The 72,089-nt window shown below is 40.5% G+C and overlaps 2 protein-coding genes across 2 annotated transcripts; both read left to right on the top strand.

Annotated features, from left to right (window-relative positions):
- Nucleotides 1-23,899: 23,899 nt before the first annotated feature.
- Nucleotides 23,900-25,772, top strand: LOC126161995 (mitochondrial nicotinamide adenine dinucleotide transporter SLC25A51). The gene is made up of 2 exons (XM_049918198.1): nt 23,900-24,590; nt 25,035-25,772. Exons 1-2 carry the CDS (start codon nt 24,357-24,359, stop codon nt 25,770-25,772), a joined length of 972 nt encoding a protein of 323 aa, XP_049774155.1. The 5' UTR covers nt 23,900-24,356.
- Nucleotides 25,773-25,830: 58 nt separating this feature from the next.
- Nucleotides 25,831-58,631, top strand: LOC126161996 (stromal cell-derived factor 2). The gene is made up of 5 exons (XM_049918199.1): nt 25,831-26,059; nt 26,155-26,350; nt 51,405-51,532; nt 53,405-53,501; nt 55,815-58,631. The coding sequence occupies exons 1-5, from the start codon at nt 25,975-25,977 to the stop codon at nt 55,993-55,995; spliced, it is 687 nt and encodes a 228-aa protein (XP_049774156.1). The 5' UTR covers nt 25,831-25,974; the 3' UTR covers nt 55,996-58,631.
- The last annotated feature ends 13,458 nt before the right edge of the window (nt 58,632-72,089 follow it).

The following is a 72,089-nucleotide window of genomic DNA, read 5'->3' on the forward strand; positions in this document are numbered from 1 at the left end:
TTGGCACCAAGGCAGAAGCGACTCTCATCGCTGAAGACGACACGTCTCCATTCGTCCCTCCATTCACGCCTGTCGCGACACCACTGGAGGCGGGCTGCACGATGTTGGGGCGTGAGCAGAAGACGGCCTAACGGTGTGCGGGACCGTAGCCCAGCTTCATGGAGACGGTTGCGAATGGTCCTCGCCGATACCCTAGGAGCAACAGTGTCCCTAATTTGCTGGGAAGTGGCGGTGCGGTCCCCTACGGCACTGCGTAGGATCCTACGGTCTTGGCGTGCATCCGTGCGTCGCTGCGGTCCGGTCCCAGGTCGACGGGCACGTGCACCTTCCGCCGACCACTGGCGACAACATCGATGTACTGTGGAGACCTCATGCCCCACGTGTTGGGCAATTCGGCGGTACGTCCACCCGGCCTCCCACATGCCCACTATACGCCCTCGCTCAAAGTCCGTCAACTGCACATACGGTTCACGTCCACGCTGTCGCGGCATGCTACCAGTGTTAAAGACTGCGATGGAGCTCCGTATGCCACGGCAAACTGGCTGACACTGACGGCGGCGGTGCACAAATGCTGCGCAGCTAGCGCCATTCGATGGCCAACACCACGGTTCCTGGTGTGTCCGCTGTGCCGTGCGTGTGATCATTGCTTGTACAGCCCTCTCGCAGTGTCCGGAGCAAGTATGGTGGGTCTGACACACCGGTGTCAATGTGTTCTTTTTTCCATTTCCAGGAGTGTAGTTTTGTTTAGTTTGGAATATACTCTCATGTCCCTATTATTATTTACTCGTAACTCTTGTCTTACCTTAAGTAACTGCTTCATTGCATTTGAGATATTCTTTCACTTTGCTCTCTTCATACCTGCAACATCTTTTGCTGTCTGCAAGGGTACCTTTGTTAAATAACTACTTCCTTTAACTATGTCTGCATAACCTTCATTTGCCAAGGTTCTATTATTTTTTTCTTATTTTATTCTTTTGTATTTCCTAATTTTTGACTATATAATGTACATCTACATCTACATTTATACTCCGCAAACCACCCAACGGTGTGTGTCGGAGGGCACTTTACGTGCCACTGTCATTACCTCCCCTTCACGTTCCACTTGCGTATGGTTCGCGGGAAGAACAACTGTTGGAAAGCCTCCGTGCATGCTCGAATCTCTCTAATTTTACATTCGTGACCTCCTCGGGAGGTATAAGTAGGGGGAAGCAATATATTCGATACCTCATCCAGAAACACTCCCTCTCGAAACCTGGACAGCCAGCTACACCACGATGCAGAGCGCCTCTCTTGAAGAGTCTGCCACTTGAGTTTGCTAAACATCTCCGTAACGCTATCACGCTTACCAAATAACCCTGTGACAAAACACGCCCTCTTCTTTGGATCTTCTCTATCTCCTCTGTCAACCCGACCTGGTACGGATCCCACACTGATGAGCAATACTCAAGTATAGGCTGAACAAGTGTTTTGTAAGCCACTTCCTTTGTTGATGGACTACATTTTCTAAGGACTCTCCCAGTTAATCTCAACCTGGCACCCGCCTTACCAACAATTAATTTTATACGATCATGTAACAGGATAGTTTAAAAAATCTATTTACCGAGTGGCGCCAGGAGAACACACATATAAAAGGTGTTACAGTATGCTAACTTCCAGAGCCAGTGGCTCCTTCTTCTGTCACAAGGGTTGAAAAGGAAGGGAGAGGGGTGACTTAAAAGGAATGGTGTGGTTTAGGAAAAGGGGCAGAGTTTGGAAAAGTCACCCAGAACTCTGGGTCAAGGGAGACTTATCGGATGGTATCAGAAGGAAAGAGTGATCGTTAGGGACTGCATGAGATTTGAAAACCTGACAGCTTAAAGGCGTAGTCATAAAGTGTAGGCTGAAAAAATATTATCAATATATCGGCATAACAATCCACATTTAATGTGAAGTTGTGGCCACATTCACCCTCAACAAGTTGATTATTCCATGTGGTGATAATGCATACCACACCTTGCTATTCCTGAGTGGAGAGATTTGATTTACAGATCGTGAGGATTACAGCCACACGTTCTCATTCTTTTCTTCTGTGGCGCTACAGTCCAGGATGAATCTTGGCCTTCCCAACGAGCTTCCACCATCCATCATGGTCACATGTTACCCTCCTCCAGTTTCTGCATCCGAGTTTCCATAGGTCTTCTTCCACTCCATCCAGCCCTCTTGCTCAAGGTCGACCTTGCCCTCTTTGTCCTCGTGGATTATCAAAGAGTTTTTTTTACCAACTCAGACTCCTCCATTCTTGCCACATGACCTGCCCATCTTATCCTTCCTGATAATATGATTTTGTTACAGGAGCATCGGCATGTATAGTGTACAATTCTGCATTGTACCTTTTCCTCCATTGTTCTCTCTCATACACAGGGCCAATTACGGTATTCTCCTCAAAACTTTCTTCTAAAATCCATCGAGTAGCCTTGCATTGGTTTCCGTCAAGGGCCATGTTTCCGAAGCATAAGTGAGAACTGGTCTAACAAGGGTTTTATAAATAGTGAATTTTGTTGGGTGGCTGAGGAGCCTTGACCAGAATAAATTACTCGAGGCAAAATATGCCTTATTTGCTGATATCAGCCTAATCTTAATTTCAGTTGAGATGTCATTAAAACAAGTGACTGTGGAACCAAGATACTGAAAGCTATCAACTCTTTCAAATGTGTATCCATTCACACTGAAAGTTGACGGCATGTTGGGATGATATGCTTTCCCACAGGCCATGTATTTAGTTTTATCTTCATTTATCATAAGACCCATCTTCTTACTTGCTGGATTTAAGGCTGTAAAAGTTTCTTTCAGTGCTGGTACTGTCTGTGCTATGATGTCTACGTCATCTGTATCTGCACTGACTTGTAAAAGATGGTGCCCCTAGACTAGTGGAGGTTGAGCCAAGAAGATGACAAGATTGAAGGATGTGTTGCAAGGATTACTTCCCTCTATATGGAGAAGCTGGTGTTGAGGTGTAAGGGTCCAGATTATATGCGTTGTGGGGCAGCCACTGGAACTCAACATGTTGTGATCAGCAAACTCTTCTGAAACTCAATGGTTTGCTCTGCTCTCTGCTACAGTTTGGTGATGGTGATTCAGTCTGGTGGACAGCTGGTTGGTGGTCATCCCCACATAAAATGCTGTATAGAAATTGCAACAGAACTTGTATATGAGATGACAACTTTCACAGGTGGCCTTGCCTCTGATAGGATAGAATAAGACGGTGATGGGACTGGCGTAAGATGTGGTGAGTGGGAGTATTGGACAGGTCTTGCCCCTGGTCTTTGACAGGGGTATGATCCATGTGGTAAGTGGTTACTGGAGGGAGGGGCACACTCATGTCCTACTAAATGAGGACTGCTACTACTACTACTACTACTACTACAACTAATAATAATAATAATAATAATAATAATAGTAATAATAAATAAATAAATGAATGAATGCCATGTGGCTAGGGCCTCCCGTCGGGTAGACCGTTCGCCTGGTGCAAGTCTTTCGAGTTGACGCCACTTCGGCAACTTGCATGTCGATGAGGATGAAATGATGATGATAAGGACAACACAACACCCAGTCCCTGAGCAGAGAAAATCTCCAACCCAGCCCGGAAACGAACCCGGGCCGTTTGGTATGAAATGCCGTCGCGCAGACCACTCAGCTACCAGGGGCGGACATAATAATAATAATAATAATAATAATAATAATAAAAAGCTGCTGGAGATGTTGCTAAACACAGGGATGTTAAAAATAGTTTTGTGTAAAAGAAAAGAATTTTTAATATTGTTTGTTGACTATTAATAGTCACCAGTCAGTCATACAGATGGCAGCAATGGACACCTGAAACTGATGATGGTGTGAGACTACCTTGGGATTGTTGTCATTTAATAAACGTTATAATTAATACTACTATTACAATCAAGGATCCTCCATTTTGACAATTCTGTCATACTTTTCATAGTAAAGGCATTAATAAACAAAATATATATGGAAGACCACTGAGATCCAGAGATAGGGAAAAAATATTCATGTCTGTATTAGGTGGAACAATTCAACAGAATGGTAGGAGTACAATCTGAATGTTATACAGTACGTACTCATAAATCTGTGAAACAGAAGACATATAAATGGATTTCTGAGAAATAATGATCCTTATCCAATAAAGTAAGAACAAGCAGTGAAATATAGGAACTTATCACACATCGGATCTGACTCCCACTTTCCAGTCAAAGCTGTGACGATAGGTAATGACTCATGTCTCGGTAGCACAGTAGGTAAGAGCATTACTGACTATAAGCATGGCTCTAGATTTAAGTCCCTACGCAGCAAACAGTTTCAATCTGTCAGACTATTTCACATCATCACTCATTTCACAGCAGAATGAAAGATTCATGCTGGAAACAACCTCTAGACCATGGCTGAGCCATTTTTTTGTTATATCTTTTCTTCCACAAGTCCCTACTATGGTGAGCACATAGACGGTGGCTGCATTATGCTTCTTCCACACACAGAGAGAGAGAGAGAGAGAGAGAGAGAGAGAGAGAGAGAGAGATATGGAGAATACACTGAAATGTTGCCAGTGTGCTCTCTGTTTGTCCAATGCCTCACGCTCCACCTGCAGGCTATATGGGTAACTGGAAACACTGGGGTAATCAGCATATCAAGCCACTGTTTTTCCCTTGTACAATTTACACGCTTGGGAAACTCTCTCTGTCACTACTTAATATAATGCACGTCATGTTTACTGTATGTCATCTGTAATGAACACTATGGAGTCTAAGTAACCTCACTGTACCTAAACTAATATGAAAGTCAACACTAAATACTCTAGGTCCATCCTGAGCTGCATGCTACATGCAGACATGGCAGAGTGATGCTATTGGCTGAATCGTCACATAATACACTGTTCCTTGCCACTGCACAATGCCCCACCACCTGTCTTATTATATGCACACTATTATAGCCCAGCAAAGTATGCAGGAACTTCTTTGGAGTTGCAAAGGTAGAAGATATGCACTGAGAGAATTGTAGGTGGGAGGGTGGTACAAAAGTCATGCCTGCATAGCTCACTTGGTAAGATTGTTGCCCACATAAGGCCAGATTATGAGTCTGAGTCTCATTTCAACACACTGTGTTAATCTGTCATAAAGTGTCAAACATTCTGTATATCTGTTGTTTTCCTATTTGTTGACTATAATAATGCACACAGGGAAAGAAGATACTACAGAATAACAAGTTTTGTTTCAAATTGGCCAATAGTACAGGGCTATTACAAATGATTGAAGCGATTTCATAAATTCACTGTAGCTCCATTCATTGACATATGGTCACGACACACTACAGATACGTAGAAAAACTCATAAAGTTTTGTTCGGCTGAAGCCGCACATCAGGTTTCTGCCACCAGAGCGCTCGAGAGCGCAGTGACACAAAATGGCGACAGGAGCCGAGAAAGCGTATGTCGTGCTTGAAATGCACTCACATCAGTCAGTCATAACAGTGCAACGACACTTCAGGACGAAGTTCAACAAAGATCCACCAACTGCTAACTCCATTCGGCGATGGTCTGCACAGTTTAAAGTTTCTGGATGCCTCTGTAAGGGGAAATCAACGGGTCGGCCGGCAGTGAGCGAAGAAATGGTTGAACGCGTGCGGGCAAGTTTAACGCGTAGCCCGCGGAAAATTGGCTCATGCCACAACTGGAGACTGACAGTGCCGACTTCATCTTTCAACAGGATGGTGCTCCACCGCACTTCCATCATGATGTTCGGCATTTCTTAAACAGGAGATTGGAAAACCGATGGATCGGTCGTGGTGGAGATAATGATCAGCAATTCATGTCATGGCCTCCACGCTCTCCCGACTTAACCCCATGCGATTTTTTTCTGTGGGGTTATGTGAAAGATTCAGTGTTTAAACCTCCTCTACCAAGAAACGTGCCAGAACTGTGAGCTCGCATCAACGATGCTTTCGAACTCATTGATGGGGACATCCTGCGCCGAGTGTGGGAGGAACTTGATTATCGGCTTGTCTGCCGAATCACTAAAGGGGCACATATCGAACATTTGTGAATGCCTAAAAAGCTTTTTGAGTTTTTGTATGTGTGTGCAAAGCATTTTGAAAATATCTCAAATAATAAAGTTATTGTAGAGCTGTGAAATCGCTTCAATCATTTGTAATAACCCTGTATAATGAATCAGTTCTTTGGTTATACATTGTGATGAGAGGCATATTTTCTTTTCTTTTAAGTGTAGGAGGCTTGCAAGCAATTTTTTGGACCAAGACAATGGCCCAATAATTTAAAGTTCATAGTATAGGGAGAAAAAAGAAGTAGTATAGATATAGATGCATAATTACTCATTTTTTAAACAAACAAGGAGGAAATACCTTCGCTCAAGGGAGAAAAAGAAGGTTAGTTTATGGAACTACTTCTATTTATTTATTTATTTATTTTGAAGGGAGAGAATGAAGGAAATTAAAGCTAAATTCTAAACAAGGGTAGTGGTATAAAGATGAAAACAACTGTCCTGAATAGCCAATAAATGGGATGGGGAGTTTATTATGTATATGATTTTGCTCGCGAATAATTCAGACCAGAGACGAAATAAATGAACATTATATGGGGGGGGGGGGGGGGGGGGGCGGGCGCATGAGGACAGGGACTAACAGACTCTCAGCCAGGATTGTGGGACCAAAGAATGCGCTATTAACAACAATTCCCATCTATGCAATCCAGAGACTTAGGTATTAGGGCATGTGGAAGATCCATGTGGCAGAGGTTGTGAAAAAGTCAATGATGGCGAGCAATGGAAAGTCCACGATGGTATAACGATAATATGGAAAGCGTAGATTGCTACTCATCACACAGAAGAGGCACTGAGTCACAGACAGGCCCAATGAAAAAGAATACCAAAAATTTTTCAGCTTTCAGACAAGGCCTTCTTCGGAAGTAGAGAACTTGCACACATTCACACAACAACTCGCAGACATATGGCCACTGTCTCTGCATAAGACACGACTGTGACTGTGTCTGAAGAGAGCAGCAATCCAGATGGACTGTGTAATGAGGGTAGAGAAGAAGTGTGGGGGCAGGGAGGGCTAGGGATAGAGGAAGGTGCTAGTGCTGCATGTTGAAGCAGTGGGGACGTGATAAGGCTACTAGGTGTAGCATTGGAAGACTGTGCAGCGAGGAGGGGAGGGGAGAAATACAGAAGAGGAGTATCTGCAGGATGAAGGCATATGTAGTACTGGAGTGGCAGCAGGGAAGGGGATAGGCAGGTAGACAACAGGGGTTAGCAAGCACTGAGGCTGGGGGGGTTATCGGAACAAATTATATGTGGTGGAAAGAGTTCCCAAGTGCATAACTCAGAAAAGCTGGTGTTGGTGGAAGGAATCCAGATGGCTGTGAAACAGTCATGAATGTTAAGCACATCACAGTCAGTAATGGGGTAGTCTAGCTGTCTCTTGATAGCGGCAACTTATGCAGACAGACACCTTGTCAGTTGTCATGCCTATGTAGCATTCAGCACAAGATCACTTGGCTGCTTTTATAGGTGACCCTAGGCTTTGATGGGGTAGGGAATGTCAGTGACAGGACTGGAGTAGGAGCAGGGACAGATAAAGATGTTGTATATGTTGGGTGGGCAGTGGTGAAATATAACTGAGGGAATGGTGAGGAGGATAGTGGGGGATATTTCTTATTAGGGGCAGGTTGAGAGATATTTAAACTTGACAGAGAATGTAATTCAGTTGCTCCTATCTTGGGTGGTATTGAGTCGTGAGAGAAGTGCTCCTTTGTGGCCGGAGAGTGGGTAAGGAATGGTAGGTGCCTAGTGAAACAAAGCAAAGGAGATTTGTTTCTGGACAAAAACTGGAGGGTAATTTTTGTCTGTGAAGGCCTCAATGAAACCCTTGGCATATTTGGAAAGGGCTGCTTGTCAATACAGATGTGTCTACCACATGGCTAGGATATAAAGATGGGACTTCTCAGTATGGAATGGGTAGCAGTTGTTGAAGTGGACGTATTCTTGGTGGTTGGTAGGTTTGACATGGACTGTAGCACAGGTGTAACCATTCTGTAGGTGGTGGTCAACAATGAGAAAGGTGGGTTATTGGGCTGAGGAGGAAGATGTGAAGCAAATGGGGGAGAAGGTGTTGAGGTTCTTAAAGAATGTGGATATTGTCTCTGCAATCTTGGTCCAAATCTTGAAGATGTAATCAATAAATCTGAATCAGGGGAGGATTTGGGGTGGTTAGGAATGATTCTTCTAAATGGATATGTTAGCATAAGATGGTTCCATGCAAGTGCCCATTGCTGTACCACGGATTTATTTTTACACAATGTCTTCAAAGGAGAAATAAATATGGGAGAGGATATAGTTGGTCATGGTGACAAGGAAGGACATTGTAGGTCTGGAGTCAGTGAGGCATTGGGAAAGGTAGAGCATTGAGGCTGGGGGGGGGGGGGGGGGGGGTTATCGGAACAAATTATATGTGGTGGGAAGAGTTCCCAAGTGCATAACTCAGAGCAAGAGCAATGGGGATGTGACAGTAGAGGGACATGGCACTGACAGTGATGAGCATGGGACCAGGAGGTAAATGAAGAGGTACTGTGGAGAGTCAATGGAAGAAATGGTTGGTGTCTTTTATATAGAATGGCAGTAATAGGTTGAAGATGTTAGAGCACAAGGGCATAGATTCTCTCGGGGACGGGGGATGGGAGGGGGGGGGGGGCACAGTAACCTGTCACAGTGGGGGTCCTGGGTGGTTGGATTTATGAACTTTAGGAAGCAGGTAGAAGGTAAGATCACAGGGAATAGTTGAGATGACCGCGCGCATGCGCACCCGTGCCCGCGCGCACACACACACACACACACACACACACACACACACACACACACACACACACAGAGAGAGAGAGAGAGAGAGAGAGAGAGAGAGAGAGAGAGAGAGATTCTGGGACTGACCAAAGGATCTGAGGAGGGACTGGAGACCCATACAGATTTGTGGAACGGGGTCACTGTCAGTGGAGGATATCAATCTTAATTCAAATATCCTGCTCCTGATTAGTTAGTTATATATTTACACATTCCATAGATCGTAATCATAGCCTCTTGCTACGATATGGAATGAATCAGTTGTACAGTTACAGCACATTTTATTAATAATATAAAGTAATTGGATAGATAAAATATCTACTCACCAGGTGGTGGCAGTACATGCACATAAGAGAAGGTTATACTTATGCAAGCTTTCAGAGCCAGTGGCTCCTTCTGGCAGAAGAATTGAAAGGGAATGAAGACAGATCAAGGAAAAGGACTCTAGAGGTTTATGAAAAGGGGCAGATTTTGGAAAAGTCACCCAGAATGGCAGGTCAGAGGTGACTTATCTGATGGGATGAGAAGAAAAGACTGATTGTTGGGAACTGTAGTGGACAAGATTTGAAAACCTGAGAGCTCAAAGGTAGAAGACACATTAATGTGCAAGACAGAGATTACTGCTAAAACATCGTGCATGAGGTAATAAGACAGAAAAGCTAAGCGCAATGTATGTAACAAAGGTGGGAGGGGAACAGTGGAAAACAGACAAATCAGAAAATGAAAGATGTAGAAAACTAAAATGGAGTGAAGGAAGGAGTAGTTACTGTGAAGAAATGGTGATCTAGAAGAAATTAACGTAAATTGAAGCCAGGTGGGTTGCGAGAACCAAGGACATGTAATATTGATTCCCATCTGCAGAGTTCTGAGAAACTCTTGTCTGGGGAAAGAATCCAGATGGCAGATGTGGCGAAACCTACACTGAGGTTATGACCATCATGTTGTAGATTATGGTCTGCAATAGGATATTGTGTGTTGCCAGTATAAACCCTTTGCCTATGCCCATTTGTCCAAACTAATAATCTGGTGATAGTCATGCCGATGTAAAAGGCAAAACAGTGTTTACATAACAGCTGATATATGAAATGTGTCGTTTCACAGGTGGCTCTCCTTTTGATAGTATATTTTTAGCCAGTTACACGGCTGGTATAGGTGGTGATAGGAAGGTGCATAGGGCAAGTCTTGCAGCAGGTACACAAGGGTAGGAGCCATAGGGTAGGGAGATGGGTGCAGAAGGAGCTTAGGGTCTGACAAGGTTACTGTGGAGATTGGGAGGATAACAAAAAGCTATTCTAGGTATGGTGGACAAAATATCAGACAGAACGTCTGTCAGACATACAAACAGATCAGTGCTGCAGCCATGGGAACCAGGACAGCTCCTTCCTATGCCAACCTTTTCATGGGTGGCTTAGAGGGGGCTTTCCTGGGATCCATACACCTTCAGCCCCTGGTTTGGTTTACAGACATGGATGACATCTTTGCCATACAGACTCATGGTGAGGCTGACCTGTGAAAATTCCTGGAATCTCTAAATACCTTCTCCAAATTAAATTTCACATGGTCCTGTTCCGAATCCCAATTCACTTTCTTTCATGTTGATCTCGTCCTCACTGATGGGCAGCTACACACTTCTGCCCACATTAAACATACTAACAAACAATAGTACTTACATTTCGATAGCTGCCAGCCTTTCCATATCAAACATTCCCTCCCATACAGTCTTGGCATTCGAAGCAAACACGTTAGTTTGGATGTAGACTCTTTACAGCAATACACCACCATTCTCACCTCACCCTTCAATGAATCTAACAATGGAAAATTGTACTGAAATTCAGGAAGATCTGCAACGAACTGACGCATGGTGCAGGGAATGGCAATTGAATTTCAGTGTAGACAAGTGTAATGTGCTGTGAATACATAGAAATAAAGATCATTTATCGTTTAGCTACAATATAGCAGGTCAGCAACTGGAAGCACTTAATTCCATAAATTATCTGCAAGTAGGCATTAGGAGTGATTTAAAATGGAATGATCATATAAAGTTGATCATCGGTAAATCAGATGCCAGACTGAGATTCATTGGAAGAATCCTAAGGAAATGCAATCCACAAACAAAGGAAGTAGGTTACAGTACACTTGTTCACCCACTGCTTCAATATTGCTCACCAGTGTGGGATCTGTACCAGATAGGGTTGATAGAAGAGATAGAGAAGATACAAAGGAGAGCAGCGCGCTTCGTTACAGGATCATTTAGTAATCGCGAAAGTATTACGGAGGTGATAGATAAATTCCAGTGGAAGACTCTGCGGGAAAGACGCTCAGTAGCTCGGTTCGGGCTTTTGTTGAAGTTTCAAGGACATACCTTCACCGAGGAGTCAAGCAATATATTGCTCCCTCCTACGTATATCTCGCAAAGAGACCATGAGGATAAAATTAGAGAGATTAGAGCCCACACAGAGGCATACCGACAATCTTTCTTTCCACGAACAATATGAGACTGGAATAGAAGGGAGAACTGGTAAGAGGTACTCAAAGTGCCCTCCGCCACACACTGTCGGGTGGCTTACGGAGTATGGATATAGATGTAGAATGTATTTACTCCTCCAGCCTATTTCAAAACTGATTCCCTGGCCATCACTTCCAATCCTGGTACTGCTGATCTCTCAAAAATCAACTTCACAGCACACCACGTCACTCATTATTATCGTGGTCTGGAATGTATTAATCAGCTACTTCAACAAGGCCATGAATTCCTAAAATTATGCCCTGAAATGAGATACATTCTGTCGGAGATTTTTCCCACCACACCTAGTATAGCTTTTTGTCACCCTCCCAGTCTCCATAGTATCCTTGTCAGAGTCTATGCTCCCTCTGCACCCATCTCCCTACCCTATGGCTCCTACGCCTGTGGCCGTTCCCACTGCAAGACTTGCCCTATACACCCTCCTACCACCACCTATACCAGCCCTGTAACTGACAAAAAATATACTATCAAAGGGAAAGCCACCTGTGAAATGACATGTCACATACCAGCAGTTATGTAAACACTGTTCGGCTTTTTACATCATCATGGTTAACACCAAATTATCACTTAGGACAAATGGGCATAGAGGGAGTGTACTGGCGACATACAATATCCTGTTGCAGAAAATGCTCTACAGCATGAGGGTCACAACTTCGGTGCCTGTTTCATCACACGTGCCCTCCAGAGTCTTCCCCCAGACAGGAGTTTTTCAGAACTCTGCAGGTGGGGACTACTGTTACAACATGTCCTTGGTTTCTGGCCTTAACTTACATTAATTTCTTCCATCTCAGTATTTCTTCATAGTAATACTCATTTCTTCACTCCATTTTTAGATTTCTACATCATTCATTTTCAGACCTGTCTATTTTTCACTATCCCCCTCCCACCTCTGTTATGAACAATGCACTTAGTTTTTCATTCTTATTAACTCATGCATGATGTTTTAGCAGTAATCTCTGCATTGCATATTATCTAGTCTTCCATCTTCAAGGCTCAGTTTTTCAAATCTCACCAGTGCAGTTCCCAACACTCAGTCTTTCCTTCTCATCCTGCTGAAGGTAAGTCTCCCTTGACCCATCGTTCTGGGTGACTTTTCCGAAATCTACCCATTTCTTAAACCTCTCCAGTCCTTTTCCTTCATCCCCTTTTCCTCCCCCTTCCGCCCTTCTGCCAGAAGAAGGAGCTACTAGATCCGAAAGCTTGCATAAGTATAACCTTCTTTTATATGAATCTTTTCCCGCCATTTGGTAAGCAGGTTTTTTTATCTATCCAACTACAGTATATTTTCTTAGTGAGAATACGGCAATATACAACATGCTTTTTGGACACTTGAGGCAACACTGCATTAGATTAAAAGATGACATGAAACTTTGCTTTTTCTGGTTATTATACACATGAATGCAATGGAAAGGGGTGCTTTGTTCATTCTTTTTTGATAGGCAGTGTAAGCTGTGTCCTCCAGTTTAATGTTGTCAAAAGAAACAAATTTTAATATATGGGACAGAATTACAAAAGAAAATGTTGGGAAGAATGTTTTTTCACGAAAATACCTTTGTTTTTAACCATTTGCATTTTACTGTCTGAAGTAAATTATTTTAAATGCATTCTAACAGCAAGAAAACTCTTGTCTTGCGAATATATGAATCTTATTTTCCAATGTTTTACATTCTTCTGGTATGACATTGATACGGGCAATGAACTACTACCAACCAGCTCTCTCCATAACAGCTATTCCATTCTCTGTCAATTTACATGAGGCACTTTTGGTAACATGATTTTTGCATTTATGTATATAAAATCTAAGCTTTGATTTTTTCTAAGGACCTCACACCATCAATGTGTCAAATATATTTACTGTACCAACATCAAAAAGTAGTGCCTTAAACACAGAACAGTATTTTATTTGAAACTTCCTGGCAGATTAAAACTGTGTGCCCGACCGAGACTCGAACTCGGGACCTTTGCCTTTCGCGGGCAAGCGCTCTACCAGGTCCCGAGTTCGAGTCTCGGTCGGGCACACAGTTTTAATCTGCCAGGAAGTTTCATATCAGCGCACACTCCGCTGCAGAGTGAAAATCTCATTCTGGAAGTATTTTATTTACTTTTTCTATGTTAATGTGTATGACTGCAATTTCTTAACATTTTCACGATATGAGGGTAGATGGCAAACAGGAAAATTAGGGTTTTGCACCCCTCTGATGACAAAATCGTAAGAGACTGAGCAGAAGCTCAGAATGAGAAAGGTTGATGAGTAATTTGTGTACCCTTTACAAGGTAACTGTCCCCAATGTTAGAATCTGGAAGTCTGAACAGATATTTTAACTCCAGTCCTCCCAATCCAAGTGCAGTGTCTTAAACACCGAGTGCTCTTGTGTGTAATGACAAGAACTGTTAGCAGCTATAGTAGCTAGAAGCAGGCTATTCTTGATGATAGGACATTCCTGAAAATTGAATATATCTCCTTGAATGTAATATATAATTAATTTTACAGCCAGAAAAATATGATGATTGACATAAATGATGTCAACATAACAAATGGTTGTCAGGAGAGGTGTTTCATTATGGAACAATGTATCTCCATTAGATGAGTAATCTACACTTTGTTACAATAAAACGGGAGACAGTAATGAATGAAGAACACCAGAAAGACAGGCTTGTGTTAAGGGTGGTGTAAGCCAAAGTGGCCTAGTACCACCCCTGTTACCTTCTACAATGCAGAACATAAAAGAAACCTTTAAAACTTTAGAATTTTGTAATTTTAAAGTTGAATTTGAGGCAGGTTGCAGTAGTCATTATTCACTTGTTTCTTTTGAGAAGGCAGAAACTGGTCACTTCAGGCCTTTGTTTTGGGCTGCCAGGTTCCAGACATTGCCAGCAGCAAGTTTTGTATTTAGCTGTTTCTGTGTTTTCTCAGTCGTTTACTTTTTGAATCCTGTGTGTGTTTTTCTATTTAAAAGGTGCAATCTCATGTTTTGTAACTTTATGTGTAAATTCAGGCAGTGTGTAATGCAGTAGTTGTTCATCTATTTGTTTAGAAGAGCAAGTAATAGTTTGTTTCTGTCAGTCAGGTTCCAGTTGCCACCTATTATGCTCCAGCAGAACAGCTAGTTAACATATTTAGCTTTTTCTATGTTTTCTTAGTAGTTCTGGGATGGACGAAAAGATGTGTGCATGCTGTGTAGAGATGCAGGAAGAGCTGGCCACAGATCACGAACAGCTGAAGGTTACTGCCCACTGCCTATTTGTTTAGTGGTGGCACAGCATCTGGTGCATATAATGAGGCACCTCAGATGTCGCACATTTTGCATGTGGCCTCTGCTGCCCTCACTTCAGACTGAGTGGTGAGTGGTAACGCCTTCCCATTGCTCGAGGTGGAGGGCCAATGTGGAGCCCAGTCATCTGACATTGCCCATTAACCCTGTGAGTGGACATGTGGCCACTCTTCCAGCAGGGTCCAAGCAGGCACATGGGAGGTGGGGTTTGTTGTTTATCAGGAGCTCCAACATCAGGAGTGTCATGGTACCTCTTAGCAAAATATCATTCAGTACCAAAAAGAAAGCCGATGTGCACTTCGTAAGTCTGCTGGAGGGCCACATCCGAGATACTGAGGCCTTGCCAGCAGCTATCAAGTATACCTGCAAGTTGTGACTCACGTAGGCTGCAATGATGTCTGTCACTTGGGTTCTGAGACCATCCTAAGGTCGCACAGGTGGCTGTCAGAGGTAGTGAAGACTGCTGGCCTCATGCACAGAGTTTAAGCAGAGATCACAATTTTTAGCACTGTTCCCATGTTTGACAGTCCAGGCTGCAGATTTCTATACAGCCGGGTTATGGGTGGACAGCTGCAGGACTCCCCTTGATTGGTCAGGAGTGTACTACACAAAGGAAGCAGCTACTCTAGCAGCAGAAAAATAGTAGAGTGCACACTGTTTGTTTTAGGCTACACATGGTAGTTTGATGAGCTTTTGTCAGTCAACACGCAGGTAGCGAAATCAGACTGCATTGAGAAAGAATATACTTCAAACTGCCAACAAATTATCAGTAAATTGTTGAAATATTTATAACGGAGTTCCCTCCAGGAAATTTGCCGCGCTCAAATTATTCTCTGGATCAAGAGCAGGCTGAAACCCGAAGCAGAAAGCTCTGAAATATTTAGCAAGTTCTAGAACTGTATAAGGAAGACAGATTAGATGCCATAAGAGGGGGAGTTCTCACTGCACTCAACAAAAATATTGTCTTCAATGTGGTTGATTTAGAGTGTGACTGAAGTTATCTGGGTGCATATAACAGTTCTAGTTAATTGTTGAATGTTTTCACTGGCCACCTGATTCCGCCAAGGCATTTTCAGAAGCATTCAATGAAAGTCTACGCTCAGTGTAGAAATTCCCAGATCATGCAATATTAGTGATTTTAGCCAACTGACTAGAGATTGAGATGTCTGTGGCTCCATTGCACGGGGAATGGACAGAACATATTTTCCAAAAACATGTCTTCAGCAGTGAGTTAGACAGCCCATACACATGTAAATATTTTAGACCTTGTAGCTATGAACAGGCTTGACCTTATTAACAATGAATGGGCATCATTTAGTCTCAGTATGAGGGAAGTAGAAGAATTATGGGCACGGTTTAAACAGATTGTTAATTGTGCTCTGAAAAAGTACATGCCAAGTGGATTAAGGACAGAAAAGATGCACCATGGTTTAATAATAAAATTCAGAAAATGCTAAGGAAGTGAAGACCGTTAAACTCTCAGTTCTAAAGAGAACAACCACATGACAGCACGCGAAAGTTAGTAGAGATTTGTGCATCTGTAAAAAGATCAATGTACAAAGCATGTAGCAACTACCCCAATCATACCTTAGCAAAGGATCTAGCTCAGAACCCAAGAAAATTCCAGTACCATGTAAAGTTGCTTGTTGATCAATCTGGTGTGGCAATAGAAGGTATCAAAAGTAAAGTTGAAGTTTTAAGCCTCACAATTAAGAACTTGTTCATGCATGAGGATAGTACAAACATACAATCATTTGACCAACACAGAGACTCCTGTAGGGAAGACATAGTAATAGACATCCTTGCCATTGCAACTGAAAGATTTTGAAACAAATAAGTCATCAGGTCTGGATAGAATTCCAATTAAGTTTTACTACACAGCAATGTTCTCTTACTTAGCTGAATCTCTCAGCTGGTGCAAAGGCCCAAGCGAATGGCAAAAAGCACAGGTGATTCCAGTATATAAGAATGGTGAAAGCACTGACCTACAAAGTTACAGACCAATATCCTTAACATCAGTTTGCTGCAGCATTCTTGAACATATTCTAAGTTCAAATATAGTCAAGTTTCTCAAGAATGAAAAGCTTCTGTCCATGAAACGTGAAGTTTATAAAGTGTTGTTTGTGCAAAACTCAGCATGCCCTTTTCTCACATGATATACTGTGAAGTATAGATGAAGGGCAACAGGCAGATTCCATACTCCTAGATCTCCAAAAAGCATTTGACATGGTGTCCTGCTGCAGACTGTTAACGAAGGTACGAGCAAACAAATTAGGTTCACAGATACGAGAGTGGCTTGAAGACTTCTTACATAACAGGACCCAGTATGTTGTCCTCAACAGCTGGCATTCACCAGAGAAAAGGGTATCATCAGGAGTGCCACAAAAGTGTGATAGTGCTGCTATTAGTCCCCATATTACATAAATGATCTGATAGACAGGGTGAGCAGCAATTTGCTGATGATGCTGTGGTGTACAGGAAGGTGTCACCATAAAGTGACAGTAGGAGGAGACAATGTGACTTTAAATATCCAGGTGTAATGTTGCAAAGTCATAGAAAATGGAACAAGCATATAAGGATTGTAGTAAGGAAGGTGAATGGTCAACTTCAGTTTACTGGGAGAGTTTTAGGAACGTGTGGTTCATCTGTAAAGGTGATTGCATATAGAATGCAAGTGTGACCCATTCTTCAGTCCTGCTTAAGTGTTTGGCACCCTACCTGGTCATATTAAAGGAAGACATCAAGCAGTTCTGAGGCAGACTGCTAGATCTGTTATGGTAAGTTAGATAAAGCTGCACGTATTATGGACATGCTTTGGGAACTTGAATGGGAATCCCTGGAGGTAAGGCGATGTTCCTTTTGAGGAATGCTGTTGAAAAAATTTAGAGAACTGGCATTTGATACTGACTGTAAAATGATCCATTCCAACCAATGTACACCACCAATGTACATTTCACATAAGGACTACGGATATAAGACAAGAAAAATTAGGGTTCATACAGAGGCACATAGACAGTTATTTTTGCCCTCATTCTATTTGCAAGTGTAACAGGAAAGGGAAACCATTAGTAGCCTGCAACTTACCCTCTGCCACACACCATATGGTGTCTTGCAGAAGTACGTGTGTGGATGTAGCTTTATAAAGGTCTGCTGATGACTTGGAACTTTTGGCTGAAAGTAAGGAAAAGAACTGGACACACTACTACCGTCAAATGTGGTTTAAGAATATGAAATCTAGGGAATAAGCAGTAAGAATGCAGAAATCATTCAGATTATTGAAAAGTTAGATCATGCAATATGACTAAATCAAGGAAAACAATGACAGAATGTTCCTGAAGGTGAAAAAATTGACAGATTTACTGCTACAAAATAATTATAGGCGTACTGCAATGAGTAAAAAGTTCCCAAAATTGTGCAATTATGTCACGGTAATGATGACAGAACAACATGAACAAGGCAGAAAAAAACTAGACACATTAAATATTGTTCTACAGGATGTTAAAAATTTAACAAATGGATAAATTTTGAAGTGGTCCTGCAAAAAACTGTGAGGAATAAGGTTACTTTTACAGGAAAGAGGCACATATTAATGAAGTCTCATGATTTGTGTATGTCACAAAACCTGTTACTGGGAGGACAAACCTCTAGAGAAAACATTGTTGCAGCAGCAAAACGTTATATCTTAAATCACGCTACTGAATGAATGAGATCCATTTGCATATACACCATATATGACTGCATTTTTAGCTGTAACAGGTATAAGGCTTGTTTGTTGGTGCTGCACATTTTAACAATTCTGATCGAGATAAACTCACTCTGTGGCGTTCTTCTTCAGCACACCATTGTAAAAGTGTGGTACAGAATCAGCTAATTGAAAAATCTGTGCAATATGCACATTTATTTATATATAAAAGTCCACTTAGGAATTTTCCTTTGTTTAAGACATCATGTACAAGGTTATGTGCCAATTTTTAATTCTAGATTTGCATATTTTACTGTTTGTGTCACTCTGCCTAATCTTCCATTGACTGTATCAATACCTGTTTGTATTGTGATATATTCTGAAACTTCGAACATTTGGGAGTGCCACAATAAACTCATACAATTATTGTTCATTGTAGGCTTAAACTTAATTGTGCTCTTCAAAAATTTTTGAGAACAGCAGGCCTATCCTCGTTCAAAACAATCATTCTCTAATTTCATTGTACAGTTATGTGAGAATGGGTTACTTTTGAGAATTTTCAGATGCTTACAAAACTATATTTTCGATGTTTAAATAATAATCAGCAGGATTAATTTCAAATTATTTGTTCACTGCCTTGTAATCCATCGCACAACCCAAAATGCAGCGACACTATGAATGCTGTTCTTTATATGGATGAGTTGGTTGACTTTCATAAGCAGCTGTCAAATGATTGGCAGCTGCTATGAATTGGTGTGTCGGAAGAGCTCCCAAGAGTCATGTGCCTATGATATCTATACCAGAAGTACATCATGTACTATCCTCTCCTATGGATTCTGTCTCCTCAGCAGAAAGTGCAGGATCTGTCATTAATCATCCACTTGACTGCACGTTGTATGACAATGGTAGATCTAAGGGTACTGTTCAGCACAGATAGGGACCAGGGAGGACTCACGGTGTTGTACCGAGCCCCCTAATTAACAAGTCCGAGGTGATGTCTTTCACCGAAACTGGGCCAGTGGGGTTCACTTCAACTGTTCTAGGGAAACCTGTTTTGTCTGGTCTCATAAGGAGGCAAACTCAAAGTGGTAAGGGTCTATTAATCATCAGCAGTTCAAATGTATTGCGAATGATGGTACCTCTAATGGAAATGGCAGCAAGGGACAGGAAGAATGCCAGGTGCACTCAGTGCGTGTGCCTCCTGAAGAGGCTATTCAGCAACCATTCACGGAACAGGCTGCAACCAACTGCAGATTGTAGTGCATGTTGGAATAAATTATGTCTGCCATCTGGGCTCCAAGGTCATTCTTGCATCATTCCAACGAGTGGCAAAGAAGGTTTGGAAGACCAGCCTTGTGCATAGAGTTTCAACGAAGCTCGCAATTTGCAGCATTGAAGGACTGAACCAGAGTTTGAAGATCCTGTGACAAGCTAGGATGCGACCTCCTGGATTTGTACCACAGGGTTGAGAACAGCAGTGGGCCATAAATGGGTCAGATGTGCACTACACATCAGAGGTGGTTACTCAGGTAGCTGACAGTGTGTGGGGTGCACACAAGTTTTTTTTTTTTTTTTTTTTTTTTTTTTTTTTTTTTTTTTTTTAGACAACTCTCCATCTAATCCACATAATGAATGCTGTAGGAAACCGAGAATATCAGTGTAAGATTGAAAGAAATGCCTCCCGCATGTGAGACTATTAAAATCCTAATGGTAAAGTGTCAAAACATTTGCAACAAAGTCCCAGTGTTTGAAGTGCTCATGAAAAGCAGTGAACCTCACGTGATACCAAGTCCAGAAAGCAGGTTGAAAACTGAAATTAATTGAAGTGAGATTTTTGGGGGGAAAATTTAAGTTTATATTTAAAGAATACAGAAATGGGAAATGGAAGTGGTGTATTTGTCACAGTGGACAAGAAACTGAAGCTGCATGCAACACTGTTTGGGCACAACTCAGTATCAGAGTTGGTTGGGTGGTTGGTTGGTTTAAATGAGGGCAAAGGGACCAAACTATGAGGCCATTGGTCCCTTGTTCCAAATGAAACAATGCCATAAGTGTGAGAATAAAACAGACGAGACACATAACACAAAATGGAAAGAAAGGAAAGACCACAAGAACGAAGGAAAGCCAATGAACACTAAAAGGACATAAAGAGGAAAAGAAAACAGAGAGATGCAAGAAACAGTTAGAAGAGAGTCAAACAAGGAAGCAGATTACAGTGGCTGGCTGGTCACAGAGGGACAAAGGAAGTGTGCTGAAACTTAGATCCAATGATAAAACCCACCCTCACGGATGAAATGTAAAACCAATGAGGCATTGTCAGCTAAAATCAATGATAACGAGTCCGGCAACCGAAGATGAAGTTGCAGGGCAGCCAAAGGACAGAGCAGAAGAATATGGTCCACTGTCAACCAGGTGCTGCACCAACACTGATGTGGGTCTTCACGGTGCAGGAGGTAGCTGTGGGTCCCAGGCAAGGCTAATGTGGAACTGGCAGAGAACCACGGAGTCCCTGCGAGAGGCGCTCATCGAGGATTTCCACACATTCGTGGTCCCCTTAATGGCTCACAGTTTGTTGTGCATACTGAGATTTTGCCATTCCGTCTCCCAAAGCTGAAAAACCTTGTGGCATAATAACAAATGCAGGTCAGTTGAGGGGATGCTGATCTCCAGAAGTGGTTTCCGTGTAGCCTGTTTGGCCAGCCTGTCAGCAAGTTCATTTCCTGGGATTCCAATGCAATCAAGGGGCCAGATGAACACCACACTGAACAACTGGACTGTTCCAGTGCATAGATGGACTCCTGGATGGACGCTACCAAAGGATGATGAGTGTAGCACTGGACAATAGTTTTCAGGCTGCTCAGGGAGTCAATACATAAAAGAAAACACGCCCCAGGGCATGAATGGAGATACTGGAAGTGCACGAGAAATGGCAACCAGCTCTGCAGTGAATACACTGCAGCCATCAGGTAAGGAATGCTGTTCAATATGGCCACCGTGAATGAAGGCAAAGCCAACATGACTATCAGCAATTTATTTAAACCACTTCAGAGCTGCAGAACATGCCAAGAATCGAGAGGAAATGACAGTGGAGAACTGCAGGGTTAACTGAGTCCTTAGGGCCACGTGAAACGTCCAGACAAAGCTGCAGCCGAGGTGTATGCAATGGAGGCATACGTGAACAGACCACAAGTAGAGGTGGTAAAGGGAAGGACTCCAGTTTGGAGAGAAGAGACCACACGCGAACCTCAATCGTTTGTGCCGACCTGGGCTGCTGAAGCTGGGGATGGACTGCTGCGGGTGGGAAAAGCAGACAATAATTCGGATGCTCAGGAGAACTACGAAAGTGTGCTGTGTAACTGGGGAGCAGATGTGCATGTCTGATCTGCAATGGAGGGATCCCAGCCTCCACCAGTACGCTGGTTATTGGACTCATCCTAAAAGCTCCTGTTGCTAGTCGAACCCCGCAGAGGAGCACAGGGTTGAGTTAATGCAACACTGAGGGTGCTGCCAAACCATAAACTACACTCTCATAGTCAATTCGGGATTGGACAAGGGCTCTGTAGAGCCGCAGCAGCATAGAACGATTTGCACCCTAATTGGTGTTGCTCAGGCACAGGAGGGCATTGAGATGCTGCCAGCACTTCTGCTTAAGCTGACGAAGATAAGGAAGCCAAGTCAATCAAGCATTAAAAACCAGTCCTAAGAATAGACATGACTCCACTGTATTGAGTGGATCATAATGAAGGTAAAGTTCTGGGTCCAGATGAACGGGTAGGAAGCCGTGGGCTACAGCCCGTTACTGCGCCTTGTGGATGGCTCCCTGTAGGCAATGCTTAGCAACACCAGGACTGGAGCAGCAGTACGAAATGTAGAAATTGTCTGCATAGAGAGAAGGTGAGACAGAGGGCCCAACAGCTGCTGCTAGACCGTTAATGGTCACTAAAAATGGAGATACTCAATACAGAGCCCTGCGGGACTCCATTCTCCTGGATATGGATGGAACTATGGGAGGCACCAACTTGGCCACGGAGCGACAGGAAGTTTTGGATAAAAATCGGGAGCGGGCCCCGGAGACCCCACTCATATGATGTCGATATCAGGGGTGGGCATAAAGTGATAACTAGCTCTTTCTACTGCCCATCAGACTAATCTACTGATGTAACCGAAAACTTTAGAGAATACCTCGTTTCACATGTAGTTAAGTTTCCAAATCATGCTGTAATCATTGATGGAGCCTGTAATCATCCAAAAAGTAATTGGAAAAATTACAGTTTTGTTAGTAGTGGGTGTAATAAGACATCCCGTGAAACACTACAGAATGCCTTCTCCGAAAACAACCTAGGAACAGCTAATTAGGAACAAATAGACCTGACCTCTATTAAGATGTCTACATCGAAGCTATTATCAGTGACCATGACAGGTTATGGCAACAATGACAATTAAAACGTGCAGAAAGACATATATTTTCAGCAAACTGGATAAAAAATCAGTAGTGCCATATCTCAATGAGGAACTTGAAACTTTTAGCACACAGCTTTAGCATGTAGACGAACTCTGGCTCAAGTTTAAAAGAATAGTTGACCACGCACTGGATAGATATGTACCCAGTAGAACAGTTCACAATGAGAGGGACCCTCCCTGTCATATTGCATATTAAGTATAAAACAAAACGTAGGGCTATAGATAGAGAGATGCTGAATGAAATGTGTTTGGCTATCAAGAGAGCAATGTGTGACGCAGTTAAATTAAATGTACATCTTTGACTTCTTTCCAACTCCTAGAGATCTGTGGGATCCATGGAATATAGGGTAACCAATGTAATGTAAAACTGCTTGAATGCTAAACACTTACATGAAAATTTCTGGAGTACTGATACCATAGTAAAAAGTTACAATGAAAGTTGTTTGACTCACACTCGATAATATATTGAATACACATCATTGGCAAGCAGAAAAGTGTAGTAAAATATGACATCTTCAATAAGTTGTGCTAGAGTCATGACAGCAATTAAATCTTAAATTACTATATGGTAAGCCTATAACTGTCATTAAATACTTCTTACAGCTGTTCAGTGTACTGAAGTAACTCAGTCCCCATAAGCACATATAGACATACTGTGGAACGACATTACAAACCAGTTTTTGCTTAAGGGTTTCATGTTGTAAGTTAACAGCATTTAAAATACATTAACAAGAGTTCAAAGTATTGCCCTGAAGTAACAGAAGGGCAAGATTTTATTTATTGTGCTCCGATGACTATCAGTACCAATCGCATTACAACAGTACGATACTGACACAATTTCATAAAATGTTCGATATATGATGCCTTTATCAGACGACCGTTAAGTACTAGGCGTTGAGAAGGAACTCGTGTACAATTTAAAAATTGTTTTTTTACGTACGTTGTCGCCACGTTGACATATGGTAGAAATGAATAATCAACTACACAGTAACCTAAATGTCGACAAAAATGATCGTAATTGCAACTAACAGTACTCTACGTTACGGATATTGATAATGAACATACTCTGCGTTACAGTTTTACACACGACGACGGCACCGCCAGCCTCTAAAAGTTAACAATAATAACATGCATAAAATCAGACGACCAACGACACAAATACGTAGTCCGCGATAGTGTGTTGTTTCGAACAGGTGTACCACAAAAGGTAAACATTTGGCTCCACCAGGAAACCTGACTGATTTCGCAGGGCAAGTGTAAATCGGAACTTGTTGCAGAACAGAAGCAGTAAATATTGTGCTGGTGTATATGTTTTTTGTTCACAAAGTTACTGAGCAATTTATAATGCAACAGTGCGAATGTTTGCGATTTCAGATGACCCTGTAACGTCAGGAGAAACATTTATCATGTAATAAGAAGCTATGCAAATAACCGCATGACCATCCGTGTTATTATTCAATACTGCGGCGAAGTGTATTGTTGAATGTTTGGCTTCAGAATTAGGATATGAAAAAGTGATTTTCAATTATGACATGTTCTTCGAACATTGAAAATACAATGCAACAAAATGAATCACCTACAAGAACTAACCAGCGTGGTATTACAGACAACAGTTTACACGGATCTCCGCTTCATCGTTTACAGAATATTCGTCAGAAGATTCCAGTATTCAGAGATTTTAAGGAATATGTGTGTGGATGGGGGGCCGCTTTTATTAACATTACAGTGACATATCCTATTTATAAAATAATATTTAGGCAGGTTAGTATAAATTGTGGCATACAACACATTACCTGAATCTAAGCATTTATCATGTTTCGTTCGTAATATTTCTCATTGCCTTGAAGGGGACTGCAGGAAGCCTTGATCAGTTGAATTGCAAGTTTTGCTGCCCCTAGACATTGCTTTTTTTCGTGTTCTTCCAAAGAGAGGGCTTCTTGCTTGAAATCTAGAACTCGTTTTCTGGATAGGGACACATATATGTTCCTAGAAATTGATTCATTATTGTTTTGTCGTCCTGTGATTAATCTGCATTAACTTGTGTAATGAAAAGTATCTCTCTCAAAGGCAGTGGAGTAAAACTGTGAAAATTACTAATGTAATTGTTATATGTTTTAGCAGTAAATTCCGTAAAGTTACTGATAACCATCTTAACGTGATAAGAATATTAACTTACGCATATTTTTGTTTGGTTATTTATTGCAGATGCTTCATGGAGTTGGAATAAAAAGTGCATTCCAACAACTTTCAAATGAAGGAATATATTTCTTGTATCGCGGAATTCTGCCTCCATTGTGTCAGAAAACACTATCACTGTCGCTTATGTTTGGTTTGTATGAAGAATGCCGAAGGCCATTAGAAGATGCAAGGTTTTCCGCAATCACATCAAAAAGTATTGCTGCTATGATTGCTGGGTCAGTTGAAGCTATCTTTATGCCATTTGAAAGAATACAAACATTGCTCCAGGATCGTCATTATCACAACAAATTCAAGAACACAAGTGATGCTCTGAGGCACATAGTGATACATCATGGATTTAGTGAATGTTACAGGGGTCTAATACCAATTCTGCTACGGAATGGCCCATCCAATGTGATGTTTTTTTTATTGCGGGATGAAGCAAAAGAAGCCTTTCCAAAATCAGTTTCTTGGTACAGGCAGATGTGTCAGGATTTTGTGAGTGGTGCTGTCATAGGTGCATTCACAAGTACTGTGTTTTATCCTTTGAATGTTATAAAAGTTCAAATGCAGTGTCGAATAGGTGGAGAATATCAGAGTGTTTGGGTTGTTTTGTCACAGATTCATGGCGATCGTGGTTTAAAATCAATTTATAGTGGCGTACATCTGAACTACACAAGAGCATTTATGAGTTGGGGTGTCATTAACGTAGCCTACAGTTTCCTGAAGAAGATAATGGATGAATGGGATGTAGTTACGTACTGAATCTCGTATTTTAACATTAAGTATTCATATTTATTCGCTTAGACGTTTAGCGAAGTACACATCCCGCCAAAGAAACAGTATTTTATTCACATTGTGACAGCAAGCTTTGGTTTTTACAAGGTTGGTAATACGAAGTGACAGGAGACGGACGGAGTGAACGGCAGGCTCCAATCAAAATTAGTCACGTCTTTTAAAAATCAAAATGGAGCTGAGCAGAGAGGCAGGAATGAGTGCCGGAGTAGTATTACTGGTGTTTTGTTTCTTTTTACATGTAAATATTATATCGGGTAAGCAGACTGCTATATATTTGTAAAACAAACCATAAACGAACAAGCCAGAGATTATAATTGCTTTTATTTTGCGTTAATACATGTCAACATAGGTCGTGCTAGTCAGTATGTGACTTGTGGCTCCGTAATAAAGCTGATGAACGTGGATTTTAAAGTTCGTTTACATTCCCATGACGTGAAATATGGCACAGGAAGTGGACAGCAATCCGTAACAGGCACAGAAATGCAAGAGGACGTGAACTCTCATTGGACAATAAAAGGAACGACGGGAAAACATTGTATCAGAGGGTATGTAGAAGAATTCGTTATTTTCACCTATTACGTTGCATTTAATCTACTACTTGTGTTCTTGAATTATTAACCAGGTCTGCAAACCAAATGGTGAAACCAATCTCAAGATTGGTTGATACATCTCCCTCTCTGCACTAGTCTTACCCTGTACAGGCCTCTTCATATCTGTATAGTTACTTCAACCCACGTCGCTATTAACCAGCTTACTATATTCATGCCTAGGTCTCCATGTACAGTTTTTACCATTCTCACTTCCCTCCAGTTACCATATTGACTGTTCCTTAATGTCTCAGGATATGTCCTATCAACATATCCTATCTTTTAGTCAATTTGTACCATAAATTAATTTTTTACCCAGTTTGATTCAACAGGTTACCTCATTAGTTATTTAATCTACCAGTTTAATCATTAGCATTCTTTTTGTGTCACCAAATTTCAGAAGCTTCTGTTCTCTTCTTGTGTGAACTGCTTGCCATCCTCACTTCCTCTGTGCAAAGGTTATCTATTTATTTATTTACATTTAGGGTCTGTAGGGCTGTGGATCAGTTGATAGAAACATCTCACATGTTAAATTATTTTGTTTATTTATTTACATTAAAAGACACTCTTATGAATGTAGTGTATGTATAAAACATTATTAGCAGGGTCTCTGTGATGACTAGATTTATTTCTGTTTTGAATATCTGTTTTATTCAAACAGTTTGAACTGTTTTTTCTTTTTTTAAAAAAAAATCCTAATATGGCTGCTTGATGTCTCAAGCACAGCCTTAATGAAAATGTATGCAAATTGTATCACATAGATGCCCACATTATAAAGTTGTGAATACCCAACAGCATCAACAGCGGAGAACAGATTTTGAGCCAAAGTAAATTTTATTAGCATCAATATCTTTCCGTTTTATTTCTGTAGTGAAAAATTCATTAAATATGGTCCAAATGTGGACATTCAAACTGTGTTACAGGTCAGTTTGTTACCACAATCTTTATTTCACACTTAACACCTGTCTGCTACCTCAACACACAATCAGATTATCTTCCAACCAAACCTTATGGTAAAGTCAACCAGTATGACATAAGAAGATATATCTTTGAAGAAAGTATCTGGTGATCAATTGATCTCTTGTTTAGCTCAAAGCTTAAGTTAGGATCAAAGATTGTGGTTTGGTTTTGAGTTGGAAAATCCTAAAAACGACAGTCTTGATTACATTTACTGAACAGTTCAAGCAATTATTTGTAAGACAGGTTATGTATGTCATTCCTCCCCCCATGAACCATGGACCTTGCCGTTGGTGGGGAGGCTTGCATGCCTCAGCGATACAGATAGCCGTACTGTAGGTACAATGACAATGGAGGGTATCTGTTGAGAGGCCAGACAAACGTGTGGTTCCTGATAAGGGGCAGCAGCCTTTTCAGTAGTTGCAGTGGCAACAGTCCGGATGATTGACTGATCTGGCCTTGTAACACTAACCAAAACAGCCTTGCTGTGCTCCTACTGTAAACGGCTGAAAGCAAGGGGAAACTACAGCCGTAATTTTTCCTGAGGGCATGCAGCTTTACTGTATGGTTAAATGATGACGGCGTCCTCTTGGGTAAAATATTTCGGAGGTAAAATAGGCCCCCTATTTGGATCTCCACGTGGGGACTACTCGGGAGGATGTCATTATCGGGAGAAAGGAAACTGACGTTCTACAGATTGGAGCGTGGAATGTCAGATCCCTTAATTGGGCAGGTAGGTTAGAAAATTTAAAAAGGGAAATGGATAGGTTAAACTTAGATATAGTAGGAATTAGTGTAGTTTGGTGACAGGAGGAACAAGACTTCTGGTCAGGTGAATATAGGGTTATAAATACAAAATCAAATAGGTGTAATGCAGGAGTAGGTTTAATAATGAATAAAAAAATAGGAATGCAGGTAATTCACTACAAACAGCATAGTGAATGCATTATTGTGGCCAAGATAAACACGAAGCCGTCACCTACCACAGTAGTACAGGTTTATATGCCAACTAGCTCTGCAGATGACGAAAATATTGATGAAATGTATGATGCGATAAAAGAAATTATTATGATAGTTAAGGGAGACAAAAATTTAATAGTCATGGGTGATTGGAATTCGATAGTAAGAAAAGGAATAGAAGGAAACGTAGTAGGTGAATATGGTAAAGGAGTAAGGAATGAAAGAGGAAGCCGCCTGGTAGAACTTTGCACAGAGCATAACTTAATCATAGCTAACACTTGGTTCAAGAATCATGAAAGGTTATATGCATGGAAGAGGCCTGTAGATACTGGAAGGTTTCAGATAGATTATATAATGGTAAGACAGAGATTTAAGAACCAGGTTTTAAATTGTAAGACATTTCCAGGGGCAGATGTGGACCACACTCTGTTGGTAGCGTTGAGAGATGAAATGGTGAAGGCAGCAAAGGATCAAGTTGGTAAAAAGACGAGGGCTAGTAGAAATCTTTGGGTAACAGAAGATATGTTGAATTTAATTGATGAAAGGAAGAAATGTAAAAATGCCGTAAATGAAGCAGGCAAAAAGGAATACAAGCATCTCCAAATGAGGTCGACAGGAAGTGCAAAATGGCGAAGCAGGGATGGCTAGAGGACAAATGTAAGGATGTAGAGTCATATATCAGTAGAGGTAAGATAGATATTACCTACAGAAAAATTAAAGAGACTTTTGGAGAAAAGAGAACCACTTGTATGGATATCAAGAGCTCAGATGTAAAACCAGTCCTAAGCAAAGAAGGGAAAGCAGAAAGGTGGAAGGAGTATATAGAATGTCTGTACAAGGGTGATGTACTTGAGGACAATATTACGGAACTGGAAGAAGACATAGATGAAGATGAAGTGGGAAATATGATATTGCGTGAAGAATTTTACAGAACACTGAAAGACCTAAGTCAAAACAAGGCCCTGGGAGTAGACAACATCCCAGTAGAACTACTGATAGCCTTGGGAGAGCCAGCTCTTACAAAACTCTACCATCTGGTGAGTAACATGTAAGAGACAGTCGAAATACCCTCAGACTTCAATAAGAATATAATAATTCCAAGCCCAAAGAAAGCAGCTGTTGACAGATGTGAAAATTACCGAACTATCGGTTTAGTAAGTCACACCTGCAAAATACTAACACCAATTCTTTACAGACGAATGGAAAAACTGGTAGAAGCCAACCTCGGGGAAGATGAGTTTGGGTTCCATATAAATGTTGGAACATGTGAGGCAATACTGGCTTATCTTAGAAGATAGATTAAGGAAAGACAAACCTATATTTTTTGCATTTGTAGACTTAGAGAAGGCTTTTGGCAATATTGACTGGAATACTTGTTTTCAAATTCTGAAGGTGGCAGGGGTAAAATACAGGGAGCGAAAGGCTATTTACAACTTGAACAGAAAGCAGAAGGCAGTTACAAGAGTCGATGGGGATGAAAGGGGAGCAGTCGTTGGGAAGAGAGTGAGACAGGGTTGTAGCCTTTCCCCGATGTTATTCAATCTGTATATTGAGCAAGCAGTAAAGGAAACAAGAGAAAAATTCAGAGTAGGAATTAAAATCCATGGAGAAGAAATAAAAACTTTGAGGTTCGCCGATGACATTGTAATTCTGTCAGAGGCAGCAAAGGACCTGGAAGAGCAGTTGAACGGAATGGGCAGTATATTGAAAGGAGGATATAAGATGAACATCAACAAAGACAAAATGAGGATAATTGAATGTAGTCAAATTTAATCGGGTGATGCCTAGGGTATTAGATTAGGAAATGAGACACTTAAAGTAGTAAATGAGTTTTGCTATTTGGGGAGCAAAATAACTGATGATGGTTGAAGTAGAGAGGATATAAAATGTAGACTGGCAATGGGAAGTAAAGCGTTTGTGAAGAAGAGAAATTTGTTACCATCGATTAGAAGAAGGGATCGGTTGGTAGGACCTGTTCTGAGGCATCAAGGTATCACCAATTTAGTATTGGAGGGTAAAAATCGTAGAGGAAGACCAAGAGATAAATACACTAAGCAGATTCAGAAGGATGTAGGTTGCAGTAGGTACTGGGAGATGAAGCAGCTTGCACAGGATAGAGTAGCATGGAGGGCTGCCTCAAGGTAGTCTCTAGACTGAAGAACACAACAACATGAATGTCATTACATGGTTCAACAGAAGCGTCCAATTCTACCCGTCTGCTTTGACCCATGATGTAATGGTGTTGTGATGTCTGACATCACTACAGTGCAGAGTTCTTGAATTGGTTGTTTTTGTAGATGTCACGTTATTGAATTTGATAGTGCTCTATGGTGGTGGATGTGGACGTGCTGAGTGTAATGCGTGGTACAGGATTCGTTGGAGTTCACAGTTGTCATTGTACTAACGTAGTTCTTAGTTTATGTAGTTGGTGCAGTAATGTGGGTTGTGCAAGTGTTTTCAGTGAGATATTAAGGATTTTTTGTTGGTGTGTTTGGCATTTTTGTTAGGTCCGAGTAGTTTGGTTTTGTGCAGAAATAAGTGTAACTTTTAGGTATGCGTATGACAGTGAAGTGCACGATTGTTTCATTACGTTCTGAGATGGGTGATGATATGATGTCCGTCATAGAGTTTCTACAGATGTTCAGGCTTATTGCTGAATGTGTTAGGTGTCACGTTCGTGGCAACAACATGAGGTTGACGAAAGTCCGGCGGCTAGGCCCTGAGGTGTGTGTGTGGGGGGGGGGGGGGGGGGGGGCGGCAACTTAGATGATATTGCCAGAGGTTTTCATTCGGAAGTAGCTTTTATTTTTGTTTTATTCTGTAGTAATTGTGATGTTTTGTGTGTTGTTTATTTATGGTAGGTCGGTTGTCTTTTAATTGATGTTGTGAGTATGGGCTATTTGGGTTTTTGAGTAGTTGGGGTTTTGGTTCCACTTTTTGGAGTTGTAGGTGTTGGTTTTAAGGTATTGATAGCTGCAGCTGAGCTATATGGGTCAAGGGAAATGTACAATTCCACTTTTTGGCGTTGTAGGTATTGGTTTTTTGGTATCGGTAGCTGCAGTTGAGATCTATAGGTCAAGGGAAATGTCCACTTCCTGTGATTTTGTTGGTTGTAATTTGTTGTAATATAAATGTTTTTCGATATTATTTGTTTTGGGATGGTACTTTGGATTGTCATTTCGGTTACAGTATAGGATCTTGCTAATCCATCTCCTACGGGATCAGGAGCTTAGTAGGAACACAACTGTCTGATTCTCAGAGGAAAACTTTTATTGACCCTTAACATGTTCTCATTGGTTGTTCGAGTTACAGTGTCAGTGATTTTATCATCAGGTAATTCTTCTTCCATTGTGCAGTCAACGTCAGTTGTACTGATGCGCTCCCTGATTTATTTAGATACTTCATCTTTATTTTCCTTAACACTTCGGTGGGTGCAGCTTTCATACTTCAATGAGTGGGCACGTTGTGGCTTTTGCACCACAATTAGTTTTACTTTTTAACCCAAGGAAAAATAATCATCCTATCAGTAATAAATAGGTAAAATGCATCAATTTCTTTTCCCGTAATTTCAGAATTTGCTTTTGGACCTGGCAAAACTTTAAGGATGTTCTTGGCCTTGGTTTTAGAAGAAGGAAGGGCTTTACTTACCCAAATAGTTTCTTTATCTTTTCCTACGTAAAATCAGTAATCCTATGTTTGTTGTCTCCCCTCTTCAACCAGGTGGTCATCTGTTTCCTCTGTTGATTATTCGGAGTCACTGCCGTGGTTGTCTTTTTCAGTGACTTCCTCTTCCATCTCAGATTCACATGAATTTGACAATTCTTGTAATTCTTCTTCTGACATTCTCGCAGTGCTTTCTCATAGTCTTCAGGACGTACAATTAGACGGTGCCTGTCAAATGCTTTCTTTTTCTCCATTTCCACGCTTTAATGAGACCTAATGAAAAACGTGTTTTTGTAAAAGTAATATATTGTAGCAAATCAATATCCAAGACTGTAAAAAGTAATGAAAATTGCATATGGGAACTTTAATTCGATTAGAATATTCTTTATATACTAATATAAAAGAAAGATTGCCTTGAGGCAAAAGAAAAACACAAGTATAGAAAATACTTACATCACAAGATGCGTAGTGGCAAACACACCACAAACACATCACTCACGTTTCAAACAACAATAGTGACAAAACTACTGAAACCATGAATAGGTCAAATGTAGTAAGTGGTGGCATCTGTTGAGAACAACAGATACATATCTACACATGGACGCAACTGTAAAGCTATCGGTGATACTAACAGAAAACTAAATCTTGCAGCTATCTGCTGCAGGTGCGCTCACCAAAAGGTTAATATTTGGACTCAGTTTGCACCAAATTTTTCAAACATTCATGCTGGCATTGTTTCTGAAGCTTCATCAATCATATAGATCATGCTTTTTATATTTATTAATTTCATTGATTGAAACAAGCTGCTGCCATCTTGAGTCATCTCTAAAATTGATCCATTGTTTTTTTGATGACATCACCTTTGCAGCCACTCATTGATCCTCTGGTCTATGGGTTGAATTAGACATGTTATATTGGCAGAAAGGAATAAAGCTTTTACTTCACCCTTTTCAAGTTCATCATCAGATGGATGAGATGTAGTACTGCCCAGTATCAATGACACATAGAGGTAGGATTTTTTTAGGTGTTTTGTAACAGCAGGAACAAACTTGTTATAAAACCATTCCTTAAGAATGAGCAGGCACTGTGGCAACTACAGCCATTATGAAATACACTAAATTTATTTACAGTTGTGTGTATGGTCATCCATCAGCTGTATAATGGAGTGACGACAATGAAAATCCATGCTAGACTGGGACTCGAACCTGGATTTCGCGCTTATCGTGAGTGGTTGCCTTACCATTTGGCTATTCAAGCATGACCAACGCTAGACCGAAACTTCCATATGTCGTTAACCATGTGTCTACAACCTGTACTCGTACATCCATTGTGTATATTCCCGTACAAGGGAGACATTTAATTGAAAGTCACTTGCTTGGTGTTGGCAGAGAAATACAATATTGCAGTGCATGTGTTATTCTAAATACGATGCAAAGTTCCTTCGAACATGGTGCGTAAATGGATGTATGAGTACAGGTTGTAGAGAGAAAGTTGACGGCATCAGGAAGTTTAGGTCTGGCCATAGGTCAAGCTCGTATAACCAAATGGTAAGGTGACCGCTCGCGATAAGTGGGAAATCTGGGTTCGAGTCCCGGTCCGGCACAGATTTTCATTGTAACATTCCATTATTCATCTGATGGTTGTCCATATTCACAATTGTGAATACATTTCATGTCTTCCTTAAAGAGGCTGAATTCCATCCATCTTGACTTTTGGTTACAATAATATACAGGTAGTGGTGTGATATTGAAGTTTTTGATAGCCCTTGGTCCCCCCCCCCCCCCCTTTTCAATCACAAACAATGGCATCTTGTGACTGTCATTAGCAGTACTACAGAGAGCAGTAGTTATTCTACCTTTGGCTAGTTTGCATCAGTTACAGATTGATTTTGTGGAGCATGGTTTCTTGTCAGGAGCATTTTGTAGTGTAAGGCAGACTCATTAATGTTATAAACTTGATCAGTGCTCAGCTTATGCTCATTAACCAAGTTTTCAAGATTTGAAACACATTCATTGGTAGTAGTTTCATCAGCAGACACCTCACCAGAAAGCATTGTATTTTGAATGCCATGTCATTTTTTCCACCAATGTATCTGTAAACTTTTCATTTTCGTTGTCTCCATCTAGTTTTTCATGCATAACTGATGCCTTTTATTTTCTATTGGCCCTAATAAAGTAGTTCTTTTTTTTCTCTCATGCACAAACCATTGTCTAGAATTTCTCTTTTAGGCTTCTTCAAGGTATTATGTATTTTCAGTCCTTTCTCATCATCTGTCATCATTGTTTTACTTTCAAGAGTTTGCCTACTGTTTTCTCCAGTCTTTACAATTGTTATACCAGCCCTTATCTTACTTGCAATGTTTTGAAGAGACGCTCTGTTTTCTAACCTTTCAAGAACTTTGTTTCTCTACTAAAGACAGTGTCTGTTTACATGAAATTGATAAAATAATTTAGTATTACACACTTTAATGTGTAAGAAGAAGACTGTCACTAATATATGAAACAAATATGTGTACAATAACACTTATTGATCAAATCAGAAAAAAGTTATTTCATACTAAAACTGATTGAACTATTGCACCTATCAATGGTCAACTGCCTAATGATCCATGTCATAGACAATGAACCATAAAAAAAAGAAAGGTAAAATTAAATCTCTAGTTATAAACAACATACATTGCTGATAATTCCAACCCCTAAAATAAATCTGTTTTTCATAAGAGCCAGCATCAAAGTGATACGCTAACAAACCACCAAAAATTATTCCAGTATTATTCTCACAAACAGCTGTCAAGAAGTACAATGACTCACTGACAGCACTCACAAACAATATAGAAACAAACCCCCAACATGACAGAGTGGTACCATATACTCAAACATGCCCTCTGCAAACACGATCAACTTCAAATAGGCTACATTATGCCACCATGACATCACACAACACAATTAGGTTACATCACGGGTGAAAGCAGTTGGTTCAGCAAACTTTGGTTGATCCATAATGGTCTACAGCTTTACTTTTGTTGTTAAAATAGTTATTTTGTTGACTTTTGTGAGTAACACCACAACTTTTTTGAATACATTGAATTTTTTGTTTTTATGTCGATGTTGCAATTTGACTGTATTGTTACCACAGATTGCTATAAAACATGCTGTATGTCTACAACTCTTTTTGCTCCTTATAAGCAGCTGTTTACATACCGTGTTGCTTTCCTTTCGCACTTCACAGCAAGTGCTGCCAATGAAGCTTCACTAAACACACATTTAATGGTACTGACCCTGATGTACTCTTACCAGTGGAACAAGTAGAAGGATTTGTATGTTTAGCGAACTAGATAAAGGGGCTGTAGTGTCATATCTCAGTAAGGAACTGGAAACATTAAGCCCTGCAGAGTAGCATGTAGGACTACTGTGGTGTAGAATAGTTGACCCTGTTTTTGACAAGATATGTACCCAGAACTATTCCTGTTGGAAAGGATACTCATTTGCATACAGTGACTGCAAGAAATGGACACTATTTTGTAACAGATGTAAAAGGAAACACAGGACTATAGATGGGGAGATAGAGTGAAATGAAATGCTTAAACCCTTCAACAACTATTTCAGCAGAATGTTATCAAAGGATTTCTCACAAGCCCCAAAGAAATTCTGATCATATGTAAAGGCAGTTAGTGGTTGCAAAATTAGTGTCCAGGCATACAGGGGTGGGACAACTGAAATTGAGGGTTGCAAAACAAAAATGGAAATACTTAACTCCATTTTCAAATGTTCCTTTACAGTGGAAGGTTGAGGCCTGTTCCTTAATTTACTACTTACACCACTGCAAAGATGAATGATACAGATAGTAGTGTCAGTGGCGTTAAAAAATGGCTGAAATCGCTAAAATGAAGCAAAGCTCCAGGGCCCGATGAAATTTATATCAGATTATATTTGAATTATCAGCTGAGTAGGCTCCTCTTTTAATAATAATCTACCATAGATCCTGCAGGTGATGAAATGTGCTCAGTAATTACAAGAATGCATAGATTGCACCTATCTACACGAAGGGTAGCAGAAGTGGTCCACAGTACCAATCCCAGTACCCGTGACATCTGCTTGTAGAATCTTGGAACACATCCTTAACTCAAACATAACATAATGACCTCCTCCATGCCAACTGGCATGGATTCTAAAAGCCTCAGTCATCTGTTAAATAATTCTCACTTTTCTCACGACATCATGAAAGTCAGGGATCAAGGCACCTATCAATTCCTTGAGCTCTGTAAAGCATTTGACTGAGTACAATACCTACACTTACTATTGACAGTGTGATGATATGGGGTATTTATTTATTATTTGTTTATTTCATTAACAGTACGAGTAACCCATCGCCTTGTAATGTAAGGTGGGTGGGATGCTTCTGAATCTAATAGCAAAGACTTCTCGTTGTTACAGTCTGTTTGGTATTCAGTTGTTAATGCTTTTGTTAAATATTATAAAGAACATAATATATAAAGATTTCTGTGAGATTACAGCGAATTGAATGCTTAACAATTGTTAAAATGGTTTCATATAATTTGTTACTACCTAGTTGATGAGAATATAATTTATATAATGCAGATGTCAAAGAAAAATAAAATAAAAGAAAATGTAACACAATGAGTGTGGTTACGAATAATTTGTAATATATAGAGGGAAGCTGTATTTGGGTGAGTAATACAGTCTTAAGTAGCATGTTGGTTAATAATGGCCTATTTCTACCTATTTCAGGTGAGAAGGTCTTGGTACAACCTCAAGGTATTCTCATCTGAAATGGTTTGTGCTAATTTCTGTTTACACATGGGGTGTCAAGATAATTTGTAAGTGGATTGAGGATCTCTTGGCAGTGAGAATGGACAGTGTAGACAGATGTTGAGGTAGCTTCTGGTGTGCCATTGGGAAGGGGCTGGAACCATTGCTGTTCATGATTTATATTAATGACCTTTGCAGACAATGTTAATGCTAACCTTAGGCTTTTTGTAGATGATACAGTTATCTACATCCTAGTACTGTCTGAAAAAGCTGCACAAATATTCATTTGGATTTTGAAAAAATGTCAAAGTGATGCAGAGATTAGCATTTTCCTTGAAATGTTCAAAAATTTAAAATTGTGCTGTTCACCAAAAAAGTAATGTCTTATGACATACATCAAAAAGTCACAATTGAAATTGATCAGCTCGTACAAATACCTGGGTTTAACAATTTGTTGGTATAAGAAATGGAATGACCTTCCAGGCTCATTCGAAAGTGAAGCATGTGACATACCTTCGTTTATTGTTAGAATATTAGGGAAAATGCAGTCAGTTCACAAAAGAGATTGCTTATAAAAAACCTTGTGTGACCCTTCATAGAATATCAGTCAAGTGAGTGGGTCTTGTACTAAGTATGGCTAACAGAATATTGAATGTATACAGAGAAAGGCAGGCTGAATGGTAACAAGTATGTTTGACCTGTGGGAGACAGAGAGATGCAGAAGAAACTGAACTGCCAGATCCTTGAAGATAGGTGTGTGGAACGCCAGACGCTTGAAGACAGGTGCAAACTGTCCTGAGAAAACCTGCTTACAGAGTTTCAGTAACCAGCTTTAAATAATAAATCTAGGAATATACTGCAACTCTGTGTGCAAGATTAGACTAATTACAGCACATACCGATGATTTTAAGTAGTCACTCTTCCCAAAGTTCATATGCAGATGGAACAGGAAGATGCCCTAATATCTGGTACAATGAGGAATACTGTATGCCATGGATTTCACGGTGGTGTGTATTGTATGGTTATAGATGTAGAATAGTGACATTTTTCCTCCTTGGCATGTAGGACGAAGTTAAACTGTTGAGAAGATTATTCAGCTGAGATCTTAGCTTGTCAGTGTATTTGTCGTTTGTGTGGAGTTACGATAATTCTGCAAATTCTAGCCCCCTCCCTTTGTCGTGCCCTTGTAATTAGGAGAAAAAAACTTGTAATTCCTAGTTATCTGGGCTGTGTTGTAATTCAATTTCTTGAATGGCTGTACTACTTTTGTTTTTCTTTGCTCAACGAAATTTGAGCACATGGAAGGTATGTGGATTACTGTCGTGGAACCAGATGGTAGTGTGTTTGAAGCAGTGAACTTGCATTTGGGAAGAATTTGTGTCAAATTCCCATCTGATAAGTCAGATTGCTTGAACTCACATTTGAAAATAGATTGAATGAAATCCCAACCTGGTCCTCCAGATTGCTTTTCAATGGTTTACCAAAACTGCTTAAAGCAATGACAGTTTCCAGTAAATCGGAAGGCTGTGTGCAAATGGTGGTGTTTCATGATATGATAATCTCTTTACAGTTTTCTACATTGAAAACCTTTTCTTTGATTTGTTATTAAAAACTGTAGGGATCCCACACCACTCCTCCAAATTGGACGACAACTGGAGCTTCCTGAAGCTGTTGGCAAGACTTTTTAATTGTATGTTGGGTTAACCAACCTTTGCAAAGAAAAATTGTTTATGCATTAGGAGTCATCGGAAAATAACTAATAATATTGTAGAAGTCAGTTTTTAAATGCATCTGTTTATATCTCGTTTATGTGGTGAGTAGCAGTCTGTCCACTTCATAGTGAGGTATGTATAATGTTTACTGACTGGAGTCTTTCTTCTCCCTGCATAGGGCTGTCAGCGGATATTCAAAATATACAGAGAATGGCAGCATGTATGTCCACAGGTTTGTTTGACTCGTGGAAGAGCATCAGAGAGATGCTGAAATATCTGAACTGGGAGATACTTGAAGATAGACACAAAGTAAATCATAAAAGCCTATTTACATGTTTGCAAGAACCAGCATTAGGTGAGGATTGTAGGAATATAAAACAACCAACTATATACCTCTCTTAGGGGCCACAACTACTAGATTGTATGCACATACAGGCATTTAAGCAATCATTCTTCCTACATTCCATACACAAATGTAATCGAAAGCAGTCCTAATAAACGTTACAGCAGTAAGTATTCAAGTAATTCCTAGTGGTTTGCTGAACGTGGATGTAGGAAGTTCCTTTTACTTCCATATTTTAATGAAGAAAACTACTCTGACCTTGATAATTGTTACATGCATGAGTGCAACGTTTTTGTCAAGCTACACAATCCCATTAATCAAATACAAATCCTTTATAACTTTCCCTTATTTAACTAAAATGAAATTAAATGGTCATATAAAAGCAATAGTGGTCTTACCAGAGATGTTGCCATGTTGTTTGTTAATTGATCCTATGCTGAAATATGATGAATACGCTTCTCTCCTTACACCATCATTTTTTGAATGAAGAAATACTTACTGTATGTATCTGAAGGTTAAAAAGTCTGATTTTTTTGGTCAGTCACTGTAGATTGATTGTCAGTTTGGAGACCAGGTATTTGCTTCAGCTATCTCATTTGCTTTGAATGAGTGACTCAATGGTTCCCTTTACAGTGTCATTTGTAGGTTAACATTCACAAGACGGTTGTCCTGTGCTCATTTGCAGCAAACAGCAGATGTTTGCTGTGGTGTGTGTGTGTGTGTGTGTGTGTGTGTGTGTGTGTGTGTGTGTGTGTGTGTGTGAGAGAGAGAGAGAGAGAGAGAGAGAGAGAGAGAGAAGATGAAGGCTGCCAGTGGGGAAGATGTATGTTAACATTTACACTTTTCGTGTTGAAATGTTACTAATGATTTCATCTGTAAAATGAATATTGGTTGTGGTGACGAATTATACTAATTACTCGTGTTGTTTCAATGGCCATCTCTTCATTTTCTGCTTACATGTGTTTCTATTATTGATTTACAAAGCACTTCTCTGATACCCATATTGAAATACAGAGTAGGTCATAAGGCAGTTGTAAAAAATGTATTTGATGCAGTAATACTAAACAAATAAAAATATAAGGACATTCTGAAAAGTAATGCCTCAAAGTTTTTTTATGTGAAAACACTTAAAGCTGTTTCAGTAACACATATGTTACTAACATTCTAAACCTTCATTCTTCAAGTCTGCATATTTATTTCTCAACAGAGCCATTCTGACGATAAATGCCAGTAAACACATTTCTCCCAACGAGAGACCATTTTGTTGATACCATAACTGTAGAATGTTTGACTTCATTGTTGGGCCCCAAACTCACCTCTGCTTGCACCACTTCATCACTATCGAATTGAACTCCTCGGAGGTATTTTTTAAGCTCTGGAAACATATGAAAATTGGTTGGGGCCATTTTGGTACTATATGGAGGTGTTGGATTGTTGCAGATAATGCAGCCCTTGTACATAGTCTGGCATTGTCATGATGGAGAGGGTGATCCATGTGGGGATGAGCTCTTCAAATTCGAAACTAGATTACAGCATGCTGGTTCTCATACAGTGACATATTTACGTTACAGACCAGGATATTAAACACTACAATTCAGAGCCCTATATTGCCAAAGGGTTGCAAATATGTAGACAAGAAGAATAAAAAAGTGTAACATTAATAATGTTCGTTTTATTTAAAACACAATATTTCAGTGCCCTGACTCGGCATCTTCAATAGGTAATCCCTCGGTCTCAGGGAGCAGCTGATGAAGTAGTGAAGTTACAGCATCAAAATGTGTGTTGGGAAGATGCAGAACACCTAATCTCGACAAGGTGACAATAAATTGCTGAGAAAGTCTAAGAGATTACACCACGTAAAGTAAACCAAACATGTCTCTAATCTTTTAACTTTTTCAACAGCTTGCAATGCATATTGTCAGCTAAACTGCTCAAGATGTAATTGTTGCACAAGTGACTAGCATAGGAAAGAAATCAAGGCAGTATATGATTTTGCAATACAGATTAATCCATCAGTCGGAACTTTAATACGTTGACATGAAATATTTTATAACCATTTCTATAGCACAGTTCTTATGGTAATTTGTGAATAATGACTATTTTACTGACAGTGAATCAGTTCCTTGATTATTTCCAGTAGTCATCCCAAAAATGTGAAGCATCTGTTGGGTGATGAAAACAAATATTTTCTTTAGTTCAGACACACCTGATAAAAGAAAAAAATATTGCATTTAGGCATGTTACAGTAACTAGGGAACTGGGGTGGAATAAGAAATGGTCATGGCAGTTGTTCTGCATACTGTGCAGGGCACCATGAAACCTGGGGATGCAAACTGACATTGCGCAAATGATTGAAATTCTTCAATAGTATTCCATTGATAAACCTAAAAAAAAAAAAAAAAATGACAAACAGCTATCGGAAATTATATTGTCCAACAGTTTTCTGAAAAATGCTTTACCAAGTCAAAAAATGTTGTTATCAAGTGGCTAAATCTTGTCCTCCTAAAGACAGACGTGATGTTAAGTCCAGGCCAAGAGTCCAACAAAAGCTGTGAATTATTTGCCAGAAGTGGTAAGAAGGCATTTTGGATGTAGCATTGAAAATTACTCTCTTCCATTTTTCCAGATTTTGTTATGTCTGTTCCAAAGTTTTTGCAGTTAAAGAGACCTTTTTTAAAATTGTTGGTCCTAATTTGCCTTGAGTTTCCTAAAGACAGGCATGAAGCTGTGGAAATGGTAATGCATTGGTATTTATTACCGGCATTGTTGTATTGTCGTATGTGTCAAGTCCATGGCAAATGGGACGGGAACTGAAATTGAGGGTAACAAAGCAAAAGCCAAAATTCTTAACTCAGTTTTTCAAGTATTCCTTTATAAAGGAAAACCAGGAGAATTGCCTCAATTTAATCCTCATACTACTGAAAATATGAAGGAAATAAGTATTAGTGTCATGGGTGTTGAGAAACAACTGAAATCATTAAAATTGAACAAAGCTCCAGGGCTCGACAGAATCCCTGTCAGGTTCTGTACTGAAGTTATGGCTGAGTTAGCCCCGCTTCTCAGTATAATCTATTGTAGATCCCTTGAACGAAAAACTGTGCCCAATTCTTGGAAAACAGCATCGGTCCCACTTCTCTACAAGAAGGGCAGTAGAAGTGAAACGCAAAAGTACCATCCAGTATCCTTGATATCAATTTGTTGTGGAATCTTAGAACATACACTATGTGATAAAAAGTATCCGGACACCTACAAAAGCATACGTTTCTCATATTAGGTGCATTGTGCTGCCACATACTGCCAGGTGCTCCACATCAGTTATCAGTGACCTCAGTAGTCATTAGACATCGTGAGAGGGCAGAATGGGGCGCTCCGCGGAACTCACGAACTCTGTACATGGTCATGTGATTGGGTGTCACTTGTCATATGTCTGTACGCAAGATTTCCACACTCTTAAACATCCCTAGGTCCACTGTTTCCAATGTGATAGTGAAGTGGAAACATGGAGGGACACGTACGGCACAAAAAGCGTACATGCCGACCTCGTCTGCTTGAGAATTAGGGGAAATCAATTGGACTGTAAATATAACTTTTTACGTCCTTAATAGGTCAGTAACATCCTTCTGAATCTGCTCATTGTATTCATATCTTGGTATCCCTATGCGATTTTTGCTCTCCACATGCCCTCCAATACTAAATTGTGATCCCTTGATGCCTCAGAATATGTCCTACCAACCAATCCCTTCTTCTAGTCAAGTTGTGCCACAAATTTCTGTTGTCCCCTATTCAGTTCAGTACCTCCTCATTAGTTACATGATCCTCATTAGTTACATAATCTTCAGCATTCGCCTGTAGCACCACATTTCAAAGGCTTCTGTTCTCTTCTTGTCTAAACTATTTACCGTCCATGTTTCATTTCCATACATAGCTACACTCCATACAAATACTTTCAGAAAAGCTTAAAAGTAAGTTTTGAAATAAAGTATAGTTTATAGTAAGTAGCTAGCCTATAGGTAGTATTTTACTTACGGTATACTACTGCAAAATAATTACAGATTTGCTCTCATTCACTGTATGTAACTCGGGCACTTTGTTCAAATTCTGAGGACACTTGAAACACTTTTTGGAGTATTTTCAGTTTTGTCAGAATGTGACTATTCCTGAAAACAATAATTTAAACTGAAGAAGGTCCAAATAAGTCCTTTTTTCTTACTGTATTTACTCGAATCTAAGCTGCACTTTTTTACTGGTTTTTGTAATCCAAAAAACCACCTGCGGCTTAGAATCAATTGCAAAGTAAGCGGAAGTTCTGAAAAATGATGGTAGGTGCCGCCACAACTAACTTCTGCCGTCGAATATATGTACCGCTATACAGGCATGCTTTGCAGGCATAAAGATAAATACTGGCACCAAAACCTCTGCGTCAGTAAATAAATTAAAAGAAAAGGGAGAAGAATGTAAGCATTATGCCATGTATTCTTTCGTGTTTGCTGCTATCTCATTTAAATCCTGTCTGCCTAATAAACTACGAAACTAGAGTGAGACAACAGCAAAAAAATATATATATTTTTTTAATTGTAAGCGGCAGAAGCACGCACAGAAGCAAGCCTTGCCACGAGTGGCGACAGGTCATGGACACACTTATCAGAATGCGACAAACAATGCATGACACAGCACAATAATGCATTTTCAGCTTAGAGTGACGTAAACACCTATAACAAAAAGAACGGCACTTATTAGTTCAAAGCAAAATAAGCAATAGATTCAAACCAGATGAAGCACCTGAAAAAGGAAGGGTACCCGTATAAATACGGACGGAGCACCTGACACACAGCAATGGCTACTTGGTAAAGCTTAACTCGAACTATACTACTGTAGCTGTATCTTCATTCATTCAACCTAAATTGTGTCTCATGTTACAATGGACCAACTTCGTTTCGATTTGGAGGTGTGGCCTAAAATTTTCTCTCCCCTTGAATTTTGAGTCTCAAATGTCAGGAGCGGCTTCGATTCGGGAAATTTTTTCCCTTGATTTACAGTCTCATTTTTCAGGTGCGGATTAAATTCGAGTGCAGCTTAGATTCGAATAAATACGGTAATCATCTTGCAACTGTTCAATTGCCTATTGTCTGTAACACTGTAAATAACTCAGAGACAAGGTTGTGATGCTTCTCACTCAACCATGTAAACTTGGATGACTGTCAGATGGTCAGACCAGTGTTGCCAATTCCAATTAAATAAATAACCCATAGAATTGCATGAACTACTTGAAATTACCAGCCGTTCACTCAAAATTTCATCTACTACTTATTTGCAGTAATAGCAATAACATTAATATTTACTTAGAATAACTGGAATTAGAGTCAAAAAAGTTTATTCGTAATGATTTTAGTTTGGGATGTGTCACACACTAATTCCAATTCCACAGTTCTAAGAATCGTGGATTCTCTAGGAATCGACTAATATCAGAATCAAACAATTCTAGCACCTTGGGCATTAATTCTTTGGTATTAAATCTTTTTTTATATTTAGTGTTCTCATTTTATCTTGCAGTCATAAGAAGGTAGGTAAAGAAAAGAGGAGAAAAGAAAACTATAATCTGCCTCAAATGTTGCCACATCTGACAATAAAAATTCCTCCCTCCCCTCCCCTCCCCCTCCCCAACCCACTGAGAATAGTGTAACATTTAAGAATGCATTTATCATCAAGAAACACATCCAGATGTTTAATACATTCTGTAATAGTTTTGTTATTAACAGTCATTCTACAATAATATTCAGAGATCTGACAGAGCTCTGACATAAGGACAATGTTTTTCGTACCGGCTTATCACTACAGAGCTGTTCAACTCTCTCTCTCTCTCTCTCTCTCTCTCTCTCTCTCTCTCTCTCTGTGTGTGTGTGTGTGTGTGTGTGTGTGTGTGTGTGTGTGTGTGTGTGTGTGTGTGTGTGTGTGTGTGGGGGGGGGGGGGGGGGGGGAGAGAGAGAGAGAGAGAGAGAGAGAGAGAGAGAGAGAGAGAGAGAGAGAGAGAGTAGAACTGGTAAAGGGCATAGTAGAAGATACACGGCTGGTAAAGGGCATAGTAGAAGATACACGGCTGTCAGCAACATGCACCTTCCATTGGTTCAGCAAGTTGGAATTCAAGTAAAATAAACCAACCATGCTTCTCTCTTCATTCCTTTAATTCCTTGTAATAAAAATAAGTGTAAACATTTACTAATTCTAATGTCTGGAGTATCACCCCATTTCCTTCTTTTAATTGGTAAATCTCTCCCGATGAACCATGAGCCTAGCCATACAATAGGTGCAGCCACAACAGAGGGACATCTGTTGAGAGGCCGGACAAACGTGTGATTCCTGAAGAGGGGCAGCAGCCTTTTCAGTAGTTGTGAGGGCAACAGTCTGGATGATTGACTGATCTGGCCTTGTAACATCAACCAAAACGGCTTTGCCGTGCTGGTACTGCGAATGGCTGAAAGCAAGGGGAAAATACAGCCGTTATTTTTACCGAGGGCATGCAGCTTTACTCTATGGTTAAATGATGATGGCGTCCTCTTGGGTAAAATATTCCGGAGGTAAAATAGTCCCCCATTTGGATCTCCAGGTGGGGACAACTCAGGAGGCTGTCGTTATCGAGATAAAGGAAACTGGCGTTATACGGATCGGAGCGTGGGATGCAAGATTCCTTAATTGGGCAGATATGTTAGAAAATTTAAAAGGGGAAGTGGATAGGTTAAAGTCAGATATAATGGGAATTTGTTCAGTGGCAGTAGGAACAAGACGTCTGGTCAGGTGAATAAAGGGTTATAAATACAAAATCAAATAGGGGTAACACAGGAGTAAATTTAATAATGAATAAAAAAAATATGAGCGGGGATAAGCTACTATGAACAGCATAGTGAACACATTATTGTAGCCAAGATAGACACGAAGCCCACACCTACCACAGTAGTACGGGTTTATATGCCAGCTAGTTCCGCAGATGATGAGGAGATTGAAGAAATGTATGACGCGATAAAAGAAATTATTCAGATAGTCAAGGGAGACGAAAATTTAATAGTCATGGGGGACTGGAGTTTGATAGTAGGGAAAGGAAGACAAGGAAAGGTAGTTGATGAATATGGGCTGGGGTAAGGAATGAAAGAGGAAGCCGAATGGTAGAATTTTGCACAGAGCATAACTTAATCATAGCTAACATTTGGTTTAAGGATCGTGAAAGAAAGTTGTATATGTGGAATATGCCTTGAGGCACTGGAAAATTTCAGATAGATAATATAATGGTAAGACGCACATTTAGGAACCATTGTTTTAAATTGTAAGACATTTTCAGGGTCAGATGTGGACAGTTTATTGTTTATGAACTATAGATTAAAACTGAAGAAACTGCAAAAAGGTAGGAATTTAAGGAGATGGGACCTGGATAAACTGAAACAACCAGATGTAGAGAGTTTGAGAGAGAACATTAGGGACTAATTGACAAATACAGGGGAAAGAAATACAGAAGAAGAAGAAGAAGAAGAAGAAGAAGAATGGGTAATTTTGAGAGATGAAATAGTCAAGGCAGCAGAGGATCAAGTTGGTAAAAAGACGAGGGTTGGTAGAAATCCTTGGGTAACAGAAGAGATATTGAGTTAAATTGATGGAAGGGGAAAATATAAAAATGCAGTAAATGAAATGGGCGAAAAGGAATACGAACGTCTCAAAAATGATATCGACAGGAAGTGCAAAATGGCTTAGCAAGGATGGCTAGAGGACAAATTTAAGGATGTAGAGGCATATATCACTAGGAGTAAGATAGATACTTCCTAAAGGAAAATTAAAGAGACATTTGGAGAAAAGAGAACTACCTGTATGAATATAAAGAGCTCAGATGGAAAACCAGTCCTAAGCAAAGAAGGGAAAGCAGAAAGGTGGAAGGAGTATATAGAATGTGAATTGTAAAGTTTTCCCGGTGAATTGACTGTTCAAACAAATTTCGGGCTTGCAGCCGGTCGTCGTTCAATACTTCGCACGATATTTCAACTGGGCACCTGCCAGTCATCTTCAGGTGAGCTGTCGCAGACTGGTGATAATGTCCTCCGCTCCACAGTATATAGCGTACTGTAACTATTCTGCGCATGCGTCAAAAACTTGATAGTTGAACCAACACTGCCCGCCGGCAGCGCCCTCGCTGGTGGAATAGCTCAAATCGAAGACGACAGAGTGCGTTGACGGCCGTGGCAAACAGCAATGCAGAGGGCGACTGAGTTCCGCTATTCCACCAGCGAGGGCACTGCCGGCGGGCAGTGTTGGTTCAACTATCAAGTTTTCGACGAATGCGCAGAATAGTTACAGTACGCTATATATTGCGGAGCGGGGGACATTATCGCCAGTCTGCGACGGCTCACCTGAAGATGACTGGCAGGTACCCAGTTGAAATATCGTGCGAAGTATTGAACGACGACTGGCTGCAAGCCCGAAATTTGTTTGAACAGTATATAGAATGTTTGTACAAGGGTGATGTACTTGAGGGCAATATTATGGAAATGGAAGAGGATGTAGATGAAGATGAAATGGGAGATATGATACTATGTGAAGACTTTGACAGAGCACTGAAAGACTAAGTCCAAAAAAGGCAATGGGAATAGACAAAATTCCATTAGAACTACTATAGCCTTGAGAGAGCCAGCCATCTGGTGAGCAAGATGTATGAGACAGAACACCCTCACATTTCAAGAAGAATATAATAATTCCAATTCCAAAGAAAACAGGTGTCAACAAGTATGAAAATTACCGAAATATCCATTTAATAAGTCATGGCTGCAAAATACTAACACGAATTCTTTACAGACAAATGGAAAAAACTGGTAGATGCTGACCATGGGGAAGATCAGTTTGAAATCCATAGGAATGTTGGAACACACGGGCAATACTGACCTTACAGCTTATCTTAGTTGATAGACAAAGGAAAGGAAAACCTGCATTTATAGCTTTTGACAATGTTGACTGGAATACTCTCTTTCAAAATTGGAGGTGGCAGGTGTAAAATATAGGGAGTGAAAGGCTATTCATAATTTGCACAGAAACCAGAAGGCAGTTACAAGAGTCGATGAAAGCATTGGGGAGGCAGTGATTGAGAAGGGAGTAAGACAGGGTTGTAGCTTATCCCCGATGTTATTCAATCTGTATGTTGAGCAAGCAGTAAAAAGGAAACAAAAGAAAAATTGGAGTAGGAATTAAAATCTGTGAAGAAGAAATAAAAACTTTGAGGTTTGCCAATGGCATTGTAATTCTGTTAGACAGCAAAGGACCTGGAAGAGCAGTTGAATGGAATGGACAGTGTCTTGAAAGGAGGATATAGGATGAACATCAACAAAAGCAAAATGAGGGTAATGGAATGTAGTCGAATTAAGGGGAATTAGAATGGGATATTTTTTTCACATTTTCAGACTTTTCTCTCATTATAAAATTTGCAATTTTCCAAGTAAAATGATATATAGATCACTTGTAAACTCACGTGAGATATATTTTATTTTTTTTTAATATAATCCACACCGGTTGAAAATGTTAAAATTTTTACGTGCATTACTTGAAGATCTAATAAAATTGGTAATTTTTTATATAGAAGGCTGTGGATTGCTGTTTTACAAAAGGTCATGCCCAGAAGAGGATGGACCCCAGGTTGGGGGATAAGAAACTTTCTGATGGTAAGACCATAAGAGGCAGGTTGACAGACAAAATGATTGATGAACTACAACAGTATTATAGGATGGCCATTAGAAATATTAATGAGGATTTGTTGAAAATGAAGCAGGCAGTGTGGGCTGCCTTCTTCCACACTGTCAACTGATGAAAAACCAGTATACCACCTTTGCCCTCCTGGACCTGATTCATGGTGCAATTACTGCAGACTCAAAACCCCAATGAGTCGTTCAATAATCTGATATGGACTCGCTTACCAAAAAATGTTTTTGTTGGGATGAAGACTATAAAGTGGGTGGGGGGTCAGTGATGCTTTTAGTGATGGGAAATCCTGGAGAAAACTGCATCAAAGAACTTGAATGGGTGGGCAAGGTTTGCATTGATAAAGTACAGTATGCAGCACATTTGGCTACTAAGGAGTCTGAAAAGAAGAAAAAAACTTGGAAAAAGATCAAGAGGATGATACACAGTATGGTGCAGGGCGCTTTTGAGTGGAAAAAAAAATTAAGCATACGTTAAGTGAGTAACAGTCTCTTTAGAATCTGTTCCTTTAAATTTACATGTTCTGTTGCATTTTTCCCTAAATCTCAGAAATCACTTCGAGTAGAGTATCCACATTTTCAGGAAGTAATAGCATACATATCCTGAGTCTACTGAACTAAAAGGAGGACATAATGTTATGTACTAATTAAAATTATTTAGGATAACATACAAAAAAGTATACAAAATTTGAATCGTGTAATTAATAAGTTGTATTTCCGAAAGCAGTGGCTGAAATGCAGTTATTGTAGTTTAGTAGACTCAGAACATACAGTTTAATGTCCTGTAAAAGTTTCCTGTCAGTGGTTGCAGTGGTTCCTGAAATACAGGGAGGCCAAGTCACTAAATTTAACATTGTCAGAATAGGGCGTTCCAACTCCCCTTAAATCAGGTAATGCTGAGGGAATTAGATTAGGAAATGAGACACTTAAAGTAGTAGATGAGTTTTGCTCTTTGGGGAGCTAAATAACCGATAATGGTCGAAGTAGAGAGGATATAAAATGTAGACTGGCAATGGCAAGGAAAACGTTTCTGAAGAAGAGAAATTTGTTAACATTGAGTATAAATTTAAGTGTCAGGAAGTCTTTTCTGAAAGTATTTGTATGGGGTGTAGCCATGTATGGAAATGAAACATGGACGATAAATAGTTCAGACAAGAGGAGAATAGAAACTTTCGAAATGTGGTGCTACCGAAGAATGCTGTAGATTAGATGGATAGACCACATAACTAATGAGGAGATACTGAATATAATTGGGGAGAAGAGGAATTCGTGGCACATCCTGACTAAAAGGAGGATTGGTTGATAGGACACGTTCTGGGTCACCAAGGGATCACCAATTTAGTATTTGAGGGAAGCGTGGAGTTAAAAATCATAGAGGGAGACCAAGAGATGAATACACTAAGCAGATTCAGAAGGATGTAGGTTGCAGTAGGTACTCGGAGATGGGATTTTCAAAGGATGTAGTTGCATGGAGAGCTTCATCAAACCAGTTTGTGGACTGAAGACCACAACAACAAAAGTGGTAAATTTTACATTCTAGCAGTAAAAACTTTTGAAAGTAATTTTTTGCAAATGCCCAGATTTTCGGCATTTAAAACTGCTTTTAGAAAATTCCTGAACAAATGCCCATTTATAAACATTCTACCCACTGGGCGTTTTCCCAGCCGACATCACTACACCTGATCCATTTAGGGGGACCGTACTGTTCTGAATCCTGTGGTGCAAGGCCTGGAAGTTGCAGCCTAGTTTGTTACAGGACCCTCAAGTCTCTGGAACATTATTGGGGTTTTAAATCCTATCATGCCTTCCTTTATAATTTTGTAATTATCTCAGAAGGCAGCCTGTCTCCTGGTAAGATGTTACCAGAGAGAACACAAGAATATTTTAGAAATAATTCCTTAGTAGTTACATTTTTCCCACTAACTTCACAGTATCTGAGAGAAAATGTGGTGGATTTTGGATAATGGCACTTCAACACAATCTAAGGCTATGTTGAAGAACGGTGTCTAGAGACATTATTCCGGTGGTGGAGCCCTTTTTTTTATTTTATTTTTTTTAATTTTTTTTTTAACATCAACACTTATCGGTGAAGTTATCAATCAGGAAAGGTAAAACAATCCATTGTCTTTGTGGAAACCAGGATCTATCCTGTTTTATGAAATGACATACGTACAAGATAAATCGATTATTCTATTTTATGTCACATTTGCCCTGGAGCTAATCCACTACTCTTTGATTGTTTTAGTGTTTTTCTGTCCCCAAATGCAGTGTGTTAAGTGTGACTGTTATACAGTAACCATACAAAATATTTGTTCCTTTGATAAAGGTTTTGGCAGGTTAGAACTGTTGGCCAGACCAGGACTCGGCATAAAATAAAACAGCAGCTGTTGCTGTTCCACCTACTACTGTAGGCCTAAAGAGTGAAATGTCTGCTGGGCTGTGGGAGTTACAGTGGTGGTGTGGTTTGAAGGAAACACATGGCACTGTCGATGCACATGTTACAAATGAAAAATGAAACATTAAGTACTTTGTTTTATGCCTCATATAGTCCTTTCTCCAATGGAGGAACACAGGAGAATAAGGAACATAGTCACTGCCAGGTTATTGCACCTGAGTTCTAAACTGTGCCATTGTTACAAGTTTTATAGTTTGATACCGTCTTTTATGACGGTCTTATTATGGTCACAAAACATGGTATTAACCAGCAAAATTTGTTAAACTATTATTACAAAAAAAGAAGAAAAAAACATGCTCTATTGTTCTTTCAGGCATGCACTCCCTTGGACTGCTGGGTGTGCTGCCGCTGGTGCTGCTGCTGCTGCTGCTGCTGCTGCTGCTGCTGCTATCATAACTGTACAAAAGTTTTAAGTAAACTGTCTTACCTTTCAGTGAACCGGTGAAGTGTGGCGATATAATAAGATTAACACATTTGGCAACTCTGAAAAATCTGCATTCACATCATTTCGCCTCGCCTCTGTCAGGTGACCAGGAAATCTCAGCATATGGAGATGATAATGGTAAGCTATCAGCACACCTAATCAATCAGTTGTGTGGTTTTTCATTGAATTAGTTGTACATCTTTTATTCAGATAAAAACTAAGAATTTACAACTGAAAGACTGCCTGCAGATAATGATCTTTAGTTACTAAAATATATCAAATATAACACACAATAGTTCACCCATGTTGAACAGTTGTAGTGGTGCTTGATTTTTTACCTTGTATGGAAGAATGAAAGATCTGCAAAACAACCAAAATATTTTCTAGTACAAGAAAACATGCCATGTCTAATATGTAGCAGTACAACAATAAAGTTTGTACAAATTTGGTGCAGGAATTCTAAATTATATGTTTACACATTAATTTAGTGGAATAGAATATTCACAAACAACTGAAGCAGCTCAGTATAATTGGTATCAAACACTTTCTCTGCCATACTAGTAAAGTGCGGACACAATAATGTGACAGTCGGTCACAAGTGTTAACAAATGAGGACTGGCCTGGGGGATTTGTGTGTGTGGGGCGAGGGGGGGGGGGGACAGAGCAGAACGAGAAGCCCTGCCTCCATCTTGCAGGCCTGGTAGCCTACGTTCAAGTTCTTGCTCCTGTGAAGACAAAACTAGAAAGATGCTCTTGGTAGAGAACTCCTTTCAAAATAAGAAAAGAAAACAATAAGCAGTGCACAACTCAAAGCAGAGTACACAAAGCATTAGGTAACAGCTACAGCGAAATTGTTTGGTTCAAAATGGCTCTGAGCACTATGCAACTTAACTTCTGAGGTCATCAGTTGCCTAGGACTTAGAACTAATGAAACCTAACTAACCTAAGGACATCACACACATCCATGCCCGAGGCAGGATTCGAACCTGCGACCGTAGCAGTCGCTCTGCTCCAGACTGTAGCACCTAGAACCGCACGGCCACTCCGGCCGGCGAAATTTTTTGCTGAGGTTAGCAATGTTGTAAATGTGGTAGTTCAGGCCCAAGCTCAATTGTTATCTTGTGCAACCATAGTTTAAAACACCTTTGCATAAGGCTGCCACATTAAAGTGATTGTATTATAAAGGACATTCAATGTTCTTCATTTGGCAATAAATTATTAATCACAAAATGATAGAAAAACTGTCCCAATTGACTTTTCTCCAGCTTTGACCTAGTGTTGTTCGAAAGCAGTGAATGGTAAGCCATGAAATTTTAACAGTACATAGAGCACGAAAAGTTGTACATTAATCTGTATATCCCCCATACATTACAACCGTTTTAAATTTAAGTTATCTTAAATGTGGCCAAAACTGGCATAATGCTTGCATGTAATTTTGTTTTCCTTTGAAGCTTTCTTAAAGTCTTGAACTTTTTTGTCTTGAGCTCAAATTCTGTGCTGTTCAGTTTCATTCTGTAGGGAACATTGTGCAACATTTAATTCAAGAAGGAGATATTCCTAAAATGTGTCTACTTTATGAGGAGCAACCCTATATTAAGTTAGCTTTTGCAGTTAAACTGAAGTAGACTGATAAATCCACAGCACATGTGAAACTTACCACAGAAACAATAAGAAAGAAGAACTATTTAGCGACAAGAGCAAGTATCAGGACTCTTATGTGGTATATGAAGTGTAGATCTGAATTTCCCCTTTCCAAATATAGTTGTGGATGGATGTGAATACATCAGGTTCCAGAAACAGTGATTGGTTGTTGTAAATCTTTTCTCAGTAATATGCAGTGCATTTTACAACATTAACTTTCACTTTGTGCATTCCATTTCCTGCAGAATAAGAGTTACAGGATTTGACTTTGTGATTGACTGACAGATACTGGATGATAAGTAAAAGGGGAAAAAAATTGTTTTAATGTGTCATCATGTAAGACCTCTACCAGTGTCTTTCTCTTTTCAGGTGTTGGAGATTCAGGTGACCACTGGATGGTGTTGTGCGAGGGTGAATTTTGGGAACGTGATGAAGCTATAATGTTGAAACATGTTGATACGGAAGTGTAAGTAGTGAATTTTGACTACATTAAACTGATATTTGTGATCTGTGAGTTATGGTTTGCAGGTTGGAGTGTCACATTAACCATGTGCTAAAGTGCTACTGTGGCCTAACATACTTCCATGTTGTTGAATCTTCAGCTTTTTATGTAGGATTAAAGTTTTTTTTCCAGCACATGGTTTTGGTTCCTCAGTTTCCGTCACCAATTTTCAATACACACATACCAGCAGTATGTGTGCCAGTATTCTGTTCCCAGTTCCTATCATGACTCCATCTTCACTTGATGTACAACAGAATCGTAACATTAGTTTACCATATGTCTGTTGGGAAAGGAAACCCATGATGGTGTGTTGGTTCTGCATTCAGTTTTCTATGACGAAGCTACAAGGTGTGTTCAAAAAGTAAGGTGACTTTGTATTTTTATGAAAAAATATTTATTTATTCATCAATATTCATGTTGTCCCCTTCAAAGTAATCCCCCTCAGATGCAGTACACTTGTTCCAATGCCTCTTCCAGTCCTTGAAGCTCTTCTCGTAAGCTCTTTTTGGTACAACCTTGAGTACTTCCAGTGATGCAGCAACAGGGTAGTCCACCTGTTCCTTGGCCACAGTTTGTCAGTGGCCATTGATGTAGACAGACAGCTTGTTGGTTGTCATGCCAGCACAGTGGTTGCAGCTTAACTTGTAGACCACATAACTGGTTTCACAGGTCTATTACGCTGCTAAACATGATATCCTTCATTTCAATGACTGCTTCACAGCTTGTGCCATATGGATCCTTCCCACAGAGGATGATGGTTAAATCCCGCATCCGACCATCCTGATTTAGGTTTTCCGTGATTTCGCTAAATCGCTCCAGTCAAATGCCAGGATGGTTCCTTTGAAAGGGCACGGCCGAGTTCCTTCCCCGTCCTTCCCTAATCCGATGAGACCAATGACCTCGCTGTCTGGTAACCTCCCCCAAACAATTCAATTCAATCCAATCCAATCCAATCCTTCCCACCAACACCAGCTTTTCTGAGTTGTGCAGTTGGGAACTTCCCTGCATTACATCCTACGTTCCCGTAACCCTCCTGGCCTCAAGCTTCCTTAGTCGCTGTACACACCCATCCAGCCCTTTCCCTGCTCCTATTCCTGGACTACACAGCCATCTTTACACCACCCCACATAGTCTTTTCTTATTTATTTATTTATATCTGTTTCTCTCCTTTTCCGCTACTTCCTCCTCTCCCTCCCCACTTTCCCCTGCACGTCGCCCAACCTGCAGCACTTCACTGTCCGCCATCCCCACTGTACTATTCCTCCTCCTCCCTGCCCCAGCCTCCTCCTTTCACCCACCAAGTTGTCACTCCCGTCATGCAGTGGTGCTGCTGCTCGCAGTGGGGTTTCAGTTGCCTGAGACTGCAGTAGTGTGTGTGAATTGCATTTGCGTGAGTGTGTGTGCTTCTGTTAGTCTATTATTGACAAAGGCCTTTGGCCGAAACCTTTAAATTTTAAAATCTTTTTGTTGTGCCTACCTGTGACACAGCGTTTCTGCTATATGGTGAGTAGCAACTTTCCTTCTCATAATATAGAGACTATTGATGTATTTGATGAGGGTTTTTAGAAGTCCAGTATCAATTTTCTGCAAATTATGTATCCCTATTAATGCAACCATGCATCACCTGTGCATTTCAGACCAACCTATTTTACACAGAGGCAACAATCAACTTCAGTACTGACATGGAGTAATAGTATTTGAATTGCTCAATTAGTGCACTTCTGTTATTTTGCAAAGTTTCAGTTTGAGTTTGTGCACAGCTCTGTGAGCAGATGCTACTAACAGCAACCTGAAGTGCTAAATGGCATAATTCTGTTATCAGATGGTTTTCCTAGACCACTCCTAACTTTCCTACTTTTCGCTAAAACTGATACTCCATCTGCTACAGTCCAAGGAATGGGCTGCAATATAAATGGCAATTGAATCAGATCCTCTGGCATTAGTTCCCACAGCAATGTAGTATACAGCACTTGCATTGTATATGAAATACACTGATTAATTGTGTATGGTTGTGTAACATGTTTGGCTCATCTGTTTACAGATGGGGAAAGTTAATCATTAGTAAAGGTGTTTCACTTAATCCATTTTGTATAAACTATGGAGAAAGTCAGGGACAGAAACTATTAAAAACTATAGTTCTAACCTTGTACTATTTTGTGTATGGGGAACCAGACAAACTTATTTCATTTTTATTCAGTTGTAAATATAACTTTGAAGATTTTAGGCTCAAGTAAATATTTATAAAATATAAATGTAATAGATTTTTAAAATTTTCAGCTATTTATCTGCAACTGGTCGGACATATGGACGCCCAATTAATGGCCAAGCAGAGATTGTTGGGGTTCCGACACCTGCCGTAGGACATGTACACTGGAAAGCTATGGAAGGATTATTTATTCACCCATCTGATTTCAATCCAAAATCTCAGCATACACACACTCATCATACAGAACTGTGAAAGTTGATACACTGTTACTGCCAAACAGTTCATCAGCATAATCATGCATTCATTTTGTAGTAACAAATTCTTTTATTTAATTATTTTATTGGATTCTGTTCGTGAGAATGCAGTAAATGTACCTGAGGAAAAATCATTTTCTCACATATATTGTAATTATGTGTAAGTTATATTTTTATGCTTGCCTGTCAGTGAGTTTGTTTTGTGTTTTTGAAATCAAAGCCTATATTAATTTTATATCAAAAGATAAAACCTATCTCTAGGTTGCTCTTCTGAGCATGTAAGTTTGTGATATATTTTAAAGCCTCTTGAATTATATTGTTACAATAGAATACTTGAAGACTTCAAATTTTGTACTGCAGCAAGGTATCGTAAACTTTAGTTTCATTCACTTTACAGGAAAGAAAAAGCAAGCACAAAACAAATTGATGTACTAAGGTTGAAAACAGTATCCCCCTCATGTGTTATGGAAACACATATTCTGTCATCTTATCACAAGATGTGTATATAACATAGAAACATTTTAAGGAAAGGGTGCCTGTAAATAAATAGATGAAACTTATTAAATGTATTACATGTGCCAGAGTGAGTTTGAAAGAGAAACTATTTCATCCTGTGAGGTAATGCAAGTATATATTGCTGTGACTGATATACTCTGCCATTGTAACACATTGAGAAAATCATGAACATTTGAGACAGGAGATTGATTAAATATCCAGATGGATACAGTGACAAAATATTCATCAAATAGTCATCTGATTCTGCTATGTTCTGGGATAGATACAGTTGGTGTATGACAATGCTACTGATACTGGTGCCATGAGCACTTGTATTTCCCAGTTTTATTTTTCTTTGTTATTTATATTTTTCCACAGATTGCTTTATACATCCTGTCATAACAATAATTTTGGTGGATATTGATACAAATTGCAGCTCTCACTTATGTGTGAAATGCAAGTAAAAACCCTAGCAAAAGCAGGGAAGAAAACTACTGGAAGAAAGGCAGTAAGGCAGCATATTAAGAGTAGGTGGAGAGGTTGGTTAGGGTGACATATTGAGAAGACGGGTGCAATCAAGATAGAAAGCAGAAAGGACAGTGCTTGTGATATACGATTTCCAAGTGTGAGTTGTGTGATGTAACTGTGACATGGTCATGGGCTCAATATCTTATCGAGTGAGACTGTATTATATGCAATAACTGAACATAAATACAATATATATATCACTGTTTCAAAGCCTGCAGTATATGATATGAACCTTTGCATTCCATTCACAACTATGGAAAAATGAATGGGGCAGTTTTGTGATCAAAGTTTACATGTACATTGCTGTTTTTGAGGCATGTAGTTGTATCTGTTATGATCTCATGTTAATGAAATTATCAACTGCCATGTAAATGGCAGTACTTTCTAATAACAAGGTATTTAAGTCATTTATGTGTGTGATTTTCATTGTGTGCAGTGAATGTAAAGCAGTTTGTAGCTGCAGTGATAATGTTCCATATCAACATTTTTTGTATTATGTATTCCTTTTCATGTTCCTCAGTGTGAATTAATGTTGTTGTGCCAGTAATTTCAGCAAATTATATGTTGAACAATATGGTAAAAAGTTTGTAGATTAGTGGACACAATTAGTCATCACCAGCTCTTCATGAAGGGCAGTCTAAAATGACTTACATGCATGAAAAAGTCAATAGAAAGAAATATTCAGACCAGACAAAACGGCATAACAGTACTCTTTGCTAATTATGAAGGTATACAGCTTCTTTCCTGTGTAACTATGAACTAAAATTACAGTGCCTCTTGAAGGCATACCATCTCTCTCCAGAGAATAATTTCAGTTGCGCTCTTTGTCCTCACCCTGTGCTTAGCAATTCATAATGACTCGAATATGCTAATGGTTGTTGCCCGAATGTAGAAAGAGTAGCATTTAAAATCTGCCCAATTCAACTGACAGATGCAAGTTTGGACTGTGATAAGTTCAACTTCACTAGGTGTTGCGTTACTTAACGTATTTTTATAAAATTATGATTTCAGTCACTTGACAAACACGTCCCAGTATCCCTTTTTTCATCTCCTTAATTATTGTCAGTGGTTCACCATTTTAAGGTTCCCAACAAATATTCTTATCAGGTGAATTTTCCAGAATGGATCTTTCATCCTACAAGAGAGTGTGTGTTATGGAACTTCCTGACATATTAAATCTGTCTGTTGGACGGGGCTCAAACTCAGAACATTGCCTTTCATGGACAATGCTCTTATCGACCGAGTTATCTGTGCCTGACCCACAGTATCTTTTCCTTCAGGAGAGCTGGGGTTCCGCAGGGTGTGCAGGAGAAGGTCTTTGAAGTTCGGAAAGGGTGACAAACTGTGTGTTGTACCTGGAATGCTTATTCAGTAAGAGCATTTCCCACGAAAGACAAAGTTCTGGGTTGGAGTCCCAGTCTTAGCGAACAGTTTTAATCTGACAGGAGGTTTCACAATTAATTTCACTGAGCAGCTATTCAGAATATTGTAGTCAGATATTTTGGTGCCATAGAAAACTGTTCAATGTAAATTAGTCATAACTGAAGAGCGATATTGCTGAATGAAGGAATGACAGATTTCAGGTCCTCCAGTTGCAAAAGAAAATGTTCTATTGAGTAATTATTGAGTAATTTCTTGTTTAGGAGACACAGCACTGTAACAAAATCAAAATTTATGACTCGCTCAGATATAATATTTGTAATTAAAACCTTTTAAGGGCTTTGAGAAATAGTTATACTACATAAAAAAGTCAATAAAAATTTTATGAAGAAACTTTTCACTCACCATCATATGGGTCATGCATATGTCATGCAGTGTATGTTGCAGTATTGCAGCACATTATCTGCAAGCTGTCTGTGCAGCTCACTGATAGTGCGTTGTGAAACATTTCATATATCCAAGAGATCTTGCTTATTTCCATACCGATTGCATGTTAGAAAACTCATTTTGGAAGATTAGGTAAAGGATCTATAGATATTATGTAGTTATGAACCTCCATAAATTTTTGGTACAAGGACCCAAGCTACAACTCATCATTAGCCAGTATACTTCATGACCGAGAAGAAGATGAAAAGTAATGATGACTGCAGGAATCAAATTTTTATTTACTAGAGCAGGGCCAAAGGCTGGTGTAAAATTGTAGACATCTTAATTTTGGATTCCTGTGGTTGCTAACTTTCCTAGGGCATAATCACTCAAATTCTAGTTGTTATCCAATAAATTACATTATTTTACATCAAACTCATAACAGTAGTATATGTGTTTGATTCTCAAAAATACAGATTGTTGAAACTTGTGTGTGGTGACAATTCTAAATGGTTTCCTGTCCTTGCTCATTTTCTCATACAAATTTATTGAATTTAAAAAGAACTATTAGTTATTTAAAAGCCTCTGGTACACCTCCAGTTAGTTTACTGGACACACTTAGAACACCTATTTCCATAAACACATTGTTTTGATGATCTCTGCCTTGAATATATCTACTAATGTGTAGTGTTCTATGTTTTAAGAAAGAAAGCTGAAATACAGACACACACCTTAATAACACAGGGCGTGGCTTTGGCAAACTACGCAACTCACAGTCACCCATTTACTACAGACATGACGTCCTTATGAAACTACTGGGAATAAACTACTGCAGTGTGTTTCAGTTTTACTCAGATAAAGGACACAATAACAAAAAACAACAGCATTATATCCATATTGCATTATATCACCAAGAGAAAATGTAATACCTCGAGGCATAAAATGCCAGATGACAATTCTGTCTACTAGTTCACAAGTAAAGCAAAAGAAGGGCAAATTTTTGTAAGAATTCACAAGACCTTCCTCTACATAAACAGTTTCAGCTGGCTGTAAAGTACACTGTAACCAACTCCATTTATGATGGATGATGAAATTAAAATGGCCATCTGAAAGGATAATTATTCAAAGTTGTGGAGTAGAGATAACCCCTCACTGCATAGTTGAGGTGTTGAAAAAGGCGTTGAGAGGAAGTGGAGGGAAGGGTGTGTGGGGGCTGGGAGGGAGAGGCACGAAAGAAATGTTAGTTAGCCTTGCGACAGGAAGATTCTCCTGGCCTCAAACTCTCGTAGCTCCAGTCCCGCACCCACCTTCAATCCTTTTCCCTATTTTATTCATTCTAGATTTTTTGTCATTTCCCTCTTTCTCTCTTTTGTTCTTCGGTATACCTCTCCCATTCCATTCTTGCACTGTGTGCCACATCAAACTCCCTGTGCCTACACCAGGGGAGTTCACCAGTGCCAAATTCCTATACTTATTCCTTTGCTGTCTCTTCCTTCTGTCAGCCAGCCTTCCACTTCAACCCTTCCTTTCCCCTTTCCCTCTCCACTTATGATTTATTACCTTAACTTTTTTTTTTTTTTTTTTTTTTTTTTTTTTTTTTTTTTTTTTTTTTTTTTTTTTTTTTTTTTGGATGAAGAAGTGACTGTGCTCTCCTTGTTCAACCCTCCTGTGAATTTCTTACAGTGCCATATTCCTTTACCTGTCATTCCAGGTTTCTGTCAGTCATTCTGTATTAAAGTTAAATAGGAAATCAGTATTTTCGATACCTGCTGTTTCCCTTCCCAGTCACTTTCTTTGTTAATGTGGTTATCAGATTGTTGTTCTGAATTAATGAGTATCAGTTCAGATTATTTGATGTATGAAATCTTTTTTATGAAAAATTGCCGAAACATAGCTCAGATGAACTCTTATGTTTCTGAAGAGGCCCGACAAAAATCCTTGAGGTAACATTACTGTTCATCATATTGCGCCAATATATGAACTGCATTTACTTTTTCTTTTTGAAACTGTTGACTCACTTGTAATTATAATCTTTCTGCAGATATTTTGTTACTTCAATATAATTCCATTAAAGTAGTCATGATTTACCCTGTTCTGAACTTTTTCATCATTTCATATGAAGATATAACTGCTGTATTTGATTGTATGGGAATAGTGCTTCATATTGCTCTGTAGTATTCATTATCTGTTGACAAGGCTCCTTAGTGCTGTAACATCATTAGGAAGTGGCAACAGTAGTTTGATTGATTGAATTTTTTTCTCTTATCCATTTCGATGATCTAATGTTAATTTTTTCTGTAAGCTTTTACTAGTATGTGAAATGCTTTTACTCCATTTCTCTGGAGTGTACAATGAAAAGGTTTCTACACTAGCAGTATTTTTTGTTTTGTGTGACTGCTGTACAGAATTTGATGGACATTTGCAAAGCATGTCATAAAAAGTTGCGTATTTCTGTCATATGATTTTCCATAAGCAACATACTTCATTTTACTAGTCAATTGTATGTATGGCTTAACATTTCCATCTGACTAAGGTTCCTAAATACAAGGTTCTGAGTATTATATGGTCACACTTAAATGGTTAATATTTATTGTTAATTAAATTTATTGTTGTAAATAAATTGTCATACCAAAAATGTCCTGTTTCATCTACCTTGTTTTTTGAATTAACAGAATTTTAGTGAATATTACTCTCATAATACACCAAAATCATAACAGACCAAGCAAACATGCCTGATAAATCTCATTTTGAATGACAACAAAGTTTTTTTTTTCATGGTAGGCTCTTAGGTGGGCGACCTAATTTTGCAGTTTTTCTTACTAGGTCCACAACTTTGCTTCCGCCATTTTTTCTCTAAGTGGGCTTTGTTGAGAGAAAAAAACAAAAAAAATTTGATTCATAGTATTGCCCATCGCTCTGGCCACTATATTCTCCCATCTTTCAGATAGCATACGAATCCCGTGGCGTAAGAACTGTGCGTCTTTTGTGGTGATCCATGAATCAATTCAAGTTTGCACTTGTTCATATGATCAGAAGTGCTGGTCAGCCAGACTGTATGCCACTGATTAAAAAAGATGGTAGTTAGAGAGAGTGATGTATGGAGAATACGGCAGGAGGGATAGGACTTCTCATTTCAACGTTTCCATGTATATTTTGATGGGTTTTGCAACATGGGGTCGAGCACTGATGTGCTGCAAAATTACCATTACGTGTCTATTGCTGTGTTGTGGCTGTTTGTGTTTCAGTGCTGGGCTCAAACGCATAAATTGCTTTTGATAATGATGTCCTGTGACTGTCTTCGTCTGTTGCAGTAGCTACAAAAATGTTCTGTCTTCCACTGCCATGCTGGTCTTTGACATCTAAATCACTGTTCTTAAGGCATTGAAAACATTCTCTGCACATTCTTCCACTAGTAGTTCCCTCACCATTGGTCTTACCCAGCATTTTAAGAGCCACAGCCGCAGATTTCTTGGTGTTAAAGCAGAAAATTAAAACTTTCTGCAAATGGCGAGAAATGGGTACATAACTTGATGTACTCAATAGAGAATAATCTTTTGGTGCAATCACAAATCGACTGATATTTTTATGGCATTATGTTTACAGATGCCTAAGCTTATTGTATTACACCTATGACCAACCACCCGAACCCCACTTGCCGTTACTGCCATCTATTGCAAAACGGTGGAAGCAAAGTCATAGACCTAATACATTACCAAAGACTATGTAACAAATTACATTTTGCAGGTGTGTGTTCAGTTGCCCAAAAGGAATCTTTGCTTCAAATTATAAATGATGTTCAAACTTAAGTGAGCTGACATTCATATGTTGTGGAAGTTAATTTTTATTTGCACTGTTTTACAATTATTAAAATTTGTTATATCTTTAAATGTTCATCTGGTACAGCATTTGGAGGCTTATTTATAAAACACTGCCTTATGGCCCATCAATCAGGAGCTTTGTTTCATATGTCATTCAGATGACTGATAACCTATTTGATAAACCGTAGCTGTGTTTTCTTGAATGTTAAGAAAAGTGGCAAGTCTGGTCACAACAAAAACTGATTTTCTTCATTTTAATGTAGTAAATAGTATTTTCATGTTCCAAGTTGTCAAGAAAATGCAGTTTTTGAGATACCACAAGACAACCTTAAAACAAAACACAGTGCTTAACTACTACTACTTCTTCTTCTGTAAAAGTAACTTTCTGGATGGTTCCTATGGTGGGCAACTTACAAAAATTTGCAAAACATTTATGTTTAGTTGCCTTGCAAAATGTTTGCACTTAGCTGCAGATTACATCACATTTAACATAAAAATTACAGAAAAGGAAAGTTATTAATTGTAAAGCTATCAGGTAGAGACTGCTGAATGGAATGTTGGCAGTAATAATGAGCAGATTATATTAATTCATTAAAATTTACATTACAGTTATTCAACTCATGACCGTATTAAAATGTTCAATATTATGAAAAGGATAGATTGCTGCTCACCATGTAGAGGAGACGTTGAGTCACAGACAGGTGCCTCCTGAGGGTCCGGGGGTTAGAATAGGCCCGAGGTATTCCTGCCTGTCGTAAGAGGCGATTAAAAGGAGTCTCCATCATTTCGGTCTTTGTGTTGGTTCCCTCTCGGGTTTGACCAACATTTTTTTCCAAATTTCTGTTGCTAGTGCGTGCCATTTGGGGAAGGACACCTTAGATGGTGTTTTTTGTTTGTCCATCATGCACCTAGATCTTGCATGCTACTTATTGTCGTGTGGCGGGCTTTGCACCCAACGTCTTCTGGGTTGCTTCAATCTTGTCTCCTGTGCAGTCCCATCCTTATCACCAACGACAATTCTGGACCATTTCAACACAAAAAATCCAGTGCGGTAGCCAGTCCGTCGTGCTGGGGTCGTCATGTACCCTCTTGGTGGTAGCCTCCTGAGAACACAGGGATCGCACTGCTGATGCCTGAGCTGAGACCTCCCCATGTATGCCGAGGAGTAGGTGTCCGTCCTGGGGCACCAGGACTCATGGCAATGGCCATCCCGCCAGGTGGTCCTTGCTGAAGCTGGGTGGCACCTATGGGTAGAGCCCCTGTTCGGGGTGGGTGGCATCAGGGCGTTTGACTCACAATGAAACGGGTTAAATCGAATCAAGCTGGTGATTGCTCGGCCCCAGCAGTCTCCAAGCGTGTTAGAAATGATTTTGATGCCGCGACATACGATTCCTGATCGTTCCCCTCCCTGGCTACGCCTTGGGAGTACCATAGGGTGACTAGGTCTCAAGAGCTGTATTCGCCTCGGTATCTGGTTTGCAGCAGGACTGATGGAGAGACCTTTCAGGCAATGAAGCCCCAGTTTTTCGTAGACCACCTTGGGGATAGGTTTGGGGAAGTGGCAGTGTTGTCTAAGATGCGTAGCGGGGCGCTTTTGAACCAGGCGGCCTCCCCAGCCCAGTCATGGGAGTTACTCACCTGTGACAAGCTGGGTGATATCCCTGTCTCATTTACTCCCCATAAAAGCCTTCACATGGTCCAGGGTCTTATTTTCCATCGTGACCTCCTTGCAGTCGGATGTGGAGCTACGCACCAACTTAGAGCGACGGGGTGTCCACTTTGTCTGGCGCATGCACAGGGGACCCAAAGACAACAGGGTCGCAACCAGTGCCTTCATCTTGGCTTTTGAGGCTGACTCGTTACCTGAAAAGGTCGAGGTGATGCTTTACCATTGCGACATGAAACCTTATGTCCCTCCTCCAGTGTCACCTGCAGGAATTGCGGTCATCCTCTGCACCTGGGAGCTCCATGTGTGCCTCCTCCCACTTGTGTCCGCTGTGGGAAGCACCACTCCCCCTGCTCGCCTGACTGCCCTGTTCTCCACAAAGAACAGCGAATAATGGAAATCAAAACCCTGGACAGCCTCACCTATCAAGACGCAAAGAGGAAATATGAACACCTTCGTCCTGTTCCAATGACTGCATCCTATGGTGCAACTGCGACTTCATTGCCCCCGTTGGCGACGGCTGGCCCTACGGTTGTTACAACTCCAGTGGGCCCTCAGGGCTGCACCCACCTCTTGCCCCGTGTCTGTGACAGGGGACACTACTACTACTGGTGCTCCCGAGGTACCTCCATTGGGAGACCAACCCCCAAATTGATGGGGATATCGAACCCCATCGCCCCGCCGGAGGTACACCAGCCTTCTCTGGCTTCTCTCATGTGGAAAGGATCCCTTGGAAGTCTACCTTCTAAGGTCTCCTCCAGTGTGACAGCTGACGTCAGTCGATGACTCAAGGAACCGCGGGTGCCAGATTGAAGAGTTTCCCGCTCTTCGTCTGTCCCTGACCCTCCTGAGTCTCTCTCCCAGGTTACTCATAAGGAGCAGTGGGTGGAGGGGCAGACAAAGAAGAAGAAGAAACTGCTGGGTAGGAAGGCATAGGTTTAGGTTGCCTCTGTGCCACCTGTCGCTACCATCTCTGCGGCAGGACGATTTGCAGATTTTGGCATATCCTAACGACCTTGATCTCGCCTCTACCTCAGATGCAATGGTTCTCGATTCTGGCTCTCCTTCGGTGGCAGTAAATGACCCAGTGGCGTAACGTGCCTAATCAGTCCCTTCATGCCTTTTTCGACCGCAGACAGTGTCATCCTCCAGTGGAATTGCAGCGGTTTATTCCACCACCTTGCTAAGTTCTGAAAACTTCGCAGCCTTCACCCTTTCTTCTGCATTGCTCTCCAGGAAACTTGGTTTCCGAAGATGCGAACCCCTGCCCTCCGTGGCTGTCAGGGTTATTATAAGAATCAGGCAGCTTATGAGAGGATATCTGGTGGCATCTGCATCTATGTCCTTAACTCTCTTTACAGCAACTGTGTACCTCTTCAAACACCTTTGGAGATTGCCGCTGTTCGGGTGTGAATGCCTCAGGCTGTTACTGTCTGCAGTATCTATCTTCCACCGGATGGTGATGTCCTACAGCATGTTTGGCTGTGCCGATAGCCCAACTGCCGCCACCTTTTCTGTTACTGGGCGATTTTAACACTCATAACCCTTTGTGAGGTGGCTTGGTGGTGACAGGCCGAGGCACTGTTGTTGAGCACATGTTGGCACAGCTCGATCTTTCCCTCTTAAATGATGGTGCTTCCACACATTTCAATGTGGTGCATGGCACATACTCAATCATCGACCTTTCAATCTGCAGCCCTAGCCTTCTACCGTCTGTCCAATGGAGTGTGCATGATGACTCGTGTGGTAGTGACCACTTCCCAATGTTTCTGTCACTACCACAGCATCACTCTTCTGGGGCCCCCTCCAGATGGGATATTAATAAGGCTGGGACTTGTTCACCTCCATTGCCACTATTGAGCCTCTTTCCACTGACACAATTGATGTGGTGGTTCACATGATCACCACCGGCATCATTTCTGCCACAGAATGTGCAATTCCCTGTTCTTCCGGGTCCACTCGGCGGAGGACTGTGCCTTGGTGGTCACCCGAGATCGCTGAGGTGATTAGAAATCGCAGGCAGGCCCTCCAGCATCATAAGTGGCACTCATCATTGGAACACCTCCTCACCTTTAAACGGCTCCGTACGCGAGCCCGGTGCCTCATTTGTCGACGCAAGCAGGAGTGCTGGGAAGGGTATGTCTCCACCATTGACCTCCGTACCTCTCCATCACAGGTTTGGGCCCAGATTAGGCAACTCTGTGGCTATCGGACCCCCGTCAGCGTACCTGGGCTTTCCCTGAATGGAGCATTTCGTACTGACTCTGACACAGTTGCAAATCACTCAGTGGAGCATTTTGCTCAGAGTTCTGCTTCTGCGAATTACTCGTTGGCCTTCTGCTCCTTGAAAGAGTGGTTGGAACATTGGAGCCTTTCATTTCACACACGCCACCCTGAATCGTGCAATGCTCTGTTCAGTGAGCGGGAATTCCAAAATACCCTAGCTGCTTGCCCTGATACGGCTCCCGAGCCGGATCGTATCCTCTGTCAGGTGCTCAAAAACCTCTCGGTGGACTGCCAGCGATGCCTCCTAGACCTTTTTAACCATCTCCATGGCAGGAAAGCATTATCATACCAGTGTTGAAGCCTGGCATGAAGCCCCTGGAGGTGGACAGCTACTGCCCCATTAGCCTCACCAACATTCTTTGCAAGTTGCTTGAACGCATTGTGAGCCGGAGGTTGAGTTGGCTACTTGAGTCTCTGGACATTCTGGCTCTGTCTCAGGGTGGGTTCTGTAAGAGGCACTCTGCCACCGATAATCTGGTCTGCCTGGAGTCTGCCATCCATACGATGTTTGCCTCCGTCACCATTTGGTTGCCATTGTTTTTGACATGCGAAAGGTGTACGATACAACATGGCGATATCATATCCTCACCACACTGCATGGGTGGGGTCTTAGGGGCCTGCTCCTGATTTTTATTCAAAACTTTCTGTCACTTTGTTCCTTTCGTGTGCAAGTTGGGCCCTCCCATAGTTCCTCCCAAGTCCAGGAGAATGGGGTCCTGCAAGGTGTCTTGAGTGTCTGCCTCTTTTTAGTTGCTATCAATGGGCTCGCTGCAGCAGTGGGAATGTCTGTCTCAGCTTCATTGTTTGCTGATGATGACTTTTGTATGTACTACAGCTCCGCTGGCATTGCAGTTGTTGCTGTATGGCAGCTGCAGGGCGCAGTCTTGAGCTGCAGGGCATGGCTTCCAGTTTTCAGCTGCCAAGACCAGTGTTATGCATTTCTTCCGGCGAAGCAGTGTTCATCCTGAGCCACGGCTTTATCTCGACGGCGAACCTCATGCTGTGGTCGTGACACATCAGTTTTGGGATTCCTTTTTAATACCCGGTTGACTTGGTTCCCATGTATTTGGTAGCTTAAACAAACGTACTGGCAGCATCTTAACACTCTTCCTTGCTTGCAGCATCTTAACACTCTTCCTTGCTTGAGTCGCACAAGCTGTGGTGCCGATTGGTCTACTCTTCTATGACTGTATCAGGCGTTGATTCAGTCCCATCTAGATTATGGGAGCCTGGCTTTCAGTTTGGCATCGCCTTCCGTGTTGCGATCGCTTGATCCCATCCTTCACTGCAGATCCGACTCGCAGCTGGCACTTTCCACACAAGCCCTGTAAACAGCATACTTGTTGAGGCCGGTGTCCCTCCATTGCGGATCCAGCACCAATGCCTACTGACCGTTTATGCTGCACATGTTTGTAGCTTGCCCGGGCATCGCAATTACCATGTCCTGTTCCCCAACTCAAACGTCCATCTTCCAGAACGGCGGCCCCAGTCAGGGTGTAAGATCGTGGCTTGCACCCAGACTCTCCTCTCTGGGCTTGAGTTTTTCCCTCTCCCACCTCTTTTCCAGGCCCATATATGTATACCTCCGTGGTGTGTACCCCACCCATGCCTTCGGCTTGATTTGGCACAGGGCCCGAAGGACTCAGTTCCTCCTGAGGCCCTCTGCCGCCACTTTCTTTCCATCCTTGCTGCGTTTCAAGGCTCTGACGTGGTCTATACCGACAGTTCGATGGTTGCTGGTCAAGTTGGTTATGCTCTTACTTTAGGGGATCATTATGAACAACGCTCATTGCTGGCTGGCTGCATTGTTTTCACTGCAACTTTGGTCACCATCTCTCACACCCTAGAGTATATCCGCTCCTGCTCAGATGAGTCCTTCGTTATCTGCAGTGACTCCCTGAGTGGTTTACGAGCTATCGACCAGTGTTTTCCTTGCTCTCATTATGGTGATGGCTATCCAGGAGTCCATCCATATTCCTGCCCATTGCAGCCGCTCTATCGTTTTTCTGTGGACCCCGGGTCATGTCGGCATCCCGTGTAATGAACCTGTTGACATGCTGGCCAAACAGGCTGTTGGTGCACCAGCCTTGGAGATTGGCCTTTTGGAGTGTGGTCTCAGGTCAGTTTTGTGACAGAAGCTACTTGGCACTTGGGGTGCTCAATGGCGCACCCTGCCTTCTCCCAACAAACTTCAGGTCGTCAAGGAGACTACCGGTGCGTGGTGTGCCTCCTTGTGTGTCTCTCGCAAGGACTCAGCTGTCCTCTGCTGGCTGCTCATTGGCCACACATGGATGACACACGGTTATTTATTGTGCCACGAGGACCCACCTTTATGTTGCTGTGGGTCAGTGTTGACAGTGGTCCACATTTTGTTGACCTGTCCACTTTTTAACTGCACTCAGGCAGACGTTTGCCCTGCCTTCACTTTTAACAGGTGACACTGCCAAGGCGGGCTTAGTTTTGTGTTTTATTCAGGCAGGGGACTTTCATCGCTCAATCTGAGGGTTTGTTTCTTTTGTGTGTTGCATCTGGCCTTTGGCCTACGGTTTTAGATTGGTGTTTTTAGTGTGTCTTGTAACCTCCCCCTCACTTATCGACCTTAATGACCGTGAAAAATGAAACTGCGTGTACCTAATGGGAATTTTGGAAAAGCAATTGTCACCGAAGTTAATCTGTCGGTAAAGAGGGAGGAAAGGGTTACATCTAAATGAAAGGAAATGTGCTAATGAAACTGGTGGAAATTAATTTTGAAAAGGGGTAAAGTTAATAAAGAAAGTAAATGTGCAGCCGTTACGTTAACAATTAACTAGCGGTAATTAGGTATTTGAGATTTGGGGGAAATCACGGTCGCCAGTCCTAAGGACAATTACTATAGTAACTGAAAAAGAAAGGTTATTACACATATAATTAGCACTAGAAGCGTGGCAACTGAAGGTTGACACGTGTAGTGTGAAAACTGAAAGTTTGTCAGAAGTAATAAATTTCGCTACACCCTGACTTAATTTAGCAAAAGAATTACGGTAATAAAACCGGAAAATCGAAAGTTAATTTAGTGACTGAAGTTAATAGTGAGCTTTCTTTCTGAAGCACATCGAAATTCAGTAAAATACGGTTAGTCTTGGACTACCTCAACAATCATTTCAAAAACTACTTGAATCTACGCAATTTAGAAATAAGAGATTTAACTTTGAACTTGAATTAAATGATTCCGAACAATTAACAATAGTAAAATTTAGTACGTACCAAGCTGAGCTGCAGTCACAGGTAAGCTAAAATATGGTAACAAAACTCGCACTCTTACTTTGTGCTTGTGTAATCTAAATAGTGTAGCCAGCTATAAATACTTTAACCGAATTTTGAAATTAAAGCAGTGAAAACGAGTTAGCTATATTACTTTAATGCTGGCGTTTGAATTTCAACGACACTCGGGTTCATTTCGGAAAAGGAAGGGACTCTGCTTGGTAATGCAATTGGGACAATGAGCAACAAACGTTCATGCTAAGTTGCTGTAATTATAGTGACGAAAATGGAACAGTTTGAAAAGCTGAGGTCTGCCCTACAGTTCTAAAACTTTACGTGCATCCAGTCTTCCTTGTTGGTTGATTGAAGGTTTGAAGCCGTCGATCGAGGAGGTGGCGACAGTCACTCATTGTCGGCCGTCGCTGTTGCAGAAGCTGGATGTTGGCGCGCCTTCTTCTCGACACGGTCACCAGACGAAACGGGCTCTTGATGTGCGCCAGCTAATGCTTCCCGTCCGCGACACCATGTCAGAAACTATCATCGCAAGTCGAGCGCAATTACATGCTGCCAAACCCCGAAAGCGCGGCAACTCGCGGGAGCTTCACACAACACACCTGCTCCACTCGCTACTCCAGCCAGACTCCCTCTGCTCAGCCCGCGCTCCACGCGGCAGAGTTAACACTACCAAAGATCCTACACACTTTGATTCTTCACACGACCTATCGACGTAATCGTTCGATAGCAGTCTTCCCTAGGCAAGACCCAGCGTAAAAATACAAATAATATTTACGAAATAAACCAATTATACATCGACATAAATGTATAAATATATATATACAAACAGTAAAACAATTACAATATACAAAGAGACAGAAATGTCATATCTTGAGGTAACAAAGCAAGAAAAAAAAATAGTACAATAGATGGAAATAGGAGGCTATGCATTTCCGGCGTTACACGTGCCCCACATTGTCTGAGGATGTTCGTGTAACGTAAACAGAATCAGAAAATGTCCCAAAAAAGAAACAGCGGAAATGCATACGCTCAACACATCAAAAAAATTTAGCATTCGTCTAATTAATCATAAACCAATTTTTATACAATAATAATTGAGTGGAGATACTCCTAATCTTATTCCACTCTGTCATCTTGCACAAAGTAAAACAGGTTGACAAAATATCAAAATTCATAAAAAACACAGAAAATGGTTTAGCTATTCCAAAATCATTAAAATTCGTAACACTATAAGAAATGGAATACTATTTGCAAAATTAATCAGAGTACATGGTCATAAAAAAACAGGTATATCAAAATACGCAAACTAATGATTAATTACATAGAATACACATTTTTATGTAACCTTTTCATAATTAATTTTCTCGTCATGTCCAATTAACGCTAAACAAGAAAATAATATATAGCAGATCGAAAAAAACATACATATTGACAGCAGAATTCTTTCACATCAGCTGTCCGGGAAGGAAAGCAACTCCACATTCCGTACTCGCGAGTACAAAGAATGCCGACAGCGGCACAAGACCCGACAGCGACACAAGAGCCGACAGCGGCTCAGCCTTGCCAGTATTGTTGCGCCCGCCTGTGCGGCACGCTTGATCTCACTCGCCCTTGTAACGGCGTTTCCAGAACGTTCGTTTCACTGAATTCTTTCGGAAAACTCACTCCCGAGTAATCTCAAGGAGTCCATAAACACTATCACAGTGGATAACTCAACACTGTCCATCATCACACACATGTACTAGCCTGAAACTTAAAACAGCGTCTAAGTACATCGGCAATGACTAATAAAAACACACATTCATGAAATATTACAGCAAGTTACAAAATCATATTTACATTCCTTAATCTACTGTGACTCAGCTGAAAACTTAAACTAGCAGCTTGGATTTTTCAGATGATTACTAATCAATTACTCTTAAATCATTTAGTCAAAATTAATTACTTATTAATTACAACTTCTTTAATGACCTCTAGGTCAGGCAAAAGCATCGCAACATGGCACATCCTTAAATCTTACACTCTATATTTACATACTGTACAAATTACCCATTGTGTGGTATTAATCGATCCAAGGTTGGTACAATTTCAAGTCTACAATATTCCGTATACCTAATCGTTTTCCAGAGCTTGGATACTCTAAGCAATAAGCATTTGTGTGAGGTATACCAATGACTTTATATGGTCCATTATAAACAAACTTAAATTTAGAGATTTCATTGTCTATCTCGCTCGATT

This window comes from Schistocerca cancellata, chromosome 2 (genome assembly GCF_023864275.1).
Source record: "Schistocerca cancellata isolate TAMUIC-IGC-003103 chromosome 2, iqSchCanc2.1, whole genome shotgun sequence".
NCBI classification, from domain to species: Eukaryota; Metazoa; Arthropoda; class Insecta; order Orthoptera; family Acrididae; genus Schistocerca; species Schistocerca cancellata.

Excerpts from the sequence above, each read along its gene's own strand:
- LOC126161996 (XM_049918199.1), top strand. The coding sequence starts at position 25,975 with ATGGAGCTGAGCAGAGAGGCAGGAATGAGTGCCGGAGTAGTATTACTG. Across the intron at positions 26,060-26,154 it reads ACATGTAAATATTATATCGG|GTCGTGCTAGTCAGTATGTG; the intron begins GTAAGCAGACTG and ends ATGTCAACATAG. Across the intron at positions 51,533-53,404 it reads AGCATATGGAGATGATAATG|GTGTTGGAGATTCAGGTGAC; the intron begins GTAAGCTATCAG and ends TTCTCTTTTCAG.
- LOC126161995 (XM_049918198.1), top strand. The coding sequence starts at position 24,357 with ATGACATGTTCTTCGAACATTGAAAATACAATGCAACAAAATGAATCA. Across the intron at positions 24,591-25,034 it reads ATAAAATAATATTTAGGCAG|ATGCTTCATGGAGTTGGAAT; the intron begins GTTAGTATAAAT and ends TATTTATTGCAG.